Raw genomic sequence first — 72,089 nt, 5'->3', positions numbered from 1 at the left:
GTTTTTGTGGAATAGTTTCATATGGGCCGCATTAGCTGGCCACTGTTGAGCAGATAGTGATGAATGAGTGGAGTGATATTGCTTAAGGAACGTCACCGATTACAGTAATGTTGACTGAACACATGGGATGATCCATGTCTGGGGCGAATTCTGGCAATAATTGTGGTCTAATGGTTTGAGAAAACCTGCACATGATACTTGTCTTTGATGCTGAATACATTATTACCGTTATGATCTACAATTGTTTGCAAGTGTGAAGTTTAATTTTACTTATAGATCCTGTTTACCATTATGGTGTGTATGCAGGTGTTAAGCAATCCTAGTATGCGACCCACACTGTCATCTGTTATTACGCTATGGTATATGCAGGTACGGAGTGGTGCTTCTCCGGAGGAGGCGACGTCCTGATGTTGCCTGGGACATGTTCTAACTAACTTTTTTCTTTAAGAAAGGCATCTAGGTTTGATGAGTTGACTCATGTGAGTGTCCATGCGTCAAAAGGAGGGGTCCAGAATTAACATGAAACTATGTTTTATATGATTTTTGCAGTGATTTGTGGGATTAACAGGTTATGTACAGGTATTAAACCTATACAAGTGGTGCATCCAGGTTCAGATGAGGCTTTGATGGCCTATAAGTGAAGTTCACTGAACTAAAGAATGTGGTTTGATGATGGTTGACATATTTTCCAAATAGAAGTTTTTCCTTCTAGTATGGAGATACAGGTGCAGCGGCCAGAGTATTACTGGGAGAAATCATCCCAAAGGTTGGAATCTCCTGAGAAATCTTCAGAGGCCCAGTGAGAAACAAGAACTATTCAAGGCATGGCTGACAGCCCAGGCAGTGGTTGAGGTCAAAGGTCATACTGCAAAAAGCACAGAAACCAGAAGCTATTATGTTGACGACAGCAATGTCCTATGAACATCACCTAATGCTGTGTCACTGTGCTATGCATACGTTGACACTCTGAACAGGGTCTTTGTGTCATTGTTGTTTTTATTTGTTTCATGACCACGTCTATAAGACTGCTGAGGTGACTCAACAGGTGGGATCATAACAGCAGTAAGACAACTGGATCCAACACCGTTTCCACAAAGGGGTTTCAGAGATGAATGGACAATAAAGGAGTCACAAAATCCCCCTCGCAGGACGAAGGCCTGAAGTGAGGTGATGGGGGTTGATAGAGGCCATAAATCAAGAGTGCTGATAATGCCTGCACCTTTGAAGATAGCTGAAAGCCATGTTGACAAGCAAGAAAACCAACTGGTATGTTTGAATGTCTATTCTACATACATTAGGACTCTGATCCTATGGACAGTGATGGAAACAACTGGAAGAGACATTTGTGACGCCCTGCAGAAATAAAACCAATCTGCAGAGAGACATGTGACTTACATGCCTAGAGGAGGAGCACCACCAAGCTGGGATGATTTTGAAAATGTTAATTTCTTATTTTAACTATTTACAATTTATTTGTTTGCTTGTTGGATGCATTTTACCATTGAATGAGATCAATGAGGAATAGGATAACTGCTAATACATTTGTCAAACTGTGTACTTTTACAGTAATTTAGGGTGATTCGGACATAAGGTGATCATAACTTTGAAATTTCTAGCATAAATGTCAAACAGGGCGAAAATGTAGTTGGAAATAACGAATTGCGTACTAATAAACTGTGAACTGAAGACAACTGACAAGCACAGGCTCCATAATCCATCTCACTTGTTGCTAACACCACCCATGATGTCTGTTCCTAGAAACACGTCTGACCTTATTTCCTTTTATATTTTTACCTGCCTTGAAAGCTTCATTTCCCTAATGTTTTACATGTTGGCAAAGTAGAACCACCTTTGTGTAACCTTGGTTCCTTCTTTAAGAATTGAGACACGCCATTTACAGAATTTGTGGTTTTGAAAAGTTTTAGGTATGGTCACATGACCAAAAAATAAGAATAAGAATAAGAATAACTTTATTTATCCCGAGGGAAATTCTTTTGTCATGTACACGCTCAAAGTAGCAGGACAGACAGAGGAACAGATGCATAAGATATAAGATATACAATATATACAATAAGAATAGTGTACAGTAATACACAGTAGGATAGTGCAAGACATAGTATCGGATAACTCTAACAAAGTAATATAAATGACTATATCCTGGTGAATAAATACCTTAACTATCAGTGCAGGCTATTCTAGAAAGTGACAAGTATTGTGCAATAGAATAAAGGGAGTAGCAGCGTATGATGGGGGGATGAAACAAATATTCAATAAGTACTCTTGGGTAATATTGCACGGTCTGAAAGGGAACAGAATAACATTGGTAATCGTCTCAGGAAAATCACCTACAGAGTGTGGAAGAGTTACACAGTCTTATTGCCACCGGCACAAAGGATTTCCTGTGGCGGTCAGTTCTGCATTTCGGGGCAATGAGTCTTTTGTTGCCTTTGCTCTGATGGTCCATCATGGGGGCGTGCATGGGGTGGGAGGCGTTGTCCATGATAGAAACAAGCTTTTTTAGCATTGTCCTTTCAGACACCTCCTTTAAGTTCTCAAGTCTGACACCCAGGACAGAACCAGCCTTTTTAATCAGTTTGTTCAGCCTGTTGGCATCAGCTGTCATTACTCACACACTTCACACTGTCTTCAAATACCACTATATATATATTTTTTTTTTTAAAGTTTGGGGAGTGGCATCAATACAAAAGCTACATGTCATTTTGTTTTGGAAATAGAAGTCTTTAAACATTACAGATAGGCCTTCCTTGGGATATAAAACTTTCAAATTTACACAATTCAATGTTTAGCCTTAAATGTAAACATTTTTCTGTTTAGAAAATGTTTTGAAGATTACAACACTTAAAAAAGTAAGGCAAAGAATAAAAAAACTGTTCCACAACCTCAAAACATAAACAAAAGATTTAGTTGATAAAAGTATGTTAACAGCGTTTCCTTGACTAAATGAGTGTAATAACATTATAATTAACATTCATTAAAACACGTTTTTACTGTAACTCCACACGTGTCCAATTTGTACAGAAAGTTCACTCCCTCCAGGTGTCCTGATTTGACAGTAAAATATATCAAAGGATCAAATAAAGACCTGGTTAAATTCAGCTTCCCTGAAGAGATCACAAGATACGTTGTCATGTAAGTCACCCATCATTATTTTTTTCTATTATTCTGATTTAAACTATTATTTTAAGAGAATTATAGATTTTAAATGCTCAAAACCTTTTTGATATAATTGTTTTGGATATGCATATAAACTAAGCAACTTATTGGACTGGAGATAAGAAACCTTTAAATGATAAAAATCTTTGATATTAATTATGGTACAATAACAATCATGGTGACTACATCTGTTATACAGAAGCAAAGAATGGAAGAAACCTGTTTTTTGCTCATCCTGCTGCTCTCAGGTCAGTGATATTAATATCTTAAACATTTAAATATAGTCTATAAACACATCGAGACAGACTGCTGTCATTTTGGTAATCAGATTACATGTAATGTTTTTAAACAATGTATTTATTAACACATCAGCCACAAGGACAAAGATGGAATCTCATCTCCTCATGCTACAACACCTTCATTAATTTCAAATGTAAATTCATTTTTTTACATTTAATTTTGGACTTATTAAAGGACGTTTTGTAGTTATGTTCAGTTTCTATGACATATGTTAAAACAAGATCTAGCTCCATGTTATCCTGTCATTTCATCTGTATTGTAGTTTTTTCTCCAGTTATCTAGATAAATTTGGTCATGGCTAGTTTACAGTTTTACTTCATGGTTTATCAGGTTCCACTTGTGTGTTCACCCCTGTGTCAAAGTTCCTTGGTTGTTACGTGTGTCTTATCTGTTTTGGGTCTGTGTGATTCTCATTGTCAAGTTTGTCATACCTACGTCTTCATGTTTCCTGTTTTATTTTTTAAAAAGAGTCCAGTGTTTTTTGTTTGTCATATTTAGTTTCACTTCCCCTGTCCTGTCATTATGTTCATTGTTGTCAGCTGTTTCCCCATGTGATTCCACTTTCCCTGATCATTACTTATGTGTATTTAGTCTGCGTGTTTCCGTTCAGTAGGTGTCAGGTCATCTGATATCATCACCATTGTTACAGTCATTGTGTTTCATAGTTTACTCAGTTTACAGTTTATTCATGGTGTTTTAACTGAGTGTCGTCGTCTTTTAGTTTACTCAGTGTTTTCATTCTTCTTTGTTTTCTTAGCTTCATGTTTTGCTATCTCTTACAGCCAAATAAAGGCTCGCCTTTTGTTAACACCTGTAACCCCTCTCTCTGCATCTGCTTCTGGATCTTATAAACGAACACACCGCCATGACACTAATAGAATAATAGACCTAAATTTTGTAAAGGCTTTTTGTCCCTGGGATTTTACACAACCCATGACAAATAATTAATACATAATGGGCTTGCTCTATTTGGAGCACATTTCATTTTGACAGGTTGTCTGTGAGCAGCAGCAGCAGGTGCAGTGAGGGCCCTCACGCTCACTTTTGACGTATATGTGTGTGATAGAATTTAGAAAACATGTGGGTGCAAATTATAAGTCTGTATCATGTCTTCAGTTTTTGTGTTTGTTGTAGGGCTGACAACGTTAACGCGTTAGCGCCGTCAACGTGATTCAAATTAAATGGCCTGTATTTATATAGCGCTTTCTAGTCCCTAAGGACCCCAAAGCGCTTTACATATCCAGACATCCACCCATTCACTCACACCAAACAGAATGGACAAACTTTGAACAAGCTACCCGAAATGTGTTGGCAGCGACATTTCAGGGATTTTGATTCACTCTGAGCTCCAAATAGATTAATTACGCTAAAAGATTTTGTTCACGTTAATCGTGGTGACTGCGATAATGTTGACAGCCCTAATTTGTTGGTTTGTTTTTACTTTGTTTTATTTTGCGAGCTGGTTATTAGATCCCACTAAAGCCAACCAGAGAATCCTCCCTGTGTGACAAGCTTGAGGGTTTTTCACCTGGGGACTGTGGGTGAAAAACCCTCAAGAGTAGGTACTCCCACTCTTTTAGTGGGAGACTTCAGTGGTTGTGTGGGTAATCCGGGGCATGATTGGAATGAATGGCTGACCTGATCTAAACCCGAGTGATGTAGTGTTACGGCACTTCTGTGCAAACCACAATTTGAATCTGAATATCCGGGTGAAGAGGGAGGCTGAACTGGTCAACTGATCAGGATGCACTCAAAGCAGCGAGGGAGCCATTAAGCTGAAAACGGAGTGATAATATCAAGCTTAGTTGGCCTTTGGGTCTTTGGAGGCAGCTGATCCCGAGCAGTATCTCCGGTGTGGGAAGAGTTTAATCAGGCCACTTTCAGATTTCCTCAAAATGATCTTACCCTCAACATATGTTACATATATTTAAACATAATTATATGTTTTTGCCTCTTTTTGCTCTTTTTATTGTATAAGTCCCGCTAATCGATTAACCAGTAGGACTGTCTTTTTGGTGTTATTGCTGTTTCTGTTTAGCCTAAATAAGTTTGATGCGCACAGTGAGGTGAAATAAAAAGTACAGAAATCTGTGTAAGAAAGAATAAAAGTAAATAACATGTAAATAAATACATGTCTTTATCTGATGTATTAAAACCATATGTCCCACCTCATACTTGCATCATATAGTAAATATTTTTAATTGTTACTTCTGTAAGTTTGTCTTTTTCAGCCCAAGAGCCCAGTTTTAACAATAATTAGTGATACTTTTTCTCAGGAGGACTTTCCACTCTTCCTCCCCACTCCAGAGAATACCACTTTGTGAACCAGCTGATGACCTGGACTAAAGCTCAGAGTTACTGCAGAGAACACTTCACTGACTTGGTCACCATCTACAACAGCAACATCAACCAACTGCTTTTCTCAATGGTACCAAACGTTAATGACTATGCTTGGACAGGTCTATATAATGATCTTTACAGCTGGAAGTGGTCCATGGAGGGAAAACTTTTTTATGTTGGCAGTACACATGAATTTCTAATCTGGGCTAACGGCCAACCAGACTGTGTAAATGCAAATGAATACTGTGTGGCTCTTCAGGGACAAACACAGATGAATGATAGACCCTGTGGAGATTCTTACCCTTTCCTGTGTTACAATGGTAGGAAAAAGATTTGTTTCCCTAGTTATCCTACAATTTTATGAGATTCAGAATGTGTGTTTCAATTCATCCTTTTTCACAGCCAAAAATACAAGTTACATCTTAGTGATGGAGAGCCGCTCCTGGTCAGCGGCTCAGTCGTACTGCAGGACATACCACACAGACCTGACCAGTATAAGAAGCAAAGAGGAGAAATCCAACATCACACTCACTTTGAATGGATCAGGGGTTCAGTATGTGTGGATTGGCCTCTACAGGGATCCCTGGGCCTTCTGGTCTGACAACACAACCTCCACATTCACTAACTGGATGTCTTTTGACCCTAATAACCTCCATTCATCTGAGTACTGTGTATCATTTCATTTACTCTCTGGAAAATGGTCTGATGGCATGTGTAGCAGCAGAGTCCGTTTTTTCTGTTTCACAGGTGAGGTCCAGAATGCAAACACTGTAAGATCCTGTCATCATGTAAAACACTAATGTTTGTGTTTTTATATGTGGTTCATTTTTAGCAGTGACAAAGCAAACAGTGGTGAAAATGAAGCTTCAGTCAGAGGCAGACATGCACAGCACAGAGATCCAGCAGCAGGTTTCACAGCAGGTCAGCAGTTCAGTCACCAACACAAACTTGACACAAGTTCAAACTATGCTTCATGTTTGTCATCATCTGCACATTTTGTCCAGCTGTCAGGCCTCATGCTGTCAGAAGGACTGACAGACTTCAGGATTCGTTGGAGGAAAGTCCAGAGTTACCGTGACGACCAGTTGAAGAAGCAGGATGTGGACGGTGACTGCAAAACTGAAGTCTGACTGGACTGAACCACTTCATGTGTGAAGTTAATAACATGCTGTGCTGAGCTGTGTCATCCTTTAAATCTTTCAATATTTCAGAGTGTAAAGTTCCACCAACGGCTCATTTGTTCAGCTGCAGTTGTAGTTTGGTAGAAATAATTTTAGACTCATTAATTTTGTAATCATCTGAGGTTTTCGTGACAGGCTTACATTGGCTTGCAAAAGTATTCGGCCCCCTTGAACTTTTCCACATTTTGTCACATTACAGCCACAAACATGAATCAATTTTATTGGAATTCCAGGTGAAAGACCAATACAAAGTGGTGTACACGTGAGAAGTGGAACGAAAATCATACATGATTCCAAACATTTTTTACAAATAAATAACTGAAAAGTGGGGTGTGCGTAATTATTCAGCCCCCTGAGTCAATACTTTGTAGAACCACCTTTTGCTGCAATTACAGCTGCCAGTCTTTTAGGGTATGTCTCTACCAGCTTTGCATATCTAGAGACTGAAATCCTTGCCCATTCTTCTTTGCAAAACAGCTCCAGCTCAGTCAGATTAGATGGACAGCGTTTGTGAACAGCAGTTTTCAGATCTTGCCACAGATTCTCGATTGGATTTAGACACCAGACAGGTCAGGGATAAAGTTACTGAGAAATTTAAAGCAGGCTTAGGCTACAAAAAGATTTCCCAAGCCTTGAACATCCCACGGAGCACTGTTCAAGCGATCATTCAGAAATGGAAGGAGTATGGCACAACTGTAAACCTACCAAGACAAGGCCGTCCACCTAAACTCACAGGCCGAACAAGGAGAGCGCTGATCAGAAATGCAGCCAAGAGGCCCATGGTGACTCTGGACGAGCTGCAGAGATCTACAGCTCAGGTGGGGGAATCTGTCCATAGGACAACTATTCGTCGTGCACTGCACAAAGTTGGCCTTTATGGAAGAGTGGCAAGAAGAAAGCCATTGTTAACAGAAAACCATAAGAAGTCCCGTTTGCAGTTTGCCACAAGCCATGTGGGGGACACAGCAAACATGTGGAAGAAGGTGCTCTGGTCAGATGAGACCAAAATGGAACTTTTTGGCCAAAATGCAAAACGCTATGTGTGGCGGAAAACTAACACTGCACATCACTCTGAACACACCATCCCCACTGTCAAATATGGTGGTGGCAGCATCATGCTCTGGGGGTGCTTCTCTTCAGCAGGGACAGGGAAGCTGGTCAGAGTTGATGGGAAGATGGATGGAGCCAAATACAGGGCAATCTTGGAAGAAAACCTCTTGGAGTCTGCAAAAGACTTGAGATTGGGGCGGAGGTTCACCTTCCAGCAGGACAGCGACCCTAAACATAAAGCCAGGGCAACAATGGAATGGTTTAAAACAAAACATATCCATGTGTTAGAATGGCCCAGCCAAAGTCCAGATCTAAATCCAATCGAGAATCTGTGGCAAGATCTGAAAACTGCTGTTCACAAACGCTGTCCATCTAATCTGACTGAGCTGGAGCTGTTTTGCAAAGAAGAATGGGCAAGGATTTCAGTCTCTACATGTGCAACGCTGGTAGAGACATACCCTAAAAGACTGGCAGCTGTAATTGCAGCAAAAGGTGGTTCTACAAAGTATTGACTCAGGGGGCTGAATAATTACGCACACCCCACTTTTCAGTTATTTAATGGTAAAAATGTTTGGAATTATGTATGATTTTCGTTCCACTTCTCACGTGTACACCACTTTGTATTGGTCTTTCACGTGGAATTCCAATAAAATTGATTCATGTTTGTGGCTGTAATGTGACAAAATGTGGAAAAGTTCAAGGGGGCCGAATACTTTTGCAAGCCACTGTACATTCATCATTTTCGACACTGTCCTTCTGTGGGAGTCACTGCACAGGTTTTTGTGGAAGCATTGTATTAAGATCTATACTTCTATTTCATTCTGACAGCAACCTTGAAGAACCAAAATATAACTTAGGGAGGATGAAAAACACAAAACATTGCACTATTTATGTTTGTTTACTGCTTAGATAGACTCTTTGATTTCCATAACAATGGCAGCCATAAACGGCACCATAAGAGTCCTAAACCGTACCTAATTAAAATTTGGATCATAGCTTTCAAGTGAGTCCAGTTGCAATGCATGCTGGATGTACTTTTATCTGACACTTTACCTTAACTGTCATTTTGGAGAAGCAGAGGAAGCTAACTCTACTAAGCAGAGCAGTTGATGTGTGAAGTTCTTTTTGCATAGTTACTGTTGTGCTCTTAGTTTTGTACCTTTTCTCCCATTCATGTGACTATGTTTGTCTACTTTTGTTAGAGTATCTTTCAGATGCATACATGTTATATTTTACAGGGTTTTTATGTGGTCTTTGGGTGTTTGCTGTGCTTTAATATTTAGCAGCTCTCTGGATAGATGAGACAGAGTAAGTAGGTATATAAAAACACTAAAAATGGGGGTTCTACTTGGTAAATGGTCTGCATTTGTATAGCGCTTTACTCAGTCCCTAAGGACCCCAAAACGCTTTACACTACATTCAGTCATTCACCCATTCACAATGGCAAGCTACATTGTAGCCACAGTTGCCCTGGGGCACACTGACAGAGGTGAGGCTGCCAGACACTGGTGCCACTGGGCCCTCTGACCATCACCAGTAGGCAAACAGGGGGTTAGTATCTTGTTAGTATCTTGCCCAAGGATATTTTGGCATGCAGCCAGGAGGCAGCCTGGGATCGAACCACCGATCTTCTGATTAGTGGCCGACCTGCTCTGCAACCTGAGCTACATACTTAATAAAAACAGCTTCATTTAGAAACGTGTGTTTTCTTGTGTTATCTTTGTGTGATATTTAAATGTTGTATTTATGATGTATTTTGGTTTCATGAAAATGTATGTTTTATTGTAAAATGCATCTATTTTGATTGTAAGCCCAACAAGGGACAATTGTTGAAAACTAGCAATAGCTATAAACTTATGTGCGTTACATCATCTTCATGTTTTGTACTTGGACTATGTAAACTGCACTGTCCCTTTTAAATAAATAAATTCAAATTCAAAATTTGTTTGATAATCTGCAACATTGAAGTATGAGAAACAAAAGAAAATCAGGAAGGGGACAAACACTTCTGTAAATATGTAAATCTGAAGTGAAAAAAGTCATTACAATAAAATAAATCATCTTAGTTAAGTATTCCTTGCCAGTGTATTCTTGTCAGTCTGAACATTATTGTTATAGTAAGTAGTCCATTATAATATTATAGTGACTTTGACCTTCAAATCAGTCTATTGACCTTAAAGGAAAAGTCAGAGGTCAAATGTGATATTAAATATTTGAATCTTTAAACCTGGGCTAATCCACTAAAATTTAAAGACGTGTAGTTGGAAATTTATTGATCATAATGTCAACTGTTAGATTACATACACACGCACTTAACAACAATATTTGACAAGTAATTTGACAAATAGTTCAAAAACTATTTTTCATCACCCAACATAGAAGTGAACAAATTTCAAATTGTGGATGTTCAAATGAAGTGCTTAACTTCAGAAAAATGAAACAAAAAGGGAGGAAAAGCTTGAATTTCCCTCTTTTCCACTTTCTGATTAAACAATCTCAACCAACGTTGCAAATCTCAACAAAGCTTAGAAATTTGAAACGTGTCAGAGCTTCTCTTTCTTCCCCCCGTTAATTACAGAGAGAAACGACCACACGTAAAAACTAGTTTACAAATGCTATGCTCAAACCTGGATACTGATATTTTATGCAAAATTTATTAAGCTCAGCTTCATGAATTTGATCATTTTCTCTTCTAAAACCCTTTCTGTCTATAAATGATCTACGCACATGTGTCCGGTTCATTTTATGAGAGAGAAGAAAAATGTGATGAAATTATACATTTTCACAATTTATTGATAAACTGTTAGAATTTCAATTTAGTTTTACATGACACTATTGACCTCCACCAGAGGCGGAGGCAGACATTTTATACACCCGGAGTTTAGCCCTAAAGGGTAGTATGCATGTGGGATTTTGGGGGGGGGGTGAAAGAGTAATAGGCTCTGTTTTGAGTTTTGTTCAAAAAAGAATGACTTCATATAGGGAAAATATATATATCACATATGCAGGACACCTTAAACTAGTTTTTAATTAAGCAGCGAGGCGGAACAAAGTCGGGGCTGTATCAAGACACAGGGACTAAACCCCAATTCAACCAGACCCTGAACTGATCCAGAATTAAAACAGGACTACAACAGTTCAAAATCAGGACTACTTAGGACTTAACCAAGACAGAACCAGAATCAAAACTATGATGATAGTAGCACTAAAAATCATCATAGACCTGCACTACAATTATTTTTTAATTCTACCAAAGTCCACTATTTAGATTCAGAAAAGTTTATATAATTATTTAGACTTGTTGTGCAAACAAGCCTGCATAACTTAATAAATATAGAATTTGAAAAATAACAAACCTAAAAAGAAACACTAGGTACGAGATACATGAGTACCTATGATACGGTGATACTTTTGGTAAACAACCATTTGAGTAACATGTGTGTCTCACCTGCTCTTGTTCCATCTCTGTTCCTCTCTCTCCCTCTCTGTTCCTCTCTCTCCCTCTTTGTGCTGACAATCATCAAATATACAGTTGAAACCAGATATTTAAACATTCTTCAGATAAAAACACAAACACTTTTTTAATTGTAACATCAAATCAGACTAAAAGTTTATTTTTTTAGGTTGATAAATATAAAAAAAATATTTGTTAACTTTAAGAGTAAAGAGAGAAACTTTCTGTATTTCTTAATTGTAAATGGCACCAAATTGTATTCAGAACTGAGCCACACTTATGGAGCTCCACAATTCTTTTCCTGGTGTTTTGGTTGACATCTCTTGATTTTCCCATGTCACAGAAACAGACTCTGTGTTTTGCCTTATATGCATCCACAGGTGTGCCACCAATTTACTCACATGGACTCTACTAACCAATCAGAAGCTTCTTCAGCTCAGAATGGAATCGTCTGGAGTTTTCTTATTAATTAACAATAAACTTATGTACTCCTAAATTTGATGAAAGTGATAAAAAATAGACAGCTCTGTCTCTCTTTATTCTGACATTTAACTAATTCAAAAGATATTTCAATATTTATTTATCCAAAACAAAACAAGTTTACTCTAAATTGATGTTGTACAGTAAAAAAATGTTCTTGTGTTTTCCATGAAGTGTATGTAAATATCTGGTTTCAACTGTGAATATACTGCTGTGCATTGAAATTCCTCTTGTTTTGCATAGAAATATACTGAACAACATACAAAGCATAATATATAAAATAACATCTACCAGAGTTTTTTCTTTGAAAGAAGCTCCTTATGTCCATTCTTGTATATCAGTACATTACTGAAACCGATTTATTTAGCTGTGGAGGGAAACAACTGAAAATATGAAATAAACACACATGTGAGCTAAGACTCTCTAAAGAAACAGCTTTGTTGTTGTTCTGCTTTTCATTTCGCCATTTGTTGATTCACTTGAAGAGCAAGTAACGTAATATGGGTCAAGTGATCAGTGTCTTTTGTGATACACCGTCATATTTACATTATTTGTACAGTACGGATGATTTTCTTTGGTACCTGGCCAAACTTCAGTTCTCCTCTGTCTGCCTGGCTCCACTTCTCCAACAGCGCACTCGAGGCAGCAGCTCCCCCCGCCCTCTCGCTCAGTGTCTGAGCTCGGATCATACCAATATTAGGGGGGATTTACGCACAGTCGTAAATTCCCACAGTGTGCTTCGAATATTGTGTGTAGTTCTTGTTTTATACAGTTGTCAGCCAGGCATCTAACTATGACAAAATTACACTCCAAAAGACCCGCTCCGCCCCTGGTCCTGAGTGAGTCCTGAGTGATTCGTTTGCGCTACAATTCAGCGCAGGAAGGGAGGGGGTGAGTAGCTCAAATCTGCTGTTAGCATGTTAGCTGAGCGACACTACTGTGAAATGAGGAGCTATTGTCTTGATGTGACCTTCTACTCAGGGTTTTTTCTTCCAGTTCAGAGCAGAAATGTTTTTGTTAAGATACTGGATGTTGTATTTTTCTCCACAATTTTAATTATAATCTAGATATATTTCCACAAATGAAATTAGTTTTCTAACAGCAACAGGGATGAGTCAGTGAGTCAGTTGGGCTTGTGAATCATGATTCACGAGCAGTGTTGGTCAAGTTACTTGAAAAAAGTAATCAGTTACTAATTACTGATTACTTCCCCCCAAAAGTAATCCCGTTACTTTACTGATTACTTATTTTCAAAAGTAATCAATTACTTAGTTACTTAGTTACTTAGTTACTTTTTAAAAACACGATTTACAACCTGAATAGGTGATAAAGCGATAGATTTTTCAGCCCAATTCTACTTTTTCTGCATAATCCATCATACAAAATGTAATCAAATCGAAAAGTCTCTTTTTAAAACTTGTTTTATTAGTTTTAATCTTTTAACTTTATGAATCAAGCAAAAATTAAATTATATGCAACATTCTCTGACTGGAAGAAATTTGTTTAACATTTAAACCTATTTTCTGCACATTCCAGCACATAAAATAAAATATTTTTTTGTGTTTACACTCACTCTTTCAAATAGATGCAAGTAAAACACAGCAGAAAATAAATAAAATCAAAGACTAGCGGTCCTGTTGCTCTATTTTCACCTGTAAAGCAGGACTGGGGTAGGCGGAGGAGGTTTACCCTGGTGCAGGTGTGCTGCAGCGGTCAGTGGAAGAATCCGCGAGTTTCTCTGTGAATTTCACATTACGTCGTAGTACACTCGGTGCTTGCTTGGACGTTTAGGGGGTTTTTTCGCTGTAAAAAGAAGTTTTCTTCCCACGCACAACGGACACTAATGTTTTTGTCACTTTTTATGGAATCAAACTCAAAATAAGGTCAGTACTTCCACGCTTTAAACGCTGCATGCTACACTCTGTCCCGCACTCGATATATTATGATCTGCACACAGCTGTTGTCACGAACGTCGCACTCGCTTACGTCACTGTCATGAGACGTTCTCGCAAAAAATCACGGTTTTAGTAATGCAGTAACGCAGCGTTCCTACGTGAAAGTAACGGTAATCTAATTACCGTTTTTGCAATAGTAATCCCTTACATTACTCGTTACTTGAAAAAAGTAATCAGATTACAGTAACGCGTTACTGCCCATCTCTGTTCACGAGTCAGTAAAGTGATTCTGGAGTATTGAATGATTCGTTCATGATTGGCACATCACTAGCTCAGAGTGACCAAAGCTGCTTGTCTCTTTTGTGTGGAGCTAAACATGGTCAAGATTCACAGATGCTTTTTTTCCTCATACATGCAAAATTTGTATCATTGGAACAGAACAGGTCAGTTCTTACAAACTGCTCTTTTGGGTCATCGTCTTAGAGAAAAACAAATTGCATCTGAAGAGGCCCATCACTGGGACAGCGTGTGAGTCCGGACCGTGGTTAGCCTGTTATTAAATGGTACTTTCTATTTGTTAACAATACACACCACACTGGTAACAATCATAGTTTCTACATTATCAGCCCTTTATTTTCGACTAATAAGTAATTAAGTTGACCTTGAAGAACTTTGTAGACGTAATCCAAATTTTAATGGATTGGTGGCGTGACTTAACTCTACACTGCTACAATTTTTTTATTTTTCTATTTTACCAGAATTGATTCAAAACTTTTTGATTTATGTTGTTTACAGAGTAACACGGATTGCCACAAACATAATCTCCTTAGCACAGATAAAAAGTTATGTTGTGTCAGGAACACCGTGACAGGTTATTTGATTGACTATAGCAGCATTTCTTCATTATTTGGGCAAACTGAGGGGTTTGTTAAAGATGCATTTGCTTTTCTTCAGACATGTCAGACACTGGATGTTTAGTGAATGTAAATGTTTAGTATGTTACACCAAAACAAAATGAAACAGTTTGGAATAGTTGCTTTTAAAGGTTTATCATGCACTGACAAAAAAAGTCAAAAAAAAAAAATGTTGAATTAAAAGTAAAATACTGGCATCTATTGCTTTATGTCACCATAAACAATATGGTGACATAAAGCCTACAATAATTAACATTATAAGAGCCTTTTTGTGTTTGTTTTAGTTTAGTTGCTTAGCTTTTTTTTCCAGGTAGTCAAACTGATTTTTAAATGGTGGGACACATACCGAGAGATTTGATTTAAAGTGGACTCAAACATCTGAAGGGCTCTCAGACTGTCGGGAACAAGATTTTGTGGTCTGATTCTTTTTGGTAGTAACTGTTAAAGAATAAATATATGTTCTTAGCGCTTATTTTCTGATTATATTGTTTTATGTATTTTAATAATAAAGGCTTGTATAAAGCAAGGCCATCTGTGAGAGAGAACTAGGTCAGAGGGTGACTTGTCGCCTTAGCAACAGAGGCTTAAGTTAGTGGAAGTTTAAAAAACAGGAAGATGTCTGTGAAGGTTCTCAGTCATCCAGGTCATCGTAGTCAAAGGAGTTTGCAAAGAAAAGCGTCTGGACTTCTTTGAGTTGCTTGAAGACGTTTCACCTCTCATCCGAGAAGCTTCTTCAGTTCTAAGGTCAATTGGTGGGGAGTCCCAGATTTAAACCCAGTGGCAGTTTCCCCCCAAAGAGGGACAAAAGGACCCCCTGGTGATCCTCTAATCACATGAGCCAAGGTGTGAAAGCGGGTGTGGGTCCCAATCAGCCAGGGTTTCGGGTGAGCTCATTGTGAAACCTGGCCCCACCCTATCATGTGATTTCCTGAGGTCAGATGGCCCAGGATGTGAGTGGGCGTTAAAGCATCTGGGGAGGGAACTCAAAACTGGATTATAGATGGCAGACAGTTGGTGTCGTAAACCACCGCCTCTGTTCAAAGATGGTCGCTCACAGTGGACATAGATGGCCTCTTTCACTCCTCTTTCAAACCATCTGTCCTCTCTGTCCAAAATGTGAACATTGGCATCCTTGAAAGAGTGACCTTTGACCTTTAGATGCAGATGAACAGCTGAGTCTTGTCCTGTGGAGGTGGCTCTTCTACGTTGTGCCATGCGCTTGTGAAGTGGCTGTTTGGTCTCTACGATGTAGAGGTCTGGGCATTCCTCACTGCACTGTACAGCATACACCACGTTGTTCAGTCTGTGTTTTGGAGTTTTGTCTTTCGGGTGAACCAGTTTGTGTCTGAGTGTGTTGCTGGGTCTGAAGTACACTGGGATGTCGTGCTTGGAGAAAACTCTCCTGAGTTTCTCTGATACACCGGCTACATAGGGGATGACAACGTTGTTGCATCTGTCTTTCTTATCCTCCCTCGCTGGTGTCTGATCTTCTTTTCCGTGCCTCTTTGCTGACTTTAGAAACACCCAATTAGGATAACCGCATGTTTTGAGTGCTTCCTTTACATGTGTGTGTTCCTTCTTTTTTCCCTCAGGCTTAGAGGGAACATGTTCTGCCCGGTGGTGTAGGGTCCTGATTACTCCAAGTTTGTGTTCCAGAGGGTGATGGGAGTCAAAGAGGAGGTACTGGTCCGTGTGTGTGAGCTTCCGGTAAACTTCAATGTTGAGGTTGCCATTCTGTTCAATGTGCACAGCGCAGTCCAGGAAAGGCAAACAGTTATCCTTAGTGTCTTCCCTGGTGAACTTGATGTTTTTATCCACAGCGTTAATGTGCGCAGTGAAGGATTCCACTTCTTGTGTCTTGATTTTGACCCAGGTGTCGTCTACATATCTGTACCAGTGGCTGGGTACTCTCCCTTTGAAAGAGCCAAGAGCCTTCCTTTCCACTTCCTCCATGTAAAGGTTGGCTACAATAGGTGACATGGGGGAGCCCATGGCACAGCCATGTTTTTGTCTGTAGAAGCCTTCGTTGTATTTGAAGTATGTTGTTGTAATGCAGAGGTCTAACAGTGTGCAAATCTGATCGGGTGTGAAGTTGGTCCTGTCTTCCAAGGAGCTTTCTTCTTGTAGTCGTTTTCTGACAGTCTCCACTGCTTAATTAGGACTCTACACCACCGGGCAGAACATGTTCCCTCTAAGCCTGAAGGGAAAAAGAAGGAACACACACATGTAAAGGAAGCACTCAAAACATGCGGTTATCCTAATTGGGTGCTTCTAAAGTCAGCAGAGAGGCACAGAAAAGAAGATCAGACACCAGCGAGGGAGGATAAGAAAGACAGACGCAACAACATTGTCATCCCCTATGTAGCCGGTGTATCAGAGAAACTCAGGAGAGTTTTCTCGAAGCACGACATCCCAGTGTACTTCAGACCCAGCAACACACTCAGACAGAGACTGGTTCACCCGAAAGACAAAACTCCAAAACACAGACTTAACAACGTGGTGTATGCTGTACAGTGCAGCGAGGAATGCCCAGACCTCTACATCGGAGAGACCAAACAGCCACTTCATAAACACATGGCACAACATAGAAGAGCCACCTCCACAGGACAAGACTCAGCTGTTCATCTGCATCTAAAGGATAAAGGACACTCTTTCGAGGATGCCAATGTTCACATTTTGGACAGAGAGGACAGATGGTTTGAAAGAGGAGTGAAAGAGGCCATCTATGTCCACTGTGAGCGACCATCTTTGAACAGAGGCGGTGGTTTACGACACCAACTGTCTGCCATCTATAATCCAGTTTTGAGTTCCCTCCCCAGACGCCTTAACGCCCACTCACATCCTGAGCGATCTGACCTCCAGAAATCACATGATAGGGTGGGGCCAGGTTTCACAATGAGCTCACCCGAAACTCTGGCTGATTGGGACCCACACCCACTTTCACACCTTGGCTCAGGTGATTAGAGGATCATCAGGGGGTCCTTTTGTCCCTCTTTGGGGGGATACTCCCACTGGGTTTAAATCTGGGACTCTCCACCATTTGACCTTAGAACTGAAGAAGCTTCTCGAATGGGAGGTGAAACGTCTTCAAGCAACTTAAAGAAGTCCAGACGCTTTTCTTTGCAAGCTCCCTTGACTAAAAAACAGGAAGTTTAGTGCAGAGCTGCAGAGGCATATTAATAAAATACAGGAAACCAGTACAGGGAGAAAAAGCGGAACTAATTAACACACACACACACACATCAACTCAGGCCAGAAGAAATTGTTTTCATGGAAACTATGTGTGATGTGTAAAGGACCAAACTAACACCTATATGATACACATTTTTGGTTTCTAATGCTAGAGATTTTGCAACTGGCTTTGGGCTGTGCAGGTCTCTCTCTTCCGGAAGATGATTAAATAAAGAATTATAAATGTTTTGACCACTCCTGAGTCATGTTTTTCTCTGTCAGAAAAGAATGAAAAAGAATCAGATTTAATAGTATAGTAATAGTATAGATTGTGTGGTCTGATTCTTTTTGGTAGGAACCAAAAACAAAACAAGAGATTGTGGATCCAAGCAGCAAAACTGAGCTTTGTCTGACAGGTGGGTGGCTTCTCCCTGGCATAGGGTGGAGTGCTCAGTCATTTGAGTGGGGCTTAAAGTAGAACTGCTAATCCTCTACAGTGAAAGGAGGCAGTAAAGTTGTTTCAGGATTCTGGTAAGGATGCCACCTAGGCACCTTCTGGCTGAGGTGAAGGATGCCCTAGAACAGAGCCAGAACACACTGGAAAGATTATATTTTTCAGCTGGCCTGGGAATGCCATAATTTTGCCTTGGATAAGCTGGAAGAGGTGGCTGAGGAGAGCGAGGCCTGGGTTTCTCTGTTCAGGCTGCTGCCTCTGCTAAACGAGTCACCGTTTACCTAGGCTGTCAATATTGGTTGAGAAGCATTCACCTCTATTTATTTTTTTCAGTTTTTCTTTCTTTTTTCTTTTCTTTTTTTTTTAAGGGAACTTAGGCCTAACATTAGCTAATATATCCATGCTTTTTAAACAGCAAATTTGCATTATGACTGACACTAGCACCACTGGCAAACAATCAGGTTGTTAAGTGATGATGTAGAATTTCGTTTCTGGTCCAGACTCTTCTGTGTTCAATATGCCGCAATGCTGTATTCTTTGTTGTTATAAGAATATAACAATATAAGCTACCCTTTATACAGTAACTTTAAGCTAGCACCATAACCATAACTCTCCATGACGTCAAGCCTTTTATGCAAATATCAACATGTGTAGTATCCACAGAAACATTGGAATCTCAGGTAGATGCTCATACAAACCATTTCTACAACCACCAAACACAGCAAAAAGAAGCGATGATTAAAATAGCAGTACCATAAATGCTCAAAAGTCCAATAAACACAAACAACTGAGCCTAGAATTTGCCAGAGTTCATGTAACTGGGTAAACAATGGTACGATAGCTCAAGACCACACCGATTCCAAAACACCAAATTTCACCACACTCTGATCAAGATTCACTGAACTAGCCACAAAAGAAGACCACAAAAACACCTAGCGGCGCAAATGCACTAAGACAGAAATTGGCTTACTGTACCATATTCCTCCACATTTTCACCAGTAGCCAATAGCCTGCATAGCTACTGATAATGGAGGGCTAGCTAGTCTCATCAGCTCAACTTCTGTCAACAACCGCCATTTTAGACCCAGTTACAAACACATGAATTTGGGGCCACATGGGGTCTGGCCTTGCAACTTCTGATTGGTTGAAGTGACATGAATGCGGCATTGTTACTGTGATTCTATTGGCTTAAACGATTAAAAAGGGAAATCGTGCAAATGGGCCAAAAGAAGGCGAAGCTACAGCACCTCAGAGTTCACCAGAGGATATTTAAACACTCCATGCACACGGTAGAAAGGGTCTGCCTGTGAATGTGTGGTTAATTCTTCAAATATATTCAAAAAACAAGTATTTTTAGGTATGTTAATGAAATTAAATCATTTCTGCAGTTTAATACCTAAAGAAAATCAAGTAAAAGTGCTGCAATTTTCACTGTTTTACATTGAACTAAAGCATAATTTAATGGGATTCATTGCTAAAAAATAAAAAATTTAAAAAATTAGGTGAGGAAAAAATCTACTTACTTTTTCTATGTTCTAGCCTCAGTAGTTTTGACGCCATAACATCTGATGCAATTTTCACACCTTTGATGACATCTTGCAAGTGTTAGCTTTATTTTGATACCAATACTGTTTACACCAAGCTTGTAATTGCACAGAAATACTCCATTCATTTTGGACATGTTATTTTTGAGCAGGAAGCTCAGGAAGCCCTTTGGGGCTTTGCTGGTTAATATCCACAAATACATCTCAAAGCTGTTATATCAGCACTCACTGTATTACCAACAAAACCACATTAACATTGCTGTCGCTCGCTGACTTATTATAGTCACTCTATAAATGCTGTCCATTTGAATGCTCTTACCTGTAAACACTGCCGTATCCTCCAGAATCCAGTGAGACTGAATTCTGGAATCTTCCCATCCTCCTGTTACTCATCCTCTGAATGGATGATAACTACCTTCTGAACAACCTAGAAGGTAGAAAGCCCCTACTGGCCCATATCTGTGGGCTGATTTCCACTAATAATGCCCATTGAATAGACTGATAACATCCAGAGCGAGTGTCTCATATGAGCATTATTAAATTATTTATACAGATTTGTAGCAACAAGTAGTAGTATCACTCCCTCCAGTTAATAGACGACACCACGGTTCTTCATTCACTGATGGATTTATTCCTCCGCCACACTTCTCCTCCGAAACACCATAAAATCCACCGTCAAACTGTCATTACATAAAAGTACAGAATGACCAAACATAAATATTACAAATAAACATTTAAACCCAAGTTAACAAATACACGATAAACAAACACAGTTAACATACCTCGCTGGCTGCATGTAACCGTGAGGGAATGAGTCCGCTTCAGGAACAAAAACTTACGAAAGTAATTCCCAATTCCTTCTTCTTCTTCTTCTTTACAGCTTTCTTTTACTTTAAAACTGCTTATTTATTCCTTCTTATGACTTAGTTAAGTTATAGCTTAGCTTCTTTGCACATGCCCTTTTGACTTCCCTTTACGTCACTTAAAGGGACCTATGCGCAACACAGAATGAAACTTAGTTCCTACCTCAAAAGGAACAACAATAAATAAAGGAAATAAACATAAATGAACACAATAAATTAAACAAATTGACATAATTTACATTTATGGCAGTTAAACTCCCACCAAATCTCAACTTGAGATTTCCTTATAGATTCGAATCTTCAAGTTATAAGCATTTACAACAGTTTAACACATGCTAATTCTGCTTCAACAAGTAGAACTATTTTTTGCACTGGCCTTTCAAGATAAACTGGCTTAGATGTGCGTTTTCCCTGTTTGTCCAAAATTGAGTCACTAACCAACAGCTTTACCTTTCTGACCCTTCCATCAGAGCTGGGGTACACCTCTGTGACTCTTGCTAGTCTCCAGCGATTTCGCGGAGCACTGTCCTCTTGGAGAATAACAATGTCATTGACCTTGGTGTTTCTTTTATCCCCATGCCATATCTGTCTTTGCTGGAGATTAAGAAGATACTCCCTCCTCCACCTTGTCCAAAACTCATTCGCCAAGAACTGCACCTGACGCCATCTCTTATGCAGATATAAATCTTGACTCACGAACTGACCCGGAGGTGGCAATATGATGTTAGACTTCATCAGAAGAATGTGATTTGGTGTGAGCGGTTCAAGACTTGTTGGATCATTCAGGTGCTCTGTTGTCAGCGGTCTGCTATTTATAATAGCCATCACTTCATACAAAAATGTCCTAAGTGAGGCGGTGTCAAGTCTTTTAGCAGACTGATCAAGGATTGCTGTTAGAACACTTCTGATTGTCCTTATTTGCCTCTCCCAAATTCCTCCCATATGGCTTGATGATGGGGGATTCATTACAAACTCACAGCCATATTCCTTCAACTGCTCATGATCCAAGTTCTTCATTGAGTCCATGAACTCTCTTTTTGCACCCACAAAGTTGGTACCTTGATCACATCTCAACTGCCTTACATTCCCACGTATTGCAATGAATACGTGCAATGCATTGATGAAAGCATCTGAACTAAGGTCATCAAGCATTTCGATATGTACAGCTCTGCAACACATACAAGTGAAGAGAAGACCATACTTCTTCAGTTCCTTTCTTGCATCCCTCACATAGAATGGTCCAAAGCAATCTATGCCACAATATGTGAATGGAGGGGTCATTTCCATTCTGTCCTTTGGCAAATCTGCCATTTTTGGATCTTGTGTGTTCCTTCTATACTTTCTGCATGTGACGCACTTAAAGACATGTGAGGCAACTCCACTGCTGCATCCAATGACCCATATCCCATTAGATTGCAATTCATTTACAGTCATACCTCTTCCTTGATGCTGTACCTTCTCATGATAATGCTTGATCAATAAAGAAGACACGTGACTTGTTTTTGGCAGAATAGCAGGATGTTTAACATGTGGATGAAGGTCACTTCTTGTCAAGCGGCCGCCTACTCTCAGCACACCCTGCTCATCCAAAAATGGACTTAATTTGCATAGCCTTTTTGCTTTGTCTTTGGATTTTACGTCCTTGCATTGCTGTAAATTCTTCATCTCACTGCTGAATACTTCTCTTTGGACCAATCTGATTATGAAAAGTTCAGCTTGTTGTCTTTCCTCAACACTTGTACTTCCATTGAGTTTGGGACTAAGACCCTTAACTTGCTTAGGGTCTCTTTTCCAGTCAGAAAACTTAGTCCAACAATGTTCTATTTGCCCTTGCACTGGTGTTGAGCACCTGAGCCCTTCGAAGTTCTGGATCATTGTCACTAACCTCTCCCACCTTGGCATCTTTTGTGGGTAGCTCCTTCTCCCACAGAAAGTCTGGGCCAGTGAACCAATTTGAAGCAACGAGCTGATCTGCCGATAACCCTCTCGAAGCATGGTCCGCCGGATTGTCTTCGGATTGCACATGATACCATTGGTTGGCATCTGTGATGGCCGTGATTCTCTGGATCCTATTTGCCACGAAAACATGAAAGCGTCTGGCATCATTATTAATGTACCCGAGAACAACCTTTGAATCAGTCCAATAATATTCCTTAAGGTTGTCTATTTCGAGCTCATGTTTTAACACGGCACCCATCTTCGCAGCAACCACTGCTGCAGACAGCTCAAGCCTTGGAACTGTTGTGACCTTAGTGGGGGCAACACGTGCTTTCCCCATGACAAGTGAGCAGTGTACGCTGCCATTAGAGTTGACTGCTCTTAGATAAGTGCACTCCCCATAGCCTGTGAAGCTAGCATCTGAGAAGTGATGTAATTCGTACTGCTTGACATCTATGAAGCTTGCTGGCATGTAGCACCTCTTAATCTTTACTTGACATAAGTTATGGAGATCTTGTTACCATGACTGCCACTGTGATCTGCACTCCTCTGAAAGTGGTTCATCCCAACTAGCTTTGTCTCGACTCAACTGTTGCAAGATCAACTTCCCACGTAAAACGAATGGTGCTACGAAACCCAAAGGATCGTAGATGGAAGCTACTGTGGATAGCACTCCCCTTCTCGTCATTGGGTGTTTCTTGACAGTTACTCTGAACTGAAAGTCATCAGAGGATACACACCATTGCACGCCCAGTGCTCTTTCTAGGAGTGGCTCCCCTAAATCTATGTCCAGCTCTTTGACACTGTCAGCACACTCTTCCTTCGGTATTGACTCCAATACCTTCTTGCTGTTGGAAATGAACTTGTGTAGTCTAAGCTTGCCTGCACTGCAGAGCTCTCTCGCTTCCTTGATCAGCTCGATTGCCTCAGCATCAGACCTTACACTCACCAGTCCATCATCAACATAAAAATTTCTTTGGATGAACTTGACAGTGCTTTGGTTAAATCGATCCTGACCTTCTGTGGCTAGATGTTTAAGTCCAAAATTGGCACAGCCAGGTGAGGAAGCTGCTCCAAACAAATGGACTTTCATCCGATAAACTGATGGCGGAGACTCAAGATCACCATTCTCCCACCATAAGAACCTCAAGTAGTCTTGGTCTTCAGGCTTTACATGGAATTGATGAAACATTCGTTCCACATCACACATAATAGCGACTGGGCCCTTTCGAAATCTACAAAGAACTCCCACCAAGGTGTTTGTGAGCTCTGGCCCTGTAAGAAGGTGGTCATTCAATGACATGTCTTGAAATCTTGCCGAGCAATCAAAGACCACTCGCAGTTTCTCTGGCTTTTGAGGGTGGTATACGCCATGATGGGGAATATACCAAGCTGATTGTTTATGAAGCTCTTCTTCTGGGACCTTTTCTGCTTCGCCACGACTGATAATGTCTTTCATGAAGTTCATGTAGTCTGTCCGATATTTCTGGTCTCTCTTGAGCTTCCTTTCCAAGCACATGAGGCGTTGAACAGCACATGGCTTGTTATTTGGTAGCTCTGGCCTGCTCTGTTTAAAAGGCAGAGGCATTTCAAGATGTCCGTCTTCTTTGTGCCTAATGTCTTCTTTCATTTTAGTCAAAAACCGGAGATCTTCTTGCGAGAGATTTGCCTCTTCTCCAAGCCTTTCACTGAAGTCAGATTCCAGCACCTTAAGTACGTCTTCTGGAGTAGTCATCTCCTTAATTCTTGTTTTACAAACATAATGAACTTCGCTTTTCAGCTTACTTGTTACTTTGGGTTCAGGGGTCACTTGCTTTACAATGATGCGGTGACTTAATCCAATTGCATCACTGTAGTGTTCGCTTGGATCACCATAGCTGACTATGCTCCAGCCTACGTCAGTTTTCTGTGCGAAGGGCTGGTTGTCCTCACCACATACAACTTCTCTAGGCATTAGTGCTTGTGGACAGTTATACCCAATCAGAAGACCGATTTCACATGTCTTCGACAGGGCAATGTGTTCCGCAAGATGCTCTAAATGAGGCCATGCCCTTGCAGTCTCTGGCGTTGGAATGTGTGTACGATTGGCAGGTATGAATTCACGAGTGTAGACCGTTGGCACTGTGATCTTCTTAGAAGAAGATAACCCTCTTATTTGCAGACCTTTGAGTCTTTTGCATAGTACAATTGTCTCCTTGGAAGACATTGTGGACAGCTTCAACTTGACTGGCTCTGCATTAACATCAAGAGCATCCGCTTCTTCTTCAAGAATGAATGAAGAGTCACTTTGTGAATCTAACAGAGCATAGACAAGGACTTCTTTGTTTGAATCACCTGGCATTGATGCATAAACAGGAACTATTGCTGAAGTCTGAGCACTGTTACCATCATGCACAACTCTATTGGATGTGGTTTCTTGAGTAGTGTCTTGCGGTGATTGTGGCTTTCTTTCCTTACTGCAACCTGTCCTGTCATTTTCTTGTTGTTTTGAGCGATCCTCATGTAAGCATGTGGGGTGGCGCTTTGAGCAGGTGTCGCAGACCATCCGGTTGCTGCAATTCTTGGATTGATGGCCAGGACTCAAACAGCCGAAGCACAGTTTCTCACCTTGAATGAACTTCACTCGGTCAGCAACTGGCCTTGCAGTTAGTCTACGGCACTTGTGTAAGACATGCCCTGTTTTCTTACAAAACATACATGTGCTTATGTTCTTCTCAGTGGTGTTAGTTGTAAAAATCCTTGCACTTGCTGCTTGGTTCTTAGAGGTCACTACATTCTGAGGTTTAGATCTTGTCCTTTCCGGCTCCCCTTGCCGCAAAGCATAGTAAGATGTAACAGGGTTACAAGCAATACTAGCCTCCAATGTCAGGAAAGTTACAAAATACTTGAAATCTGGGAACCTTCCATGCTCTAGCTGATACTGTGTGGCTTTTCGGTTCCATCTGCTGCTTAACCAATCAGGCAACTTGGCTGTCAGTTTTTGATTTTCAATGCCGTCATCAAGAATACGCAGACTCTCATTGTGAGCCATGGCACATTCACAACTGCGTCCACGAATTTCCTTAAGTCAGCGCTCTCTCTTGACGCTATTTTTGGCCAGGCATGTAATTTGTCTCGGCAGGCTTTGGCAATCATAAAAGGCTGGCCGTATCTCTCATTGAGGAGTTCCCATGCAGCAACATATGCAGTATCTGAGCCAATCAGAAAATAACCTTCTAATGCCTCTCTAGCTGCTCCTCCAACGTATTTCTGGAGGAAGAATATTTTCTCTGAGCTTGGAACGTTTTTCTTTTCAATAAGAGTTTGGAAGGATGACTTCCAATGATTAAACTTGAGTGGATCACCACTAAAAACTGTGGGCTGTGGAATGGGTAGCCTATTTGCTGATATAGCCTCAGCTAAGACCTTCACAAGCTCTCCTGTGCCATCTTGAAGCACATGTGTTGGCACTGCATCCTTTGGTGGTTGTGAGTGCTGGTCCTCAGGCTTCATCTGGCTGAGTGGGTGCATAACCTTATGTAGATCCAGGCTCTGTGGAGCGTTCCCTTGGGCTGGACTGAGCTCATTCTCATCATACACTTGAAGCCTTGCTTTGGCTGCATTCAACCTTTTCAAATTCTCCAAACGCTCAAGTTCTCTCTTTAGGTTTTCTACAGACCTTCTTCTTGCAGCATTCTCTTCTTGCTGTTTCTTTAAGAGAGCAGCCTCTTGTTTCTCTCTTTCTAGCCTACGTTCAGTTTCTTCTCTTTCTCCTTCAAGACGACGAGCTAATGCAGCTCCTTCTTGGTCTGCAATGATCAACCTCTCTTCAGCTTCAAGGTTTTGCAGCTTCTCTTGGTGGCCCTCTTGTTCAGCCATAATCTGCAGTACAGCCTGTGTAGCTGCATACTCGGCAGCAGCTTCTTGTCTTCTAAGTGAAGATACATTTGAATGAATAGAAGAAGCTTTAGAACCATTAGAGGCAGGAAGTGAAACACTGGAAGCTGAGGATGAGAATACAGAAGTATGATCTGGCCAAATCAACTCCTCCGCTGTTCCCTGCATTTCAGATTGAGCATTTTGTACTACAGTCTTAGTGATCGAGATGCAGTTATCCATCTTGCGACGCATGTCATGGCCTGGTTGATCAATTCTTCGGTAATCATCATAAGCAATGTTCAATTCAGATAATTCCCTTTGAATACTGGTGACGTGTTCTTGTAGGATGTCACTAGGATCCTGTTTTAACACAGATCTTTTAGCTACCTTAATCAGAGCTTTCCATCGTTCATATTTGCTGTCAAAGCGAAGCAATAGCCCTTTGATTTGCTCTTTCTGGAACTCCTTTCCCTTTTCTGTTAATGTCCGGGCTCTTTCACTTCTACGAGGCTCTTCAGGTGGTGCTATATTTTGCCCGATATTTGATTCATCTGTCTGCTCTAACTCTGTCTCTTCTTCCAGAGCAGCTGCTGCACCCTGAGCTTCTTTACTTGTATGTGACATTTTGATTACTTAGACACAGATATACACAGGCAGCATACAAGAGCAAGCTGCAACAACATTTGCAAATACTAAACAATGATCTTAACTAAATGAAGTCACTCTCCTTCAAATGAGCCCATAGATGTAAAATATTACAGAGTAAGTACAATTAACAGAGTTCTTATTATAACCTTGTCACACACTGAACTTGTAAAAGACACTGAACCATAAATACAAACTGTGAGTTTCTATCAAAATGTACAAAGTTTACTTCTGTCCCTTAGGAGCCAACTATAATTATTCAACTGAACATGAAGTTACATCTCTTACGTAAATGTACATTCATATACGTGAAACACTGTGGCTGCCAGGCTATACACAGTTCCTTTTAGTTTCCAACTCTTGTGTCACTTTTCAGACCAAAAACTTTAGAGTCTGACTTATAGACTTCTTCATGAAAACCTTATGAATCTGTGTGTCCTAAACAGTGGCTTATCTGTGTTCCCGTCTTGATGAGCTGTCGAATTTGCGCTGGTAGGGCGGGTCTGGGCAAGTCCGAGTTTGACTATCACTCCCTCCAGTTAATAGACGACACCACGGTTCTTCATTCACTGATGGATTTATTCCTCCGCCACACTTCTCCTCCGAAACACCATAAAATCCACCGTCAAACTGTCATTACATAAAAGTACAGAATGACCAAACATAAATATTACAAATAAACATTTAAACCCAAGTTAACAAATACACGATAAACAAACACAGTTAACATACCTCGCTGGCTGCATGTAACCGTGAGGGAATGAGTCCGCTTCAGGAACAAAAACTTACGAAAGTAATTCCCAATTTCTTCTTCTTCTTCTTTACAGCTTTCTTTTACTTTAAAACTGCTTATTTATTCCTTCTTATGACTTAGTTAAGTTATAGCTTAGCTTCTTTGCACATGCCCTTTTGACTTCCCTTTACGTCACTTAAAGGGACCTGTGCGCAACACAGAATGAAACTTAGTTCCTACCTCAAAAGGAACAACAATAAATAAAGGAAATAAACATAAATGAACACAATAAATTAAACAAATTGACATAATTTACATTTATGGCAGTTAAAAGTAGAAAGACCACTAGGCAGAGTCTTCACGAAGAAGTTGTGACAGTGTGACTTACTTGGAATCCAGGTTAGCTGGGATGGTGGGAAGGTATTAATAAGGCCAAGGTCCGTGGAAAACTGAGAGGCAGGTCAACAAAGACAGACTCAGAGAGAGCAGCAGCAGCAGCAGCGGTGAAAAGGTGGGTAATGAACTAAGGTGAATGATGGTTGTGGGGGGTAATAGATGTTCTTCAAAAGACAAAAAGCAGAATCATGAACCCCTGACCTACTATCACAGCTTGAGTAACATCAAGAGCTAGAGCACTTAGTTAACGTCCTGTTTGGGCTGTCAGTAAGCAGAGTTGTTATTGGCTTTCAATATATAGATTACATTGAGCTTCATTGTAGCTGATCATTTACCCTTTCAAAAAACGATAATCAAGGGTAATTAGGCTGGAGTTTATCCCTCGTGTTTCATGTCTGTTTTTTAAGCAAAAAGTCCTTTATTGCAACATTTTCATTGTAAATATTAGAATTTTAATCACATTTAATAGTAATGAAAAACATTTCTGACTAAAATAATCAATGAATGAATGAACCTGTGCTTCAGAGAATAAAGAGGACGACTTAAAGTCCAAGGTTAAATTCCATCTAGAGCCGTTGTTTGTGTCAGACAGAATTTAATGTTGATGTTGATCTGATGGAAACGTAGCTGCTGTTACATTGACTGCTGGTTGTTTAATGAGAGGACCCAAAAACACACATTTACAATCCATTTCACTTTTATAAGTCTGTCACAAAGTAAATCCAACTTAACAACACCTGTGTTGGTGTGACTGCATTACTCTCTGAATGTTATGGAACCTGAAAATAATCAGAACAAAGTCTAAAATAAAAACTGCCAAACAGCTGCACCAATGAGTCACACTTTGTTTTCTGAGTTTGAGAAAAGGTTTTGTTTCTGATCTGCAATAAAGGTCTGCACTCTGCTGACACACTCACACATTTATAAGAGGAAGTTGAATGAAGATACACCCCTCCACAGCTTTTGAGCTACAGGCAGGATTGAAACACATCTTAGTTAAAAGTGAAACAGCAACATTTTTCTCCTCCCCTCACGTCACTCAAATGTGACAAAGGAGGAAACAGGAAGTTCTTCGTCCTCAGTAAAGAGAGACGCACAGACGATCAGACTGAGTTCAGACCAAACTAGCAGCTTCCTCTGAGTGAGTCCAGCTACAGGAGAGAAAAGTGGAAAACTCCAACACTGCTGCTTCAAGCTGCTGACGCTCCACACACTGAATGTAAGTTTGAGCAAAAACACGACTCAAAGGAAGTTTCAGTGAAGGTCGTAGAGGAGGGAGGGGAGCCAGGACTGACTGTACTTCCTGTCTGCTGTTTTCAGCTTCACTCACAGACTCAATGGCTTCCAGATCAGAGGAGGATCTCTGCTGTCCGGTCTGTCAGGAGGTCTTCAGAGATCCTGTTATTCTGTCATGTAGCCACAGCTTCTGTAAAGACTGTCTGAAGAGATGGTGGAGAAAAAAACGGACACATGAGTGTCCAGTTTGTAAGGAAAGATCTTCAAAGAAGCATCCACCTTTAAACCGAGCTTTAAAGAACCTGTGTGAGTCGTTCTTACAGGAGAGAGATCAGAGAGCTTCAGAGGCTCTCTGCAGTCTGCACTCTGAGAAACTCAAACTCTTCTGTCTGGACCATCAGCAGCCAGTGTGTGTCGTCTGCAGAGACTCAGAAAAACACACCAATCACAGATTCAGACCCATCGATGAAGCTGCACGACAACACAAGAAGGAACTTCAGGAAACTCTGGAGCCCTTAAAGAAGAAGTTAAAGGTTTGTGAAGAAGTTCAAGCAAAGTTTGATCAAACAGCAGAACACATTAAGGTCCAGGCCCGACACACAGAGAGGCAGATTAAAGAGCAGTTTAAGAAGCTTCACCAGTTTCTAGCAGAGGAAGAGGAGGCCAGGCTGGCTGCACTGAGGGAGGAAGAGGAGCAGAAGAGTGGGATGATGAAGGAGAAGATGGAGGCTCTGAGCAGAGAGATAGCAGCTCTTTCAGACACAGTCAGAGCCACAGAGGAGGAGCTGAGAGCTGAAGACGTCTCATTCCTGCACAACTACAAGGCTGCAGTGGAAAGAGTCCAGCGCTGCCCCCTGCTGGATGATCCACAGCTGCCCTCAGGAGCTATGAGAGACCAGGCCAAACACCTGGGCAACCTGACCTTCAACATCTGGAACAACATGAAGGACATGGTCTCCTACACTCCTCTCATTCTGGACCCAAACACTGCTCATCCAAACCTCATCCTGTCTGAAGATCTGACCAGTGTGAGATATGGAGAAGAGAGGCAGCAGCTTCCTGATAATCCAGAGAGGTTTGATCGTTCCTGCTCTGTCCTGGGCACTGAGGGCTTTAACTCAGGGACTCACAGCTGGGATGTTGAAGTTGGAGACAGTACATGGTGGGCATTGGGGGTGTTAGCAGAGTCTGTGCAGAGGAAGGGAAGCATACGTTCTGGATTGTGGGCTATATGGTTCTCGAAACATAAGTACTCAGCGGAGTCACCATCACCTGGATCCACTGCTCTCTCAGTAAAGAAGAAGCTCCAGAGGATCAAAGTGAATCTGGACTGGAACAGAGGAAAGCTGTCGTTCTCTGATCCTGATACTAACACACACATACACACCTTCACACACACTTTCACTCACAGGATGTTTCCATATATTGAAACTTGGAATAATCTAAATGTGTGTCCATTGAAGGTGTCAGTGTCAGTGGAGCAGATCAGTTGAGGATGATGATATTTCTAATGTTGTTTCCTGTCAGTGAATTGAAGCTGTTAAACTGCAGCTGTCCTCCTGCTGCCTCGTTGTTCCAAAGATCTTTGTTTCTCTTTTAGTTCTCACTGATGATTTAGTTTGCTGGGATATGGACTGACATGTGTTGAATGGGAGGAGCAGTTTGTTGTTGTCTTCTTGTCTGTTTATGACAACAATAAATATATTGTTCAAACAATGATTCATGTTTAACTCCATATATGAAATATTTCTGATATTTGAATTGTGGTTGTTTGCATTTGATTTTACTTTGTCTGATTACAATGAAATTGAGATCCAATTTCCAATCTACTGTGGAAGTAATGAGTCAGTAAACTGCAAAATGAAAAGGAAATCATGTTTAGACAAAACCTGTTAAAAATAATTTTCAAAAATCAAGTGCTTTCTTTGAACTTTCAGGTGTTTTCTTTTGTGTCCTCTATATTAAAAGTGTTAACATTACAACAATATGAATCGGGACCAATTTAAAAACCCATGAAAGCTTAACAGTGTTTAAAGCGAACCCCGACTATTATGACAAGTTACTCTAAATATGTTACAAATTATCTCCACTGCATAAAAACATACTTGAGAATAACTACAATTGTTTTGTTATTCATGAAATCGTTGTTGTTTAAAACTATTTTGGAGCTGTGGGAGCGGCCATGTTTTTTTAGCACATGATGCATTCTGGGACGATGATGTGTTTTGGTTGTCGGCAGTATAGGTGCTTTTTTTCAGTTGATCTGTTTTGTTCTTTAAAGTGTAGCAACCATATTATTTAACTTGCCTATTAGTTACCTGGTTACGATGTGGTAGACCAGCACTATCCGGTCTTTGGGTCTGACGTTATTAGCCATGTCTGGGCCCAAACTCCGCTGCAAAAGTCAAATGATCACTGCAGCTTTACTGAGAGTTGAAAAACTGTCTAAATTTGTTCATCTGTAATAATATGATCAGTGTGGCTGCTCTGCCAGGTGTAACAATTAAGTTTAATATCCAGGCATCCACGAAAACAGAATTTATGAAATTTAACTGAGTTAGAAGTTAGCAGGGAGTTAGCTCGCTAGTTTCCACCTAAATATAATATACCATGTTCTGACTGAGAGATTTACTAAACAAATTAAAACATACAGCTCTGCTATCACTTCCAATATAAATGACGACAGGAAAGTAAATAGCAGCGACGTTTGTAGGGTTACTGAAGTTGGGCTAGCGGGTATATAATGATGTGCTACGTGATCGCTAGCGCGACAAGCTATGTTAGCATAAGATAAACAGTAAAGCTGGAGGATGAACGCTAACGAACGGATGACTTTTTTCCACTCGATAAATGTTAATGTGAGGGTTCCCAATGGTTAGGAGCAAATACAATCTCATGGCAGGATGCTGTAAACGGACCAAACATTAGGAGAACCACCGAGATAATCCATCCACAGTACGAGGTTAGTCATTAATATACTGCTGCATGGTTACATCGTAAGGGTTTAAAAACTGAGCTTAAAATGATTAGCGGTAATAAAAACCATGAGAAGCCGACAGTGATCACTGACTGTTTTTAGGGGCTTCTTGAGATTAAATCGAACAAGATACAAAGCATTAAAACATGCTAAAAACAGAACAGTCCTATTAAATGCAGAATACTTTGGGCCCGGAACGATTCATCGCGTTATTACTTAAAGAGCAGATACCGGTTATGGAGAATAACAAGGGCTGCCCAAAGAACATCTGGATTAAGACATACAGCTTCAAAAAGTTTTGGTACTTTACAACAAACCTTCTCAGTCACCGTTGCCATTGGCAAGCAGTAGCCACATAGACACCAGTAGTTTTCCCTCATTCTCTTGTCCACATGTGACGGATTGTTTTCCTCTTCATCTAAACTAAGTCCTGGTTGACTATTTTCATTATCTCTCTTGGTTTGCTCTGGTCCAAACTGGAAAGGTTGATCAGAAGCCATTTCCGGTGCACTGCTAACTGTGCAAAGAAGCAGCCAGTGAAGACACAGGTCTGATGATGGTAGAGGTTGTGGGGCTTTTTCCAAGTGGTGGTGGTTCAATTCAATTCAATTTCAATTCAATTCAATTCAATTTTATTTATATAGCACCAAATCACAACAAAAGTCGCCTCAAGGCGCTTTATATTGTACAGTAGATAGCACAATAATAAATACAGAGAAAAACCCAACAATCATATGACCCCCTATGAGCAAGCACTTTGGCGACAGTGGGAAGGAAAAACTCCCTTTTAACAGGAAGAAACCTCCGGCAGAACCAGGCTCAGGGAGGGGCGGCCATCTGCTGCGACCGGTTGGGGTGAAAGAAGAAAAACAGGATAAAGACATGCTGTGGAAGAGAGACAGAGATTAATAACAGATATGATTCGATGCAGAGAGGTCTATTAACACATAGTGAGTGAGAAAGGTGACTGGAAGGGAAAAACTCAATGCATCATGGGAATCCCCGGCAGCCTACGTCTATTGCAGCATAACTAAGGGAGGATTCAGGGTCACCTGGTCCAGCCCTAACTATATGCTTTAGCAAAAAGGAAAGTTTTAAGCCTAATCTTGAAAGTAGAGATAGTGTCTGTCTCCCGAATCCAAACTGGAAGCTGGTTCCACAGAAGAGGGGCCTGAAAACTGAAGGCTCTCCCTCCCATTCTACTTTTAAATACTCTAGGAACAACAAGTAAGTCTGCAGAGCGAGAGCGAAGTGCTCTAATAGGGTGATATGGTACTACAAGGTCATTAAGATAAGATGGGGCCTGATTATTTAAGATCTTGTATGTGAGGAGCAGGATTTTGAATTCAATTCTGGATTTAACAGGAAGCCAATGAAGGGAAGCCAAAACAGGAGAAATATGCTCTCTCTTTCTAGTCCCTGTCAGGACCCTTGCTGCAGCATTTTGGATCAGCTGAAGGCTTTTCAGCGAGTTTTTAAGGACATCCTGATAATAGTGAATTACAGTAGTCCAGCCTGGAAGTAATAAATGCATGAACTAGTTTTTCAGCATCACTCTGAGACAGGATATTTCTAATTTTAGAGATGTTGCGCAAATGGAAGAAAGCAGTCTTACATATTTGTTTAATATGTGCATTGAAGGACATGTCCTGGTCAAAAATGACTCCAAGGTTCCTCACAGCATTACTGGAGGCCAAGGTAATGCCATCCAGAGTAAGAATCTGGTTAGATACCATATTTCTCAGATTTTCAGGGCCGAGTACAATAACCTCAGTTTTATCTGAATTAAGAAGCAGAAAGTTAGCGGCCATCCAGCTCTTTATGTCTTTAAGACATTCCTGCAGTTTAACTAATTGGTGTGTGTTACCTGGCTTCATGGACAGATAGAGCTGCGTGTCATCTGCATAGCAGTGAAAATTTATGCTATGTCTTCTAATGATGCTGCCTAAGGGAAGCATGTATAATGTAAATAGAATTGGTCCTAGCACTGAACCCTGTGGAACACCATAATTGACCTTAGTGTGTGAAGAGGACTCTCCATTTACTTGAACAAATTGGAGTCTATTAGATAGATATGATACAAACCACTGCAGTGCAGTACCTGTAATACCTACAGCATGTTCTAATCGCTCTAATAGGATATTATGGTCAACAGTATCGAACGCAGCACTAAGGTCTAGCAGGACAAGCACAGAGATGAGTCCACTGTCAGAGGCCATAAGAAGATCATTTGTAACCTTCACTAAAGCTGTTTCTGTGCTGTGATGAGCTCTGAAACCTGACTGAAACGCTTCAAATAAGCCATTCCTCTGCAGATGATCTGTTAGCTGTTTGACAACTACTCTTTCAAGGATTTTTGATATGAAAGGAAGGTTGGAGATTGGCCTATAATTAGCTAAGACTGCTGGGTCTAGAGATGGCTTTTTGAGTAAAGGTTTAACTACAGCCACCTTGAAGGCCTGTGGTACATAGCCGATTATTAGAGATAGGTTGATCATATTTAAGATCGAAGAATTAATTAATGGCAGGACTTCTTTGAGCAGTTTAGTAGGAATGGGGTCTAAAAGACACGTTGATGGTTTGGAGGAATTAATTATTGAAGTTAACTCAGAAAGATCAACTGGAGAAAAAGAGTCTAACTTAACATCAATGGTACTAAAAGTAGCTGTAGATAATATTACATCTGTGGGATGATTATTGGTAATTTTTTCTCTAATGATAAAAATTTTATTTGTGAAGAAGTTCATGAAGTCATTACTAGTTAACGTTAAAGGGATTGTTGGCTCAGTAGAACTCTGGTGGTAGTGGCACAGGTGGAAGAGGTGGCTGAGGCTGGAAGACTGGCATCAGCAAGTCTCTCCTTCCCCTCAAAACCTTGGTCCCTGCATTGCTGGGTGTGGGCACATAATTCAACAGAGAGTAGTCTGGAGGAGTGAGAACTGCTGGCTGGTGTGGTGCTGGAGGTAGGTGTGCAGATGAGATGGAGTTGATCTTGGTCAAACTCGATGCATGTTTTGTTGCATGCAGATTAAGGATAGTTTCTTGCTGATGGTTGAAGTCCCGCATAGTCTTGATGTTCATTTTAGAAAGAACTGCATCTTCCACCAGAACCTGGTGCTGGATTCGCACCAGGCCTTTAAAATACAGAGTTTCTCTGGACTGTTGTGAGTACCCTGAGTTCAGCGCAACTCCCTGGAAATGTACAGGCAGACAACTTCAGACACAGACTGCATTTTTACTGGGTCACAATTTTGATGTTGAATTGAGTGAGCGATTGAAAAAATTAAAAAAACAAACAAAAACAAAACAAACTTAAAGCTTTTAAAATACACATAAACATGATGGTCATTTTACTCACTTGCTAGTCAAGATGGCAGGGAACATGGATGGATGCCCCTCGCTGAGCTGTGATAAATTTGTGGGTCGGTGTGAGCCACTGACCCACTTTTCCTCCTCTGCTACTTCTGCCTGCCTTTGTCCATGGTCCGCAGCACAGGACCTTGGTAAGCATTGTGTACCAGTTGGACACATCACAGATGTGACGTACCTTAAGTATATAAGGAAGAAGAGGGAAAATGTGAAATATAAATCCAGGATGGCGGTTTTACTGTTTACATTTGAACACTTGAGTAAAATATTAATGTGAAATTACCCGGTGGTGATAGCCAGACTTATATAGGTGCACATTTTGTCCTTTACCCAAACACTCGTCAGCTCGAGGACACTTCAGGGAGAACTTCCACGCTCCAACAGGGCGCCACAAAAAGATGCGGCTGCGAAAAAAAGAGCCGTACACTGATCACAGCACCTCAGGAGGTTCTGGTGGGTAAAAAAAAATGTGATTTGATTTCATCACCTGTCGCCTCTTTAACACACCAGTAGTGTCCTTGTATGTCTGGACAGGAGTGAACAGCCCTCTGTCAGTTCAGTTCAAATAAATTCAATTCAAATTCTTTATTGCCCCACAAGGATAAATTAGTTTAGCAGCAGCCAACATAAAAGTAGACAATAATATAAAATAATAATGACAATAATAGTAATAGAAAGTCACAGGATGGTTATTTGCCATTAAGGAGACAGGATGCAGCCGGGATAAAAGAAACCTGGAGTCTTTTGGTCTTCCTCACAGGTACTCTAAAACGGCGGCCGGAAGGCAACAACTCAAACTCACTATGAAGTGGATGGTTCAAACAATTAACAATAGAATGATCCTTCCTAAGCACATTTTTGTTGTAAATGGCCAAAAGTCCATCTTGCTAGCGGTTTATAGTGTCCTCTTTATGCCAGGAAATGTCAGCAGATGGGATATACTAGGATTTTCCCAGAGACACACCCATCCCTCTGTCTCCACCTGAAACACACACATATAACATAGAGCATTTGTATGTGTTTGTGTTTTATACTGAAATTGTTTGGATTTCAAATAAATTGCACTTACAGGTGAATGACTCGAAGGTAATTGTATGGTATGATCATGACCCTGGGATGCAGGTGGCTCACTCAGTCCAACTGTGTCATGTTTTTTGGACCGTACAGCAGCCTCTGTGGACTCGTGATGTTTGGGCTGCACAGCAGAATTATTTTGATGTGACTGTACAGTGGTCTCTAACTCCTTGGAGAGGAAAGCTGAGGTCTGCCCAGTTCCCCGCTTGTCAGCCGTCGCTCCATAGGTTCAGTTCAGTTCATTTTTATTTCAAACATATACATTCACCAACATTTCATAATATCATTCAATGTAGTTGTTTGAAAAGGAGTAGCCAGAATTAGATACTTATTTAGCCCTACCCCCTTAGGTTTACATCTCAATCATTTCCTCATCAAATAAATTTGAACAACAAAAACTTATACAATGGTTTCAACTTAGAATATAACACCACAAAAAATATTTTTTCATATTCAACTAAAACTATGATTAGATTTACTGACTTGCAAAAGAAAATAAACATCACTTCGACTGCTGTCTTGGGTTAATTGCATTTTCTTCATTCTTATACTTAAAATTTCTTTTTTGAGTTTTATTTTAAACTGGTTTATATCACTACTGACCTTTATTTCTTCTTTTGACTTATTCCAGAATTTAACTCCCGCTGCTGAAATAGACATCCTTTTCAAAGTTGTTCTTACTCTTTGTATTTTAAAATTCCACTTCCCTCTAAAATTATACCTTCCTTATCTCTCTAAGAACCATTTACGTATTTCGATTGGGAGCATCCCTTTCCTTACCTTATATATTATTTGCACTGTTTTAAATTTCACCACATCCTGGAATTTTATAGCTTGCGTCTTAATAAAGAGTGCATTTGTGTTAGCCCTATACCCCTCCTGATTTATTAATCTAATAGCCCTTTTCTACATTATGATTATAGTCTGAATATTACTTTTATATGTATTTCGCCAAACCTCTACACCAGGGGTCGGCAACCCTAGGCACAACTGATGGCACGATCAATGCTGGACTGGCCATCGGGCATTTACTCGGTGGCCCGGTGACTTTTTTTTCCTTTGTAACGGTATAAACAATGAAAGGTGGTGGTTTGGCCAGATGCTGGTCGGTGTGTAAAAATAACTCAGTTGTTTGGTGGTGGCTATGGCGGAGCTTCCTCAGATTCAGTAAAATTAGCAAGTGGTGGAGGCCAGCAGGATGAGAGAAAGGGGAGGCAGGAGGAGGAGAGACCCGAGGCAGTCTGAATGCTGGACACTCAGAGACCTGTGTCTCTGAGTGGGAGACCAGAGATCACATTAACATGTCTCTGTATTAACAAACATACCATATTGGCTTAGTTTATTTTTCTTATCATTGTTGTGAGGAGACCATAAATAGCATTTGTATTTGCTGTTGTACAGTTCATTTGCTGTTATGGAGTTCTTGTTATGAATAAAAAGTGTCTTTTTTTGTTTCAAAATAGCTGATAACTATTTGCTGATAGCTGCCAACATCTGCGAACAAATATAATTCTATAAAGTGGTTCTATATAGTGTGTAACTGTTCATATAGAGCGTTATTCAATTTATTGCTAATGCAATCATATGGCACACTAACTTCTGAGGAAATTTTAAATGGCACTCGCCATCAGAAAGGTTGCCTACCCCTGCTCTACACAATAACTCATATATGGTAATAGTAAAGCACAATATGACATATACGATGTTTTCCTATCCAGAAATTGTTTTGCTTTCCCCAAGACAGCAATGCCCCGAGCTAACTTTCCCCTCACATAAGTCATGTGTCATTTCCAACAGGCCTTATGATCAATGATCACACCAAGAAATTTTATGGTATTAACCCTTTCTAGATATACATTATCAACACAAATTTCAATGTTAATGTTTTTCTTACAATTTCCAAAAAACATAAATTTCATTTTATTTAAGTTTAATGACAGTTGTGTTTCTATCAAACCACGTCTTTAATATCTTTAACTCCTGTGCAATCACGTCCAAAACCTGTTGCAATTTCACACCTGAACAAAGTATATTGGTATCATCTGCAAAAATTACAAACTTTAGTATCTTCAATACTTTACAAATATCATTTATATACATAATAAACAGTTTTGGACCCAATACTGATCCTTGAGGTACTCCACATTCAATATCCATCAATTTAGATTTAAACTCATTTTTTTGTACATACTGCTGTCGATTCATCACAAAGCTTTTTATCTAATCCAATACCACACCCCTAAACCCATATTTGTCTAGTTTGATTATTAGAATTTCGTTGTCAACATAAATCAAATGCCTTTTTTTAGATCTAGAAAGACTCCAAGTGCATACTTCTTGTTATCCATACATTCTGTTATTTCTTCCATTAAATCCACCAATGCCAAAACTGTTGATCTATTATTATTTCTAAACCCATACTGGCTATTTGTCAACAATTCATGTTTATCCACAAAGCTATCAAATCTTTTTTATAAATAGTGTCAGGTTTATATTGTTGGATTGTCATTTATGCTTAGAAATATATACTCATATATGCTTAGAGGTATATAATCAATTATATACCTCTAAGCACAATAGACCTCACAATAGAGGTCTGATCCTTAGCAGTCTGCAAAGACTCTGTGTGCCTTCCACTGTGTTCTGGCATGCACACACACCCTAAGGTTATGAGAGAGGTCGTACCTTCTCTTACTGATTTATGGTATAGGAGGACACCTGCTCTGGTGACTTGCGTCTTGTTTTTGCCATTGTAGTAGAATTGTCTTGGCGTTCCAGCAATAAGTTTATGCTAGATGAACCTATCAAATAGTTTTTCCAGCATCTTAGAAAGCTGGGAGAGTACCGACACTGGTCTATAGTTTGTAAAATAATGCTTTACAACTGATTTGTAAATGGGAATAACTTTCGCAACTTTCATTTTTTGTGGAAAAACCCCTTCCTGGAAAGACAAATTAAACATATATTGTAGCAGTTTTACAATAACGCCAATTATTCTCTTTACCGTTACCATATCAATATCATGACAGTCAGTACTCGTTTTTGCTTTTATGTTGCTTTTTACTCTACTGTGTACAGTGACCTTGAGTGTTTTGAAAGGCGCTTTCAAATAAAATGTATTATTATCATTATTATTATTATTAAATGTGTATTTCTTTTATATTTCCTTCCCAGGGAACTAAAAGTAGCTGGTAAAAATAAATCGCCTCCTAATAAACTGTACAGTAAACTGAATCATGAAGACAAGTGACAAGCACAGACTCCATAATCCTTCTGACTAACAACACCCATGATGTCTGTTCCTAGAAACACGCCTGACCTTATTTGCTTTCTTGTTTTTACCTGTTTCAGCAGCTTGATTTCCCTAATGATTTGCATGTTGGCAAAGTAGAATCACCTTTGTGTAACCTTGCTTGTGTTTTTTTAAGCAGCGAGACACGTCATTTACAGAATTTGTGGTTTTAAAAAATCTTAGGTATGGTCACATGACCAAAAAATACCACTATTTATTAAATTTTGGGAGTGGCACCAAAAAATACATGTTGTTTTGTTATTATATATATATATGTGTGTCTTTAAAATTACAGTTAGGCCTTCTTCAAGATATCAAACTTCAACAATTACTCTATTCAATGCTCAGGATCAAATTTAAACATTTTTATGTTTACAATTTTTTCTGTAAAATTACAACAGTTTTGAATTTGATCAAAACTCAGAACATGCAAAACCAAAAAAGGTATGTTAACAGTGTTTGCTTGACTAAATGAATGTAATAATATTATAATTAACATTCATTAAAACACGTTTTTACTGTGACTCCACACGTGCCCACTTTCTACAGAAAGTTCACTCCCTTCAGGTGTCCTGATTTGACAGTAAAATATATCAATGGATCAAATAAAGACCTCGTTAAAGTCAGCTTCCCTGAAGAGATCACAAGATACGTTGTCAGGTAAGTTACCCATCATTACTTTTTATTAATCTGATTTAAACCATTATTTTAAAGGCGTGATAGATTTAGAATCTCAAAAAATGTTTGATATAATTATTTTGGATATGCACATGATCCATATGCCTATAAACCTTAAATGATTAAAATCTTTGATAATAATTATGGTACAATAATAATCGTGGTGACTATATCTGTTATACAGAAGCAAAGAATGGAAGAAACCTGTTTACTGCTCATCCTGCTGCTCTCAGGTCTGTGATATTAATATCTTAAACATTTGAAATATAGTTTATAAACATACTGAGACAGACTGATGTGATTTGGGTAATCGGATTACATGTAATGTTTTTAAACAACGCATTTATTAACATCAGCCACAAAGATGAAATCTTATCTCCTCATACTACAACACCTATATTAATTTTACATATAAATTTTTTAAGAAAAAAATAAATTTATTCAGTTTAATTTTTAATATTTAAATTGAATGACTTTTTGTAGTTATTTATATAATAACTATTAAACTAAGTTTTACATGTTTTAGCTGCTGAGTTAATATTTTCCCAATAATGGGAATTAATTTTTAGGGTTTTTTTGTTTTTCTTCTCCTTCTTATTATTGCTGTTATTAACCACAAGCCAGTGTTTTCCTAGTGCTGATACTAAGAACAAGCAAATGAAATATTTTGCTAAGAATGAGATTTGCAACAAGGTCAGCTGTGGTCAAGCTATTTTAATTACTGCAAGCAAGAGAGCTAATCCTGGAACGTCGCAGCATCCCTTATAACGTCACACACACTCTCTGTAACTTTTCACTTACAACAGTTTTTTTGTCCCACCCAGGCTGTTGCTGGGAAGGGAAGACTTTCCCACTATCTATTTTCCAGGAAGCTCTTGGCACTGGTCTTCTTGGGAGTTTTATTCTTCTATGTCCTAATAGTTATTAGGACATAGCATGACATAGTTAAACATCGTTAAGCAAAGCTAAGCAGTTTTAACCAGGTCATATTGACACACATCTTTTATCTAAGAAGGAAAAGGTCATACAAAATCCTACAGTCAAATTCTAAACACCTCAATCTAAATGTGAGGATAGACCAGAATTTTCCCCATTACAGTGCCAGAGTCTTTATGGCCTATCTCTGTCTGTGTTGTAAACATTTAAACACAAGGAGGAGAATAATTCAGTTCAATTAAACAGCACCTAATTACAACAACAGTCACCTCAAGGCGCTTTATATCATAAGGTAGACCCTACAATAATAGATACAGAGAAAGAAGGAAAACAGGATAAAGACATGCTGTGGAAGAGAGACAGAGATTAATAACAGATATGATTCAATGCAGAGAGGTCTATTAACACACAGTGAGTGAGAAAGGTGACTGAAAAGAAAAAACTCAATGCATTATGGGAATCCCCGGCAGCCTACGTCTATTGCAGCATAACTAAGGGAGGATTCAGGGTCACCTGGTCCAGCCCTAACTATATGCTTTAGCAAAAAGGAAAGTTTTAAGCCTAATCTTAAAAGTAGAGATAGTGTCTGTCTCCCGAATCCAAACTGGAAGCTGGTTCCACAGAAGAGGGGCCTGAAAACTGAAGGCTCTGCCTCCCATTCTACTTTTAAATACTCTAGGAACAACAAGTAGGCCTGCAGAGCGAGAGCGAAGTGCTCAAATAGGGTGATATGGCACTACAAGGTCATTAAGATAAGATGGGGCCTGATTATTTAAGACCTTTTTTTCTTATTTTCTTCAATCAGTGACGAATAGTAAGATGTTCTGGCTTTGTGGAGGGCTTTCTTATAAAGCAGCAAACTATTTCTCCAGGCTAAATGATGATCCTCTAAATTTGTGACACACCATTTCCTCTCCAGCTTACGAGTTATCTGCTTTAGGCTACGTGTTTGAGAATTATACCACGGAGTCAGGTAGTTTGGATTTGAGGCCTTAGTTTTCACAGGAGCTACAGTATCCAGAGTCGTACGTAGTGAGGAGGTAAAATTATTAACAAGATAATCGACCTCTGTTGGAGTAGCGTTCAGATAGCTGCTCTGCTCTATGTTGGTACAGGGCATTGAAGATAACAGTGGGTGGATTATATTCTTAAACTTAGTTACAGCGCTTTCAGAAAGACATCTCCTGTGATAAAGTCTACTCTCCACTGCTGTGTAATCAATTATTGTAAATGTAAATGTTATCAGGAAATGATCAGACAGCAGAGGGTTTTCAGGAAACACTGTTAAATGTTCAGTTTCTATGCCATATGTTAAAACAAGATCTAGAGTGTGATTAAAGTGGTGGGTGGGTTCTTTTACATTTTATTTTCAAACATTTGCCAATTGTTTCAGGACCTGTAGCAGAAATCAAATTTTAAATGAGCTCATTTAATGTATAAAATTGTAAAATTTCTCTGTTTGAACATTTGTTCTGTTATTTATTTTCTGTTTTGGATAAAATATTGATTCGTGTGATTTAAGATTCTTTTAATTTTCATTTTGTCCAAACTTTTCTGGAATTCGGGTTGTACTATCAGACACAACTTTGATAAGATGTTGCCTCATGATTTAATGTCTTCAGTGTCTGTACTTTGGAGTTTTTCCGTTAAGACAGGAGGGTTTCTTCCTATGTTATTGTGAAAACTGTTATTGGAACCATGCTGAACTTAACCAGATAAATATTTCATATAATGAGAGACAGAGAGAGTTTGCAAATGGATAGCAAACAGCCATTATAATTCATCACATATTGAGAAAAGCAGACAAATCAACAATACACCTCTTCCAATTAATGGCTAATTAATATTATGCTGAACGCAGTCCAAAAGATTCAGTAAGCCACATCAGAGTCTACTGTCTGTCTGCTGTTTACTATCATAGCCAAGTGGCTAACAAACATAAACAGAAGTTTTCACTATCTCTACTAATAAATGTTATCTTGCTTCAGGATACATAATACCTGCCATTATCCACAGACACATCTGCTTACCTGTATCTTTCACCTGTTTCTCCTCTTTTTTTCTCTTTTTTTCTAAACTGAGGACCTGGTGGCTTTGACCTTTTCTTGTCTATCTTCCATCAGTAATTTTGCACTCCAGTATCAACACCCAACCCTACAACATAAACTAATAGACCTACATCTTGTATAGGTGTAGGTCTATTAATACACAATGGGTTTGGACTGACAACATTATTAATGAAATATGCACTACTTGGAAGCAGCCAGCCCCCTCCCCTTTTGACAGGTTATGTGTGAGTTCAGCAAGCAGGCCACCAAGAGCCCTCACGCTCACTTTTTGCGTATATGTGTGTGATAGAATTTAGAATGCATCGTGCAAATTATAAATCTATGTCATAATGTTTTCAGTTTTTGTGTTTGTTGCAGGGCTGTCAACGTTAACTCCGTCATCACAATTAACCCGATTAAAATTTTTAATGCGATCAACCTCTCTGGAGCGCAGAATGGACGAACTTTGGGCAAACTGCCCGAAATGCGTTGACAGGGGCCTTTCAGGGATTTTGAATAATTCTGCACTTCAAATGGATTAATTGCATTAAAAATTTTAATCGTGATGAGGGTGAAAACATTGACAGCACTAGTTTCTTGATTTGTTTTTATTTTGTTTTATTTTGCGAGCTGGTTGTTAGGTGCTGCCCCGGCCAGATAGAGAATCCCCTGCCGCCCCGCCCCTCTCCTCGCTGTGCTTGGCAAGCAGCAAGCGCACCTCGCAAACTGGAGCGCCTTTACGCCCAGCAAATGGGAAATAGAAAACCGATCGGTGCCCATGCAATCCCCAAAAATGCAGTGGAATGATGTTGGGGTGCTTGACGGTTCTTCCCCTGGGGACTCAGTCCGATTGGGAGACTTCAGTAGTTCTGTGGATAATCTGGAAGGGGCATGATTGGGAGGAATGGCTGACCTGATCTGAACCCAAGTGGTGTAGTGTTTTCTTGTATTTCTGTGGAAACCACAATTTGTCTATAAAGAATACCTTATTTGAACATAAGGGTGTCCATAAGCGCATGTGGCACTAGGACACCCTTGGTTGCAGGTCAACAATCGATTTTGAGTATTTTGGTCTAAATAACCCAAAATGTGATGTCCACATATGTGGACGCCAGGTCCTAGGAGGTTAAGATGGAAGTTTCTTCCCCCAGTCGTTTAGGTTGGGGAATGAGTCCTAACTGTAATCTGTGCTTATGTGCTGAAAAAAGTTCAGAGTACCAGTTTTTCTAGATGTCCCTGGGTGGAGTGCTTGAGGGTTCTTCACCCGGGGACTCTGTCCTAGAGGGAGACTTCAATAGTTGTGTGGGCATGATTGGGGGCATGATTAGGAGAAACTCACCTGATCTGAACCAGAGTTGTGAAATGTTGTCGGACTTCTCTCCAAACCACAATTTGTCCATAATGAACACCATGTTTGAACATAATGGTCTCCATAAGCGCAACTACCACTAGGACATCCTGGGTCGCAGGTTAATCAGTCTTGTAATCATATCATCAGATCTGTGGCCATATGTTCCAAATACCCTGGTGAAGAGGGAGGCTGAGCTGGTCAACTGCTCAGGATGCACTCAAAACAGCGAGGACACCATTAGGTCGAAAACAATAATATCAAGCTTAGTTAGCCTGTGGGTCTTCGGAGGCAGCTGATCCCGAGCAAAATATCTGGTGTAGGAAGAGTTTAAGACCATAGAAAAAGGCTTTCAGACTTCCTCAAAACGATCCTGCCTTAAAAATATGTTACACATATTTAATCCTAATTACATGTTTTTGTGTCTTTTTGCTCTTTGTATTTTATAAGCCCCGCTAATGGATCAACCAGTAGGACTGTCTTAAAATAAGTTTGATGTTCAAAGGTGCACTGTGAGCTTAAATAAAAAGTACAGAAATCTGTGTAAGAATATAAGGAATAAAAGTAAATAACTCTGATAAATAAGTGTTTTAATTATGTATTAATACCATATGTCCCACCTCATACTTGCATCATATAGTAAATAGTTGTAATTGTTATTTCTGTAAATTTGTCTTTTTCAGTGATTCACCCAAGAACCCAGTTTACACAATAAAAAAAACTTTGTTTTATTTTTCTCAGGAGGACTTTCCACTCTTCCTCCCCACTCCAGAGAATACCACTTTGTGAACCAGCTGATGAACTGGACTGAAGCTCAGAGTTACTGCAGAGAACACTTCACTGACATGGTCACCATCTACAACAGCAACATCAACCAGCTGCTTTTCTCAATGTCACCAAGGATCAATGATTGGGCTTGGACAGGACTCTATAGTGATCCTTACAGCTGGAAATGGTCCATGGAGGGAAAACTTTTTTATGTTGGCAGTACACATGAATTTTTGATCTGGGCTAACGGCCAACCAGACTGTGTAAATGCAAAGGAATACTGTGTGGCTCTTCAGGGACAAACACAGATGAATGATAGACCCTGTGGAGATTCTTACCCTTTCCTGTGTTACAATGGTAGGAAAAAAAGATTTGTTGCGCTTGACATCCCTACAATTTTATGAGATTCAGAATGTGTGTTTCAATTCATCCTTTTCGCAGCCAAAAATTCAAGTTACATCTTAGTGAAGGAGAGCCGCTCCTGGTCAGCGGCTCAGTCGTACTGCAGGACATACCACACAGACCTGACCAGTATAAGAAGCAAAGAGGAGAAATCCAACATCACGCTCACTTTGAATGGATCAGGGGTTCAGTATGTGTGGATTGGTCTCTACAGGGATCCCTGGGCCTCCTGGTCTGACAACACAACCTCCACATTCACTAACTGGGATCCTTCTGAACCTAATAACGAAAATTCCATTGAGTACTGTGTATCAATGCATTTAATGTCAGGAAAATGGTGGGATGGTGGTTGTAAATACAGAATCCGTTTTTTCTGTTTCACAGGTGAGGTCCAGAATGCAAACACTGTAAGATCCTGTCATCATGTAAAACACTAATGTTTGTGTTTTTATATGTGGTTCATTTTTAGCAGTGACAAAGCAAACAGTGGTGAAAATGAAGCTTCAGTCAGAGGCAGACATGCACAGCACAGAGATCCAGCAGCAGGTTTCACAGCAGGTCAGCAGTTCAGTCACCAACACAAACTTGACACAAGTTCAAACTATGCTTCATGTTTGTCATCATCTGCACATTTTGTCCAGCTGTCAGGCCTCATGCTGTCAGAAGGACTGACAGACTTCAGGATTCGTTGGAGGAAAGTCCAGAGTTACCGTGACGACCAGTCGAAGAAGCAGGATGTGGATGGCGACTGCAAAACTGAAGTCTGACTGGGCTGAACCACTTCAACGGCTCATTTGTTCAGCTGCAGTTGTAGTTTGGTAAAAAATAATTTTAGACTCATTAATTTTATGATCATCTGACTTTTTCGTGACAGGCTTACATTCATCATTTTCGACACTGTCCTTCTGTGGGAGTCACTGCACAGGTTTTTGTGGAAGTATTGTATTAGGATCTATACTATTTTCTGTTGTCATATATGTCATTGTCATATTGTCTTTATTATTTTATATAGTGAGTGTGTAAAACTCTGCTGACTTGAAGAACCAAAATATAACTTAAGGAGGATGAAAAACACAAAACATTGAAATATTAATGTCCGTTTACTGCTTAGATAGACTGTTTGATTCCCATAAGAATGGCAGCCATAAACGGCACCATAAGAGTCCTAAACCGTACCTAATTAAAATTCGGATCATAGCTTTCAAGTGAGTCCAGTTGCAATGCATGCTGGATGTACTTTTATCTGACACTTTACCTTAACTGTCATTTTGGAGAAGCAGAGGAAGCTAACTCTACTAAGCAGAGCAGTTGATGTGTGAAGTTCTTTTTGCATAGTTACTGTTGTGCTCTTAGTTTTGTACTGTTTCTCCCATTCATGTTATCATGTTTGTCTACTTTTGTTATAGTATCTTTCAGATGCATACATGTTATATTTTACAGGGGTTTCATGTGGCCTTTGGGTGTTTGCTGTGCTTTAACATTTAGCGGCTCTTTGGATAGATGAGACAGAGTAAGTAGGTATACAAAAAGACTAAATGTGAGGGTTCTACTTAATAAAAACACCCTCATTTAGAAACAGTGATGTGTGTTTACTTGTGTTATCTTTGTGTGATGAAATGTATGTTTTATTGTAAAATGTATCTATTTTGATTGTAAGCCCAACAAGGGACAATTGTTGAAAATTAGCAATAGCTATAAACTTATGTGTGTTACATCAGTTTCATGTTTTGTACTTGGACTATGTTAAACTGCACTGTCCCTTTTAAATAAATAAATTCAAATTCAAAATTTGTTTGATAATCTTCAACATTGAAGTATGTTACGACCCGTCTAGGGCCAGGCAATAACATGAATGAGGCACTCGCTTCCCCCCCAAGACCCAAGCAGCCACAGGAAACAAATCCGTTCATTATATTGTGATTTATTTACAAAGTGGAAGAAAGAAGAGGAACAACAGAACGGGAGTGTCAACACTTCAGGGTGAGCCAAGGCCAAAATAATAAACAAAACAAATCTACACAAATCCCGCACCCCTGACCTTACCAAAACAAAGTCAAAAATAAAGACAGTCTGACCTCCTTAACTAGTTCAAAACAGGAGAAAACGGGTGATCAAAAGAAACGGCAGCTCACCCCTACCCACTCCACTTCCAACACTTTCAAGCCGCACTGCAGCCAGCGGCTGCCACAGTTACACTGCTGGGTAATGAGGAGAAACGCGAGGACCTCTCCAGCCGTAGCACTCCAGCCTCCTTTTAATGGGCGGGTCCTCCAGGTGGAACCAGTCACGTCGGGGCGGTGTATCCACGCACCAATCGGAGCAGAGCCCTGGCACAGCTGAATTAACATAAACAGATATTACCTGCCCAGAACAAACACATGAAAAATACAAGATACAAGTTCGTAACAAGTATGAGAAACAAAAAAAGAAAATCAGGAAGGGGACAAACACTTTTGTAAATATGTAAATCTGAAGTGAAAAAAGTCATTACAATAAAATAAATCATCTTAGTTAAGTATTCCTTACCAGTGTATTCTTGTCAGTCTGAAAATTATTGTTAAATTAAGTAGTCCATTATAATATTATAGTGACTTTGACCTTCAAATCAGTCTATTGATAGACTGATAATAAATCTCAACAAAGCTTAGAAATTTGAAACGTGTCAGAGCTTCTCTTTCTTCCCCCCTGTTAATTAGAGAGAAACGACCACACGTAAAAACTATTTTACAAATGCTATGCTCAAACCTGGATACTGATATTTTATGCAAAATTTATTAAGTTCAGCTTCATGAATTTGATCATTTTCTCTTCTAAAACCCTTTCTGTGTATAAATGATCTACGCACTTTGTTCAGTTCAGAGAGAAGAAAAATATACTGAAATTACACATTTTCACAATTTTTTGTTAAACTATTAGAATAGAATTTAGTTTTACATGGCACTATTGACCTCCAACTCTCCAAACTGCTCAGAGTGACAAAAGCTGCCGCACCCAAGCTGTACACACTTTAATTGCATGTGGTAAATAATAAAATAATTGCGTGGTAAAAGCAGAATTTTTATTATCATTACTATTATTTATTATCTTTTTTTTTTATTGGTCACAAAGTTGGGGGAAAACCCTTATTTGGTTTGAATCCAGTGTCCAGCTCACGTCCTGCACCTTTCATATCGGGATGACGCCTCTCACATCCCCATGGCAACCATAGTACAAACCTGCCTAGCCAGGCAAGATAAGAAGTCTTCCGTGCATGATGCTTATCATCAGTGTAAAGTGGCATTTTTAACTGATATTTTTAACTGAGTGGTGTCCAGTTTAGTATGCATCTTTCTGCCATACAGGAGTTCATAGGGACAGAAGGAAATAGTTGCATGTGGTGTTCCACAGTAAAATTGAAGCCAATCCAAAACAGTCTCCTTCCATGGCTGTGACTGCTAGATTGCTGTCTGGATACAAGTGCAGAGAGCATGATGAAATGGTTCAATCGCTCCATTTGCAGTTGTGTAGTAGACAGATGTTCTGCTGTGAGAGATGCCTGTATTTTGGAAGAATGAGGCAAACTCTTCAGAGTTGAACTGTGTGTTATCGTTATCTGTTACAATGTTTTTTGGGTTGTCATGATGACATGATGACTATAGACACTATAGACAAGAGAAACTGAATAACACCATTAGTACTAGCACAAGGTAAAAAGGCAAGCTCGGGTCAGACAGAGAAGTAGTCAGTCAATTATATGGCAAATCTATAGGCAGGAATTGCTGCATCAGAGGGTTCAACAATGACGAAACCTAGTTTTATTTCATGGTCCATCAGCCAGTGGGATGGGCTGGAGAGGAGCAGTGTGTGTATATGCAGTTTTGTCATTAGTCAGGCAAAGGAGACATGAGGTTATGGCAGACTGAACTTGTGAGTCTATTGTTTAGCCGCCAGTAGACGTCTCTTAATCTTTGTTTCGTGCACAAAACAAAGATCTGAGGATCTTACATGGTCAGTACACATAAACAAAACAGTGAAGAAGGTGCAGCAGCGCCTCTTCTTTCTCAGGAGACTGAAAAGATTCAGCATGAGCCCCCGCATCCTCAGGACCTTCTATCGCTGTGCCATTGAGAGCATCCTCACTGGATCCATCACCACCTGGTATGGCAACAGCACCGCTTAGAACCGCAAAGCTCTCCAGAGAGTAGTGCGGTGCTCTGAACGGATAATTGGAGGTGAGCTTCCCTCCCTCCAGGACATCTACAGGAAGCGGTGCCTGAGGAAAGCGGGGAGGATCATCAAGGACTCCAGTCACCCCAGCCATAAACTGTTCAGACTACTTCCATCGGGAAGGAGGTTCTGCAGCATCCGGTCCCGTACCAGCAGACTGAGAGACAGCTTTTTCCACCAGGCCATCAGACTGCTGAACACTTCATAGACACCTCACCTTCACTTACCAGAACTTCAACATTATGCACTCCATGCTGTATATAAATGCCACTTGTATATAGATATTTAGTATACACATTCAGTAATATGCATACACTCTTATATTGTACATATATTTATTCATATAATTCTCAGATTTACCCATTCTTATATTTTGCTTGTTCTTATGTTATTGTATTTTTGCACAGCTCTGTTGCTTGTGAAGCTCGCACACAAGAATTTCACTCGCATGTGCTGTACCAGTGTACCTGCACATGTGATGTGACAATTAAAGTGATTTGATTTGACTTGACAATCCCTTTGGTGACTTTCATGTGCTAGTGCAATCAGTTTAGGTCTCATTGATTGTGGAACAATGAGCCTCTGAGAACATAATCACTTAGAGTTGAGAGTTCATTAGGGACTTTGATATTAAGGTGCAAGTCTAACCTCAAGTGATTTGACTGAGGCAGGCCAGCCACTTTTTATTTGTAAGCACAAAGCAAACGATGATTGAGAATGCATCAAGACACAAAGCAAACAGTTCAGGGCAAGTCGAACAGGCAGAGTCAAAATCAATAACTGGAAGTGAGGACATGGCAGCAGAAATTTGAGCTGTCATTCCACTCTGCATCTGATGTAAGATGGGAAGCAATCAGCAGGGGCAGGTGAGACAGGGAATCATCTCTATAGTTCTAAAAATTTGAGTTGCAAATAACATCATAATCAAAACACAGCAGGTGGGCAGTCCAGCGGGCGATATATATGCCAACCCTATTAATTCCTTTGATGCACAGCAGCGTTGACAAAGCTTGGTGGTCTGTCCACAGAGTGGAACGCTGGCCCCACATATTCGTTTTGCATATCTCTGCAGCCCGCACATAACCAAGCGATCTCCTTTTTAACAGGAAGCAATGCCACAGGCTTTTATGTGCCATCAGATTGGACTTGAGCAAATACAGTAACAAGCCCATAATCACTTGCATCGTAGAGATCACAACATGCAAGGAATGTCAAACAATGCTAGTGCAGGACTATTCACCACAGGTTTTTTAACTGCTTCAAAGCTCGCTTGTGTATTTGAAGTTGATGTGAAAGTTTTCTTGTCACTGGCACCGGCATGCATAGGAGCAACAACAATCGCAAAGTTTGGCAAGAACATGGAGTACTATGACACCAAGCCCAGGAGAGATCTCAAAGTAGCATCATCATAGGGGGAGGGGCTCTCAAAAAAGAATCAATTTGCTGTTTATAAGGAAGAATGCCATGTGCAGTGAGGTCAGGTCTCTGCTATGCCATGGTGATGCATCAATTCATTTATTAACACCAGCTTTAAGTAGACGATCCAGTTGCGCTGAAAGTGAAAGCTTCACAGCAAATGGGACACATTATGGCTTCTGGTGGACAGGTTTGACTGTGGGGTCAATTTCCACTTTTCACAATTCACAATTCTCACTTACACAGAGTCAATATCTGGTGCAACAGGAATGCAAGAAGCAGGTTAGTAGACATCATAGACGCAGCAGGACACGGGAGTACAACAGTTTTTTTCACAACAAGGAACACAGCTGAGTTGTTCTGCTTGCTGTGACATGTAAGCAGCCTTACACAGGAAATATTTTCTTTTTGTATGTTGAAGGTAGAGGGTTTTAGTGGTGCATCGCTGAAGTGCTCTTTGTAGATGAAGCAAAACAAATACTGTTCGTCAGTTTACAAGTAACTTTGCAGCAGGACACTGAGGAAAGTTAGCTTGATGACTTATCCGCATCTAAAACAGGTCTAAGATTATTTTGCAGCATGAGATCACTTTGCAGGTTGAGGACTGTATGTATTTTTCCTCTGCATGGAGTGTGAATGAGACTGAACAGCTTGAGTCCCTGTCTCTCTGTTCCTAAGTAGTCAGTAAAATAGGTCTTATTGTGCTGTGCTTCGTGGCAGGCCTCCCTGTTGTATTGATTACCAGCAAATAACTGTTGAACATACACATCTGCATTTCGAAGGTCAAAACAGGCCCTCCAGGGCAAGGCAGAACCATTGGCAGTGGATGAACATTACAGCCATGATTACTCAGAACCCCCCCGCCCCCCACAGTAAACAGAAAAAAAAACATGCAGGGTCATTAGTCGTCTAATGGTGGCTGATAATGGAACAAGTCCTCAGTAAGGAACAAGTCCCTTTGTAATGAATGCAGCACATATGTTGGTAGAGTTAAATGTAGCAGTCTTATATGCATGTTTATCAGTTTGCCATTTTAACTATATTTGTGTTTTTCCCCTCTATGTTTTTACAACAGCACCATCTAGTGGTGTAAGTTGTTATATAACATTACAGGACAACAAAAATAAATGGTGACTCACATTCAAGAAGAAATATGAAATGAAACCAACTAAATATCCAAACAATTACTCTGGCAAATTAAACATAAAATTCCCATCTTATCTCATGATGAAAATGATTGTTTGAAAGAAGAGTGAAATAAGCTATCTATGTCTAGTGCAGGGGTCTGCAACCTTTTACACCCAAAGAGCCATTTGGACTCGGTTTCCACGCAAAAGAAAACACTGGGAGCCGCAAATACTTTTTGACATCTAAAATGAAGATAACACTGTATATACTGTTTTTTGCTTTTATGCTTTGTGTGAACAAATAAGGTGTGTTGCTTATGAAATCCACGAAGTGCTACAGTGAAAATTACATTTTACTTATGTAATTAACACATTTTGAACTCTTAAAGAAATATAACAAAAGGAAAAACACCCCGCTGAACTAAAATGATCCATGTAGGAATGTCAGGCTCAGGAGAGACTCAGAAGCAGACCGTCTCAAAAGTTCACAATTTTCACTTTCTAGAATCGCCTGCACTGATAGTTAAGTTATTTATTCTCCAGGATACTGTCATTTATATTACTTCGTTAGAGTTATTGATACTATGTCTTGCACTATCCTACTGCTGTATATTAATTCAATTTTCAATTCAATTCAATTTTATTTATATAGCGCCAAATCACAACAAACAGTCGCCTCAAGGTGCTTTATATTGTACAGTAGATACACCCCCTATGAGCAAGCACTTTGGCGACAGTGGGAAGGAAAAACTCCCTTTTAACAGGAAGAAACCTCCGGCAGAACCAGGCTCAGGGAGGGGCGGCCATCTGCTGCGACCGGTTGGGGTGAAAGAAGGAAAACAGGATGAAAGACATGCTGTGGAAGAGAGACAGAGATTAATAACAGATATGATTCAATGCAGAGAGGTCTATTAACACATAGTGAGTGAGAAAGGTGACTGGAAAGGAAAAACTCAGTGCATCATGGGAATCCCCGGCAGCCTGTCTATTGCAGCATAACTAAGGGAGGATTCAGGGTCACCTGGTCCAGCCCTAACTATATGCTTTAGCAAAAAGGAAAGTTTTAAGCCTAATCTTGAAAGTAGAGATAGTGTCTGTCTCCCGTATCCAAACTGGAAGCTGGTTCCACAGAAGAGGGGCCTGAAAACTGAGGGCTCTGCCTCCCATTCTACTTTTAAATACTCCAGGAACAGCAAGTAGGCCTGCAGTGCGAGAGCGAAGTGCTCTAATAGGGTGATATGGTACTACAAGGTCATTAAGATAAGATGGGGCCTGATTATTTAAGACCTTGTGTGTGAGGAGCAGGATTTTGAATTCAATTCTGGATTCAACAGGAAGCCAATGAAGGGAAGCCAAAACAGGAGAAATATTACTGCATACTACTATTCGTATTGTATATATTGTATATCCTATTTATCTGTTGCTCTCCCTCTCCTGCTGCTTTGAGCATGTACACGACACAAGAATTTGCCTCGGGATAAATAAAGTTATTCTTATTCTTAATTTGTTCACAAAATGACACCAAGTGCAGATATATACAGGTGAAGGTCACAGGAAGGGGGTCAGGTGTAAGGGAAACTCACAGGGCTATGTACAATGATCCTCCTCTGACGCTCAGGTTAGCTCTCTCACTCCGGCTTTAAAGCTCACCGAACACCCTTCCCCCACCGCCGAGAGTCCATAATGCAGGTGATGTTAAACACTTCCTGCCCATCCACGAGCCGGGCGGGCGGAGGGGGCCTGAAAGTAGGGCACAAGGGGCTGGAGAGCACGTGTTTGACCTGGGAGACATGAAATACATTATGTATACACATGTTGCGAGGCAGCTACAGATGGACAGACACAGGGCCTCAATCTCAAACGGGCTGATGAATGCTGGGGAAAGTTTCTTTGTCTCAGCACGAATGGGAATGAAGCATGAGGAGAGCCATACCTTTTGCCCAACCGTATAGTCAGGAGCAGGGACCTGGCGGTGGTCAGCATCTTGTTGCACTCCACTGTCTGTAGCAGAGTGGCTTCGGTGGCACGCCAGGCCCAGTGGTACCTGCAGAAATGGTGTTGCACTGAAGGGATGGTATGCTCACCCTCCATGGCTGGGAACAGTGGTGGTTGGTAGTGTAGCAGGTTGGAAAAAGCTACATGTTTATTTTTGTAAAAAAAAACAATTACCCCCTTATTTTTTTGTTTATTATTGTGATTATTTTGACATTATGCGTTGCCAGACCATGGTTATATTTCATTATGCCAGTAGATGGTGCTCTTGCACTGCTGTGGAACTACCAGAGACTCTAGCTATGGGCTCTGCGCATGCGCAGCTCAGAAATAAATGAGCTCCGGCCTGAGCAAGACGCTAACTTCGGTGTCCTCTCTATTAGTCCACAGGTACTGACAAACAAACTTTTATGTTACCAAACTGGTTCTAAATGTCATGTAAGTTGAGTAACAACTGTTCGGCTATATTTTGAGATGATTGTGATGATGTTGTTTTGTGGTATGTTGTTGTAATGAGTATTAGTGTATCATCGGCATAATGCTATAATGCGACATAGCACTATAAGTATATGCCATGACAGTGGCAACCTGCGACTTCGGAAAATGTGTTGTAGTGTTTGTTTTAGTGTTAGCCAAGCAGTACTGAGTACATGTATTAAGGGGAAAGCTTTTCGTTGGTGAAACAACGTTTGTAGTCGTCTGCCGCCATGTTGTGTTGCGTTCAGGGGACGCCATGTTCAAAAGTGATAGCGTATATGGCGCGAATGTGGGGAAAGGTTGTGTGAATGTGAGATGGGTTATTTTGGTATGTTGTTATGCTTTAACCGCGAGTGTTTTGTTTAAGTTGTGAGTATGTAAAGTCATTTTGAATTAGTTTGTATTTATTTTGCTTTTGAGAGAATGCTTTTTGTAACTTTATTTTTGTTTATGAAATCTGTTATTTTACTAGGAGAATGCATGGTTTAGTGTGATTTGTATTGTGTATATGTTGCGAAATAAATGAGCTCCGGCCTGAGCAAGACGCTAACTTCGGTGTCCTCTCTATTAATCCACAGTTTGCTCATACCTGGCTACGCAGTGCTCTCTAGCCTGTGTGCCGCTTGCTGCCGGTCCAGATTCCCCTAGGTCTGGTGCCGGTAACAGTAGCCCAGAGAGGCTTCGAACGGCGACAGTCCAGTGGCCGATGAGGTCAGGCAGTTATGCGCGCGGGAGGAGAGAGAGAGACACAGCACAACAGGAAACACTTCTAGCAATACAGAGTCAGCTCAGAAGGCACAGGGACCATGACAAGCAAACAAAAACTGTTGTGAGCCGCCACCCTTATTTCGCCTTTGGACTTTTGGAGACTTGACCTGGCTTTCAAAAGATATGGAAAAAAAAAAACATCATGCAAACATCGTCGGGTCTGCCGTGGTATGTTTACAATGGGACTTCTGCTCCAGAACCTCTACACACAGCGTCTGCAAATCGGGGCTGTACTTTCATCTTTACGCAGGACTGTAAGCTGCCATCTGTGAGGCGCGAGCGGTGTTTGTTTTTAACATAATTCACGGTGGAGAATAGCTGCTGACATAATGTGGATCCGAAGATCCATAATAGACCCTGTGCATGAGAAAATGCTAACTTCCTGGTTTGAGACCGGATGTAGGGTTGTACATTTCCGGTAGCTTTACTTTGCGGTCAATCGCTACTGCGAAGATATACTCCAAAATCATGTCCAAAACTCAAAAACGGAAAGATTGCGTTACGTTACAAAGAGCATAAGGTGGGAATACTCACAACTGTTGTGTCATAAAAAATCTAATGATCAATTTTGACATTTAAAGAGTTTAGATTGATCAGTTGTTTACATCACTCAACAGAAGCAGAACTGCAATACAAAATCAGAAGACACATCGTCCACATTCAGAAGCACATCTCTGTATAGTGACTGGTCTTATGACTTAAACAGGCAAATGTTCAGCATTCAAACTACAGGTGAACAATAGTCAAACCAGATGTTTCCCCCGTTGTGTCGATATAAGCTAGTCAAGTACACACCTACACAGCATGTTAACAAACTGTGAAAAAAAGCCACACAAAAAATGAACTATTGCTGGTAAGGGTTTCTATACAATAGTATTTACGAAGGGTATGTTGTGACTTACCTTCAAAATTACAGAGATCCCTCACTATAATGCAGTTCACCTTTCACCTCGCTGTTTCGCAGATTTTTTTAGTGCAAGTTTGCATTTTTTTTACATCACATTGTGTCCTGCGTCCTGATCGCTGCAGACGATCTCCTCCGTGACGTCTCTCTTGTACAGTACAGAATCGCTGCATCGATCGCTAGCAGTGTGACTCTGAAGTGCAGTACTGTATATCGACGATGTTGACGAAACATTTTGCACCGTCAAAAAAATAAAATTGGCTGCGGGATACATCAAAGAGAAGCCTGCTCAAAATGAGACCCTTGAGCGAAAGTTGGATCACATCGCAGAACGGATCACTGCAGTTGTGGGGTCTCAGAATCAAAAGAATGACAACACCACGGAACAGAAGTTTGATACCATCATGGGGAGGCTCGCGGCTATCCAACGGGAGATTGAGAGACCAGTGTCGGAGTGTTAAAGAACAGCTTTGAAATTCTCCTGAGCTGCTCGCAGAAAAGAAAAATCAATGACATCAACATGCGGACACCACGGCGCCAGCTGCAGGTCCAAGGCTGGTGCCGAACAAAATAATTCCCTGATAACGACTGTGTGTTGACTATTCTTCCCATTCTATGCAAGGCCACCTGGGTTGGCTGGCAGACTGTTTACTTAGCCTGATAGGGCGAAGGACACTGTCCCAGCTGAGCTCTGGACACGCACACACATACATTTACACTGAAAAGCAAACACTAATCCCCCCCCTTTCCAAACGCCTTCGATGCTTTTTTCCTGTGGGGGAAGACGGCGGGTCTGTGTGCCGCGCTGGAATGGTAGCGCTGTGCAGGATGACTGCTGTGTTTTCCTTCGGACTACTCCTCACCCCCTGCCCAACCCTGTGGCTTGTCACGTGCTCCAATGTTGCACTGTGGACATTTATGCGCTCTCTGTGCAGAGGAGTTTTTTTGTTTCCTGTTCTCATGCTGTCCTTCCATAGGTGCCCAGCATGAGCAGAGGTCTCTTTTTTCCTCTTGTACTTTCCCCATTGTTGTGTACTTTTTCAGTGTTTTTTTTTTTTCTGTAACGCTGCCGATCTCCGACCTGTACTCCCATGTGTTGTCTATGTTGTGTGTGTAAGTCGGGGGGGGGGGGGGTTCTATTCCTCTGTGGGGCAACCTGCATATGGCCAATAAAGCATGCATTCATTCATTCATTTCACCTATCACTGGTTATTTTTAGAACATAACACCCGCGATAAACGGGGGACCGCTGTTTACAGATACTGAGAAATATAACATTTGAATCCCTTTTGTCTTTTGCTCTGAGGCGCGGGGGAAAAAATATCGACAAGTCGATGAACATCATTTACAGATATATTGGGTAAATGCCCAAGACATCTAGAGAAATGTAAATCTCCGCTTGATTCATTCATTTGCTTAACTTGTTTTGGACCGTAAACAAGGTGCCAATAGGACACCGGAAACAAAGCTCCCCACAGGAGTTTCCGCACCGGAAGTAGCATATGCTAACGTGCACACAGTCTATTGGCCTACCTGGGGTTGAAAGTCTCGATAAATGCACAGCGTTTCGGCGGGTATACCGGCTTCCGCGAGTGTGATGCTTATTTTGAGCTATGAAAAAATAATATAACATAATGCACAAGTAAAAAGTATGTACGTAACTGCTTTCTTTTACAACAGCTCCTACATCAGTCCCGGGAAAGGCCGGTGCAGTCAAACTCTTGCTGTGTGGCAACAGTGTTAATCACCACACTGCCGTGCTGGAGTAAACTGCTAAAGCTATTTACGCTAATAAGAATTAATATTCATATTTTTACTTTTACATTTTCAAAAAGGGTTAAAAAGAGAATGTCCAAAATGTAGACTTTAGTTGAAGGATTTTTATTAAAGAAATTTAGCAGCACCAGAGCTAAAGCAGAAACAAACGATAATAACAGTGACAGAACAATAATGAAATAACATCAGTTATACTTGTCTAACTAACCTACTCTGAGCTAATGCTGACTCTGTTCCTATCTTTGAGAGGAAAGAGGTTGGCGAGGAGAGGGGCACCTGAAGATGTCTCAGTGTTTCATGTTAAAGAAAATAATCCAGGAGGAAAGCAATGGATTCTTTCTGAAAAATTCAACATGTCAACTTTGATGACAAAATGCAATCGAAATAAAGTGTCCAATACGAGGATATCGAGTCAGTCTAAGCAGAAACAGGACATGAACAGTACAATGTTTTGGTATCCATCCTGACCTCTTACGGTGTGTTCACACCGAACGTGATAGACGCGATTAAAATGCGCCAGAGGCCCCTAGCGTTTGAAGAGACGGTTGGTCCAAGCATCGCCTGCCTAGACACCAACTACAGGCGCTCTATCCCACCTGCAGAGCGCCTGTCCATCTGCCTGCGGTTAGTAAAAGTGTTTAATTCGGTAGTTCTTTATTGATGCCTGTGCCAATATATGCTAAACTATCGTTTATACACTGCTAACATGGATGTGGTATGCTAACAGTGAATGCCGTCGGTGTTTACTGATAGCAAACTGTGGTATGGAGACGACTGTTTAGAATATTTCTAGTGATACTCAAAAGGTCTCATCAAGTCCTGATTTAATTCGATTTATGTTGTTATCAGTGTTGGCAATGATAGCACGGCTGTGGTGTCATATCAATGTATGCTCTCGGTGTTTGCTGATATCAAACTGTGGTATGAGGACCACTGTTGGTAATCTTTGTAGTGATAGTCAAAAGATCTATCTTATAAAGTCCTTTTTTTTTAATTTAGACTTGGTTTAATTCTGGTATAGAACCAGTTGAATATTTGTATATAATCCCTGCAGCTGTCAGACTCTATAGCAGGGGTCAGCAGCCTTTCTTAAAATTGAGAACTAGATTAAAATTGTGAACCGTTTGATTTATCTTTAGTTTTATAGTAACAATTCTATCTTGATATGGTATGTCTTATTACAGGTTAATTTTCCAAAAAAGGCCTGGGTCATGTAGCAGCCAACAAGCCCTCCAGAGAGGCTGTCCTGGTGAGGGCCCACTTCTCGGCCGAGGGAGCAGTGTATTGGCAGCCAAAAGAATAGCTCATTTGAAGTCCCAGTGACTTCCCCACAATGGCTCTGATCCACCCGCAAACCTCTAAAGAGCGTTCCTGCCTTTTTAAAATTTTCTTAATAAATGGAGCTCTACTCCAAAATGAACTAACCTCTGTTTATTCTCTTAAATAATTAGTCTTCACTATGTTCCTATATAGTAGTATATGTTTTCATTAGTATAATATGAAATAAATTGCACATCTGTCAAGCTGTGTGCCAATATTTGCTGTGTAGTAGAACTGAGACTGAGAAAATTTATTTCAAATAATATTAAAATTCTCAAACAGAAAAACATTAAACATAAATATATAAATTATAACTATTTACAGAGAGACAGGAATAAAAAGGACCCAGCTTAAAGTGGAAGAGCCTCAGGGAGAAGGAGGAGAAAAATAAGAACATTGTTTCTGCCCTGGAGAGCCTGCTGCCTCATCAGAAAACTGAGTACGCAAATATTGTCAAAAAAAGTAAGAAATCTTTGGGGGTGCTTTGATTCATTCATAAAATCGCCCCCGATTATCTCTTTAATAAAGTTCATGCGTTTATACAAAGAATACCCTGATTATTGAACAAAAACCCAAAGATCGGATGTTAATCTGATTTATTTGCTCTCTCTCCTCCTTAAACATGTTTTTAATGTTAGTTATAATTCAGAATTGGCGACTGAAACATGTAGGACATATGGGCAGACATCTCCGAAATCATCGAAGCACTTATGCAAAGAGGCTCTCTCTTGACAAACCAGCCAGATATCTGAAGATTAAACGAGTGAGAGGAGCCAAAAACACACATTTACAATCCATTTCACTTTTAAAAGTCTGTCACAAAGTACATCCACCCTGGTTGTGAGCCTGGATTACACTCCCAATGCTGTGGAACCTGAATAATAACCAGAACAAAGTCTGAAATAAAAAACTGCCAAACAGCTGCACCACTGAGTCACACTATGTTTTCTGAGTTTGAGAAAAGGTTTCGTTTCTGACCTGCAATATCACTCTGCGCTCTGCTGTCACACTCACACATTTATAAGAGGAAGTTGAATGAAGCTCCGCCCCCCACATTACTCAAATGCAACAAACCAGGAAACAGGCTGTTTTTCTTCCTCAGTGAAGAGAGAGGCACAGACGATCAGACTGAATTCAGACCAAACTAGCAGCTTCATCTGAGTGAGTCCAGCTACAGGAGAGAAAAGTGGAAAAATCCAACACTGCTGCTTCAAGCTGCTGACGCTCCACACACTGAATGTGAGTTTGAGCAAAAACACGACTCAAAGGAAGTTTCAGTGAAGGTAGTAGAGGAGGGAGGGGAGCCAGGACTGACTGCACTGCCTGTCTGCTGTTTTCAGCTTCACTCACAGACTCAATGGCTTCCAGATCAGAGGAGGATCTCTGCTGTCCGGTCTGTCAGGAGGTCTTCAGAGATCCTGTTCTTCTGTCATGTAGCCACAGCTTCTGTAAAGACTGTCTGAAGAGACGGTGGAGAAAAAAGCGGGCACGTGAGTGTCCAGTTTGTAAGGAAATATCTTCAAAGGAAGAACCACCTTTAAATCTGGCTTTAAAGAACCTGTGTGAGTCGTTCTTACAGGAGAGAGATCAGAGAGCTTCAGAGGCTCTCTGCAGTCTGCACTCTGAGAAACTCAAACTCTTCTGTCTGGACCATCAGCAGCCAGTGTGTGTCGTCTGCAGAGACTCAGAAAAACACACCAACCACAGATTCAGACCCATCGATGAAGCTGCACAACAACACAAGAAGAAACTTCAGGAAACTCTGGAGCCCTTAAAGAAGAAGTTAAAGGTTTGCAAACGAGTTCAAGTGAAGTTTGATCAAACAGCAGAACACATTAAGGTCCAGGTCCGACACACAAAGAGGCAGATTAAAGAGCAGTTTAAGAAGCTTCACCAGTTTCTAGCAGAGGAAGAGGAGGCCAGGCTGGCTGCACTGAGGGAGGAAAAGGAGCAGAAGAGTGGGATGATGAAGGAGAAGATGGAGGCTCTGAGCAGAGAGATAGCAGCTCTTTCAGACACAGTCAGAGCCACAGAGGAGGAGCTGAGAGCTGAAGACGTCTCATTCCTGCACAACTACAAGGCTGCAGTGGAAAGAGTCCAGCGCTGCCCCCTGCTGGATGATCCACAGCTGCCCTCAGGAGCTCTGATAGACCAGGCCAAACACCTGGGCAACCTGACCTTCAACATCTGGAACAACATGAAGGACATGGTCTCCTACACTCCTCTCATTCTGGACCCAAACACTGCTCATCCACACCTCATCCTGTCTGAAGATCTGACCAGTGTGACTGAAGGAGGAGAGAGGCAGCAGCTTCCTGATAATCCAGAGAGGTTTGAGTTATTCAGCTCTGTCCTGGGCTCTGAGGGCTTTAACTCAGGGACTCACAGCTGGGATGTTGATGTTGGAGACAGTAAATGGTGGGGACTGGGTGTGTTAGCAGAGTCTGTGCAGAGGAAGGGAATCATGCTGTCTGGATTATGGAGAATAGGTTTCTTTTTAGGTAAATATTCAGCGCGTTCACCATCAGCAGAATCTGCTCTCTCAGTAAAGAAGAAGGCCCAGAGGATCAGAGTGAATCTGGACTGGAACAGAGGAAAGCTGTCGTTCTCTGATCCTGATACTAAAACACACATACACACCTTCACACACACTTTCACTCACAGGATGTTCCCATGTATTAGCACTGTTGGTAAAGTGAAGGTGTGTCCACTGAAGGTGTCAGTGTCAGTGGAGCAAATGAGTTGAGGATGATGATATTTCTAATGTTGTTTCCTGTCAGTGAATTGAAGCTGTTAAACTGCAGCTGTCCTCCTGCTGCCTTGTTGTTCCAAAGCTCTTTGTTTCTCTTTTAGTTCTCACTGTTTCTTTCTTTCTGATTTAGTTTGCTGGGATATGGACTGACATGTGTTGAATGGGAGGAGCAGTTTCTTGTTTTCTTCTTGTTTGTTTATGACAACAATAAATAAATTGTTGAAACAATGATTCATGTTTAACTCCATACATGAAATGTTTCTGATATTTGAATTGTGGTTGTTTGCATTTGATTTACTTTGTCTGATTACAATGAAATAGAGATCCTTCTATTGTGGAAGTAATGAGTCAGTAAACTGCAAAATGAAAAGGAAATCATGTTTAGGCAAAACCTGTTAAAAAACAATTTTAAAAAATCAAGTGCTTTCTTTGAACTTTCAGGTGTTTTCTTTTGTGTCCTCTATATTAAAAGTGTTAACATTACAACAATATGAATTGGGACCAATTTGAAAACCCAAGAAAGCTTAACAGTGTTTAAAGGGAACCCCGACTATTATGACAAGTTACTCTAACTATGTTATTCTCCACTACATAAAAACATACTTGAGAATAACTACAATTGTTTTGTTATTCATGAAATTGTTGTTGTTTAAAACTATTTTGGAGCTGTGGGAGCAGCCATGTTTTTTTTAGCGCACGATGCATTCTGGGACATGACGTGTTTTAGTTGTCGGCAGTATAGGTGATTATGTTCAGCTGATCTGTTTTGTTCTATAAAGTGTAGCAACGATACTATTTAACTTGCCTATTAGTTACCTGGTTACGACGTGGTAGACCAGCACTATCCGGTCTTTGAGTCTGACGTTATTAGCCATGTCTGGGCCCAAACTCCACTGCAAAAGTCAAATGATCACTGCAGCATTACTGAGAGTTGAAAAACTGTCTAAATTTGTTCATCTGTAATAATATGATCAGTGTGGCTGCGCTGCCAGGTGTAACAATTAAGTTTAACATCCAGGCATCCATGAAAACTGAATTTATGAAATTTAAATGAGTTAGAAGTTAGCAGCGAGTTAGCTCGCTAGCGAACGGTGGACTTTTTTCTACTCGATAAAAGTTAATATGAGAGTTCCTAATAGTTAGGAGCAATGCTCCCTCTAAGCTGCGCGCTTGCGCTAGTGATGTGTCGGTCACGAACAAAAAGGCTCTTAAAGCCGGATCTTTGACGTGAACAACGAGAGCTGGCTCCTTATTGGGAGCCGTGTTTTTTTTTTCTTTCTCTCACCCTCTCTCTCCCGCACTTTTTTCCACGTCACTCTGCACGCGAGCCTTGTGCTTTGCGCTGGGCAAAGGGGGAAGGGGCGGTAGTTACACTTGCAATAGCACAGGAACAGAGCGGGAGGGAGAGAGAGAGAGCCAGGGACAACAATGTCACATTAGAAGGGTATATTAATCATACACAACTATTTTCAGTTGCAGATGATAAAGGATTCAGAAAGTTTATTCATGCAGGCCCATATGACTCAGGCCCTCAGGGTCCGCGAGGGTTCATATGGTAAAAGCAGATCTGAGAGATAAGAAGGCCCAAGACCATTAAGACATTTAAAGACCAATAAAAGAACTTTAAAATCGATCCTGAAACACAGGGGGAGCCAATGCAGCGATTCTATAACCGGTGTAATGTGGGCCCGCCCTCTGGTCTTCGTCAGCACACGAGCTGCAGAGTTTTGTAAAAGTTGTAAAGGTGAAATATTCTTTTTGGGGAGACCAGAGAGCAGGGCATTACAGTAATCAATGCGACTGGTAATAAAAGCACGCATCAGCATCTCCGTGTTGGCCCGAGAGAGAATAGGGCGGACTCTGGCTATATTTTTGGTTACATGTTTAATATGTGGGATAAAACCAAGCTCAGAGTCAAAAATAACACCCAGGTTTTTCAGTTGTAGCGAAGGACAGTGAAAATGCCTGTACTTTAGACAAGAGTTTCTCTCTCTGAGCCTCAGGACCGATGATTAAAACTTCAGTCTTGTCCTGGTTAAGCTGTAAAAAATTTTCTACCATCCAAATTTTATATCTAGAATACAGTTAAAAAGAGCATCCATTGGTCTGGTATCAGGAGACACGGAGATGTACAGCTGAGTGTCATCAGCGTAACTGTGGAAGTTCACTCCATGCCTCCTGATGACGCCGCCAAGAGGGAGCATATACAAATTCAAAGTTCAGGGCCTAAAACTGACCCTTGGGGCACACCACATGTAATTTTATGGATCTTAGAGGAGCATGTATCCATATTCACATAAGTTCTGTCTGAGAGATAGGAAGTGAACCAGTTGTGTGCGGCACCAGAGAGGCCCACCATGTGTTTCAGTCTGTTTAAAAGTATAGCGTGGTCTACTGTATCAAAGGCTGCGCTTAGATCCAGTAGCACCAGGACTGAGAGCTTTTGGGAATCCCAGTTACATCTAAGATCATTTAAAACCTTTAGGAGAGCGGTCTCTGTGCTGTGGTTCACAGCACAGAGACCGCTCTCTCGAAATCTAGACTGAAATATCTCTAGGATCTGTTTATCATTCAAAAAGTCATTAATCTGAGTAAGAACAGATAAGTTGGATACAGGTCTGTAGTTCTTAAAATCATTACAATCCAAATTGCTCTTCTTCAGAAGGGGCCTCACCAAAGGCAGCAAGGAAGACATCCAACTGAAGAGAGCAATTCATCATGTATAAAAGCTCCGCTTCAAAAAATCCATAAAGTGTTTTAAAAAGTGAAGAGGGGATTGGATCTAAAAGACATGTGGTGAGTCTCACTGTGGAGAAAACTTTCTTAAGGTTCTCAGCATTAACCAGGACAAAGCTGTCCAGTGTCTCCTCAGGTACAATCGAGCCCTCAGATGTGTTTAAAATCATATCACAAGAAGATTAAAATATCACATCTGATGGTGCTTAATAAAACCGGTGATGTTAAAAACACACAGTAGTGGTCAGAGACCGCCAAGTCAACAACAGAGGACACACTGGTGGACAGCCCATGGGTGACCAGGTCCAGAGTGTGTCCTTTGTTGTGAGTCGGCTGCGTGACGTGTTGGGTAAAATCCATACAGTGAAGAATGTTTAAGAATTCTTTTGATGCAGGGTCAGAAGGATTATCTATGTGCAGGTTAAAATCATCGGTTAAAATTATCATATTATATTTTGAGTATATGTTTGTTAAAAATTCTGAAAATTCCTTGTTAAAAGCAGCACTGTCTTTAGGTGGTCTGTAAATTGTGACAGATAAAACTGGAGGGCTGCAAAAAACAATAGCATGGAATTCGAAAGTGGTAAAATGGTCAAATAAAATTAAATTTGGATATCAGCTTGTCTCACAGCTGCTAATAGGACCAAAGCCCTATTAGGCTAATCGTTGTGTCACTTCCGGTATTTCAGACAATCCCTTTCCGTCAAGGATTTTTAATTTTTTTGCAGTTTTTTAATTTGTTGCGGTTTTTTAATTTGCTGTGGTTTTTTAATTTGTTGCGCCACCCAGCCACCGTAGAAAACGCTGGAAAGCACTCTCCGCCTGTGAGCAAAAAGAAAACCAAAACCCCCACCCTTTCCTATTGGTAGAAAAATGTACCATGTTGACCAATCAAAAAATGATTTGGCAACATGCCATTTAGTTGTGATGGGTAGATGAGGCCTCGTGAAGCGTTTCAGCACATTCCCCAAACTGTATCGGCACTGTGTCGATACAGTTTTGCTGTTTTGCTCCATACTGACACCTGCTGGACCTTAAATATCATTGCAGGCAACTTACTTGAGACTCACAACATTTCACAACAATTCAATGACCTAGTCATACTTATACATTGTAAGGTATTGTACTTTCTATGGAATAATGTTATATCTTTTATATTGCAAGTATTGTAGACATCACCAGTATGTGAATGGGTGGATAACTGGATGTGTAAAGCGCTTTGGGGTCCTTATAGTAAAGTGCTATACAAATACAGGCCATTTACATCTTTAAAATATATTGTGAATGACATTAAGTGAAAATTAAAATGAAAGTATTGTGAATGTAATATTACCCATTCGACTCAGAGTTTATTATAAATTTCTATTCAGAAAAATAAGTTTATCCAATCTTTTTGCATTCAGTCGATTGCGTTTTTTTTTTTTGTTTGTTTGTTTGTTTTACACCATTTCCCCAGGTTTGGAAAACTCACAGGCACAGATGAAGCTGGGGTACACAAAAGCTGTAAAGTCAGGTGGAAAAGGTTCTGATAAGATGTCTTCCTATTCCCCCAGTACGTTAAAGGATCCTCTGATCTTGGAATTTTTCTCTCTGACACGCTCCACAATACTAAGGGGTTGGCAGTCCTTTATAATAAAATTCAGGACTGCCTGGTCCAGAGCAGTCTTCCTAGATGCTTGTTTTGAAAAATAAAACACATATTAATAAAAAAAATGATGATAAAGCTGTTCAGTGTCAGTATAGGCCGACCTGTGTTCATTCTCAGTGTGTTTGTCTCCTCATTTTCATGTTTGGCTCTGTAATGCCTCTGTAACACTGAGGAGGTGCTTTTGTTTGTAAGAAAGCTCCGCAGAACAGGTGCAACATTTAGCCTGCATAAAATGAAATAAATAATTTACACAAGTCACATTGCTGTTTTTCCTATTCTGATAGATTACACTGAAACAAACAGTTACCTTATTTGCAGTTAAAAGATCAAAATGATCCCACACAGCAGAAACGTTTCTTTTTCTTTCAGGCTCCATTTTATTATAGAGAGATGTGTATTTTTTTTTTCTTTGCCAGAGTAATTTTGTGTGTGGGGGGGGGTTTGGTGGCGACTCATTCCGTTGACAGATGCGGTACCTTTTAAACACAGTTTGGCGCGTTGGCAATGAGCGATACAGCAGCTGTATCGATCACGTGACCTTTTCTTAAAGTGACGCACGCACCGATACAGGCATCGCTAGGTGAGCTTGATACATGCGTCGGTGCGTCAGTCTTGCAGGACCCATCACTACCATTTAGTTGTTTAGGGAGGAAGGAAGTTTTAGGAGTAACGGTGGTGTTTTGAGATGTAAGAGATTTGAGACGTTTAGAGCAAATCTTGTGTAGTTAGTGTGTAGTGTAGTCAATAGTTCTGTTGTGTGTGTTAGAACAATGAGGCGACTGTTGAATGTCACAGGTGCTAAAGGAGTGATACAGGTATCAGCCTGTTGTTCCCCTTTATCTCATAGCGGACAGAAATAATTTTTTGGAGTGGCACAAATAATTTGATGCAGAACAGCTGATTGTTCTGTAAATAGTTTGAAATGTTTATTTAAAAAACCGCCTTGGCTGCATTTTTAGGTAAACAGCTGCAAAAAACTTTGTTGTTTGCATAACTCAGTTACTTTTTTGAAGAAGTAACTATATACTCATGTGACGGATTGTTTTCATCTTCATCTAAACTAAGTGCTGGTTGACTGTTTTCATTATCTCTGTTGGTTTGCTCTGGTTCAAACTGGAAAGGTTGAACAGAAGTCATTTCCAGTGCTAACTGTGAACTGGATGCGGTGCAACTGTATGATGTCACCACCCAGAGTGCATTGAGAAGTAAATAACAATGGTGGCCTACTGGTAAATTGGTTTTATATAAAATGTGCTTAAAATGAAAACATTTGGCGTATTTTAATACCACATATGTGTTATTGAAAGCACAGTACATATTTTAGCGCAAACATGTCTTAATAGCCGGGGTTCCCTTTATGAGAGCACTCGGACACTTGGTGGACTGACAGTACAAGCTCTTATGAGCTTAACAGGAAAACTTCAAAGTGTAAGAAGCGATTTGTAGATCACTGGTGCTTACACACTTATCTGTAGTTTGTCACTCATCAAGCCTGGAGACAGGGAGGAGAAATCTGATGCTATCCAAGAATACAACGACCGGCGCTTTGAGGATATAATTATGAAGAAAGCCCAGGATGCAGATTCCTGGGCCAAAAATGCAACTTCGTCATTAAAAAGAAGTCACCCAGCAGACTCCCTTCTAACTGAGAATGTGACCCATCTTAATATAGAAAATTAAAAAATAAAATGGACTGCTATTGATCTGTAGGCCCGCAGCATGAGAGATAACTTTTCTGGTATCTCAGAGTCTGCTGGAGAGAACGCAGAAGCAACTAATTAAAATCTGCGATCGAATCCATCGTCTCAGACCTAAGAGGCTGGGTGCCGGGAGACCGCATCCTATTGTGGCCAAATTCGGACATTTCAAATAGAAGAACCAGTGAAGAGTTGTGTCAAGGAGGTGAAAGGGTTGGACTTTAGCTTAAACCACCATTTCCCTAAAGAGATACTGGAGCAAAGCAATGCCCTGTTCCCAGTCTGACACACCTTCATTAATAAGGGCTCTACGTGGACAGACAGCTCTATTGACGAAGGCGGTCACACTTTCTCACTCTCCCTTCCCTTATCTTTCCTGCTTGACTTTCTTATGTCTCTGTCTAGTCTTCTCTAATTCTCTCCCTTTACCCTGGAATAGTCTCACAGTCTGTTATGTAAAACCTAAAAGAGGAATTATGAATTTGATCAACTGGTCCCTGAATGCAATTGACACCCTGACGAGAAGCCTGGGTTTGGGAGAGCTCGCGACAAGACATTATAGACATCTTTTCGGAACCATGATAACAGGGTTCTTGCTGATTGGCCCTGGCTTATTGAAGAATAAAGAAAGCGGAAATGGCTGTTCAAATACCATTAGCATGCTGCCTGCTGTAACCCATTATTTCCTTCGGGATTAATAAAGTATTCTAATTCTGATAAGAATCTGAGATGTTGCTTCAGACATCAACTACACATACACTTCTTGTTGTAGAAACAATTAAAAAATATTCAACTTAAGGTAAGTCAACCACTTCACTACAAATTAGTTTGGTTTGGTGGCATCCTAGTGTTCATGCAATGCGATACATTTTACGGTGCAATACTGTTTTTCTGCCCAGCCGCTCGCAGGCGGGCACCGGCCTCTGGTGGAGGTGAGGCCGTTCTGCCAAGCCCGCTAACCTCGGGCTATGGTGGTGCGGACTCCCCTAGCACGGGCACCTCCGACTTATCCCGCGGCTTCTCCGCCCCTCCCGGCTGGAGCAGCTCCCCGCACTGCGCTTCCACCGCTGCCTGCTCCTGCTGCATGGCTGCCAGCTCGGCCACCATTCTCGCCAGCTCCTCCCTCTGCTGGCCCACTCCTGGATCTGCCGTGCCTCCCGTCCTGGGTTTCGGCACCACTGTAAACGACCACGGCAGACCTGGTGACATCAACATGCTTTGCAATCCTTTTATTGACACACGGTTGCTGTTTACAAGGCACACAGAGCTGCTGCTCTCCCGCTGCCAGCTCAACATAACGACCACAACAACAACGCCAACCACAAGACCCAGTATAATATTTAATTCGGCGGGTCGTGATTGCGGATGCCGTGCAGGTGCGTCCGCCTCCTCTGCACGGCACCGCAGGCCACGCCCACCACAGACACCCCTGATTTACACCAGCGGTCCCCAACCTTTTTCGTGCCACGGACCGGTTCATGCCAGACAATATTTTCACGGAAAGGCCTCTAAGGTGTCGTGGATAAATACAACAAAATAAAACTAGTACCGGTACCGAAAAAAGAAGATTTATTCATAACACACGTGAAATCACCAAGGAAAACCGAGTTAACGATAAAAACGATAACAAAATAACGCTAAAAACCGATAAAAATCCTGAAAAACATTCATTTCACACCTGAGCCTCAACTCTCGCGGCCCGGTACCAAACGACTCATGGACCGGTACTGGTCCGAGGCCCAGGGGTGGGGGACCGCTGATTTACACTATAATAACCTGCCTGGAACGTCAGCATCTGTCCTCTGGGAAGCAGGGAAAGCTGTGATGAGGTAAAATAATTTCATTTTATTTTACAAAGAAAAAAGAAAACAAAAATATTCAAGCATTGGAAAAAAAACCCATAAAATCCTTTAAAGAAGCCTATGTGTCCCACCAGGAACAGGAAATACTAAACAAAATATATAAAACAAAACTAAAATTAAATGAAATCACTAATTTGAGAAAAAACACAATTCTTTGCACAAAGACTTTGCTTGCAAAATTTCGAACATGGTAACAAATCTGGTCAATTTCTAACTAACCAGTTAAAAATAAATACTAAAAAACAACTATAAGCAGGGTTTCACATAAGTGGTCCGCAGGTGCGCATGCGCTGTCAAACTAAAAAATGTGCAACGCGCGTTGTGTACATAAGATTTTCTGGAGGAGGACAGACATTTCTTTAGAACTCTTAAAGATGTCGAAGAACCAAGCTCCTTTAAGCAATTACTTTGGTGTTCCTCCACCTCCAAAGAAATGTCAGAAGGAGTCCGAACCGCAAAAGAAGCGCCTATTCTCAGAAAATACCCCAAAGTAATTGCCGGTAATCTGGTGTGCGTTTTTTGTTTTGACAGTGCATGCGCACCTGCGTACCACTTATGTGCACCCCTGACTAAAAGTTCTTTTAAAGATTTATCTGGGAACAAAGTGTGTGTGTGACCCTGAAAGAATGAACAACACTGTTAGGGATTTTTACAACTTCAGATTCAATACAAAGTAAACAGACATCGAGCAATAACACTGGATTCACCGCTGATATCAGGTGAACTCCAGCAGGAATTAGACAACCTATAGTGATTGAGGGCTTAAGATGCAAGAATGTGGAACATAAAATCAGTCTTCAGGCAGATGATGTGTTACTTTTTCTCCCAAACTCACAAACCTCTCTCTGGGGTAATTACATTAATAAACTCTAATTCATTGGGGGGTTTTT

General features: G+C 40.5%; 2 protein-coding genes and 1 long non-coding RNA gene across 10 annotated transcripts; 2 read left to right on the top strand and 1 right to left on the bottom strand.

Annotated features, from left to right (window-relative positions):
* The first annotated feature begins 29,428 nt into the window (after positions 1-29,428).
* On the top strand, positions 29,429-31,730 carry LOC109200938 (nuclear factor 7, brain-like). Of its 2 annotated transcripts, none has more exons than XM_025900115.1 (2): positions 29,429-29,609; positions 29,723-31,730. In XM_025900115.1, exon 2 carries the CDS (start codon positions 29,728-29,730, stop codon positions 31,117-31,119), a length of 1,392 nt encoding a protein of 463 aa, XP_025755900.1. In that variant the 5' UTR covers positions 29,429-29,609; positions 29,723-29,727; the 3' UTR covers positions 31,120-31,730. The 2 variants fall into 2 exon arrangements, with proteins under 2 accessions (XP_025755900.1, XP_019212063.1); XM_019356518.2 differs by having other exon boundaries at positions 29,431-29,609; positions 29,711-31,721.
* A 1,701-nt stretch (positions 31,731-33,431) lies between these two features.
* LOC109200930 (uncharacterized) lies at positions 33,432-56,744 on the bottom strand. Of its 7 annotated transcripts, none has more exons than XR_003219530.1 (4): positions 56,326-56,744; positions 55,201-55,360; positions 54,851-55,048; positions 33,432-33,488 (listed from the first exon to the last, which is right to left on the bottom strand). It is a non-coding gene; the product is annotated as an uncharacterized LOC109200930 (long non-coding RNA). The 7 variants fall into 7 exon arrangements; XR_003219532.1 differs by having other exon boundaries at positions 55,201-55,311; XR_002060980.2 differs by lacking the exon at positions 56,326-56,744 and having other exon boundaries at positions 55,201-55,379.
* Positions 56,745-61,574: 4,830 nt separating this feature from the next.
* Positions 61,575-63,487, top strand: LOC112846571 (zinc-binding protein A33-like). Its single transcript, XM_025906197.1, has 2 exons — positions 61,575-61,743; positions 61,845-63,487. The coding sequence occupies exon 2, from the start codon at positions 61,862-61,864 to the stop codon at positions 63,248-63,250; it is 1,389 nt and encodes a 462-aa protein (XP_025761982.1). The 5' UTR covers positions 61,575-61,743; positions 61,845-61,861; the 3' UTR covers positions 63,251-63,487.
* The last annotated feature ends 8,602 nt before the right edge of the window (positions 63,488-72,089 follow it).

Source organism: Oreochromis niloticus, linkage group LG3 (genome assembly GCF_001858045.2).
Source record: "Oreochromis niloticus isolate F11D_XX linkage group LG3, O_niloticus_UMD_NMBU, whole genome shotgun sequence".
Lineage (NCBI taxonomy): Eukaryota > Metazoa > Chordata > Actinopteri > Cichliformes > Cichlidae > Oreochromis > Oreochromis niloticus.
The sequence above is the reverse complement of the archived record's forward strand: the minus strand, read 5'-3'. Positions and strand labels throughout refer to the sequence as shown.

Bases quoted from the DNA above. Each gene is read 5' to 3' on its own strand.
- LOC109200938 (XM_025900115.1), top strand. From the start codon at position 29,728: ATGGCTTCCAGATCAGAGGAGGATCTCTGCTGTCCGGTCTGTCAGGAG.
- LOC112846571 (XM_025906197.1), top strand. From the start codon at position 61,862: ATGGCTTCCAGATCAGAGGAGGATCTCTGCTGTCCGGTCTGTCAGGAG.